This window comes from Solanum pennellii, chromosome 1 (genome assembly GCF_001406875.1).
Source record: "Solanum pennellii chromosome 1, SPENNV200".
In the NCBI taxonomy this organism is placed as follows: Eukaryota; Viridiplantae; Streptophyta; class Magnoliopsida; order Solanales; family Solanaceae; genus Solanum; species Solanum pennellii.
The window spans coordinates 90356387-90427646 of NC_028637.1; the positions used below are offsets into that span (position 1 = coordinate 90356387).

At 31.5% G+C, this 71260-nt stretch overlaps 10 protein-coding genes across 21 annotated transcripts in view; 4 read left to right on the top strand and 6 right to left on the bottom strand.

Moving 5' to 3' along the window:
• Nucleotides 1–3899: 3899 nt before the first annotated feature.
• Nucleotides 3900–14164, bottom strand: LOC107008553 (3-hydroxyisobutyryl-CoA hydrolase 1-like). The gene is made up of 14 exons (XM_015207640.2): nt 14031–14164; nt 13761–13841; nt 11658–11726; nt 10269–10332; nt 9051–9130; nt 8883–8966; nt 8441–8525; nt 7538–7623; nt 6462–6583; nt 6179–6239; nt 5955–6053; nt 4538–4639; nt 4426–4467; nt 3900–4346 (listed from the first exon to the last, which is right to left on the bottom strand). Exons 1-14 carry the CDS (start codon nt 14067–14069, stop codon nt 4209–4211), a joined length of 1152 nt encoding a protein of 383 aa, XP_015063126.1. The 5' UTR covers nt 14070–14164; the 3' UTR covers nt 3900–4208.
• Nucleotides 14165–14908: 744 nt separating this feature from the next.
• LOC107007789 (uric acid degradation bifunctional protein TTL) lies at nt 14909–18717 on the top strand. Of its 2 annotated transcripts, none has more exons than XM_015206575.2 (6): nt 14909–15193; nt 15265–15356; nt 16138–16195; nt 16370–16471; nt 17630–17789; nt 18134–18717. In XM_015206575.2, the coding sequence occupies exons 1-6, from the start codon at nt 15056–15058 to the stop codon at nt 18586–18588; spliced, it is 1005 nt and encodes a 334-aa protein (XP_015062061.1). In that variant the 5' UTR covers nt 14909–15055; the 3' UTR covers nt 18589–18717. The 2 variants fall into 2 exon arrangements, with proteins under 2 accessions (XP_015062061.1, XP_015062052.1); XM_015206566.2 differs by having other exon boundaries at nt 14910–15193; nt 18131–18717.
• A 2141-nt stretch (nt 18718–20858) lies between these two features.
• LOC114075613 (late embryogenesis abundant protein 6-like) lies at nt 20859–22420 on the top strand. Its single transcript, XM_027914047.1, has 2 exons — nt 20859–21008; nt 21908–22420. Exons 1-2 carry the CDS (start codon nt 20931–20933, stop codon nt 22142–22144), a joined length of 315 nt encoding a protein of 104 aa, XP_027769848.1. The 5' UTR covers nt 20859–20930; the 3' UTR covers nt 22145–22420.
• A 2388-nt stretch (nt 22421–24808) lies between these two features.
• LOC107029140 (AT-hook motif nuclear-localized protein 23-like) lies at nt 24809–25959 on the bottom strand. The gene has a single exon (XM_015230478.1). It carries the CDS (start codon nt 25735–25737, stop codon nt 24940–24942), a length of 798 nt encoding a protein of 265 aa, XP_015085964.1. The 5' UTR covers nt 25738–25959; the 3' UTR covers nt 24809–24939.
• A 16046-nt stretch (nt 25960–42005) lies between these two features.
• Nucleotides 42006–43831, top strand: LOC107015380 (benzoate carboxyl methyltransferase-like). Its single transcript, XM_015215633.2, has 5 exons — nt 42006–42205; nt 42305–42414; nt 42497–42883; nt 42966–43214; nt 43290–43831. The coding sequence occupies exons 2-5, from the start codon at nt 42337–42339 to the stop codon at nt 43650–43652; spliced, it is 1077 nt and encodes a 358-aa protein (XP_015071119.1). The 5' UTR covers nt 42006–42205; nt 42305–42336; the 3' UTR covers nt 43653–43831.
• A 4386-nt stretch (nt 43832–48217) lies between these two features.
• Nucleotides 48218–49705, top strand: LOC107015389 (benzoate carboxyl methyltransferase-like). Its single transcript, XM_027912083.1, is given in 6 exon segments — nt 48218–48292; nt 48420–48696; nt 48699–48808; nt 48898–49146; nt 49305–49377; nt 49380–49705. Coding segments are annotated over 6 exon segments (1059 nt in total). The 3' UTR covers nt 49655–49705.
• LOC107015398 (probable protein phosphatase 2C 55) lies at nt 49706–51042 on the bottom strand. The gene has a single exon (XM_015215655.2). The coding sequence runs from the start codon at nt 50893–50895 to the stop codon at nt 49942–49944; it is 954 nt and encodes a 317-aa protein (XP_015071141.1). The 5' UTR covers nt 50896–51042; the 3' UTR covers nt 49706–49941.
• Nucleotides 51043–52999: 1957 nt separating this feature from the next.
• On the bottom strand, nt 53000–56909 carry LOC107002805 (nucleolar GTP-binding protein 1-like). Its single transcript, XM_015200978.2, has 3 exons — nt 56829–56909; nt 53623–55708; nt 53000–53388 (listed from the first exon to the last, which is right to left on the bottom strand). The coding sequence occupies exon 2, from the start codon at nt 55671–55673 to the stop codon at nt 53631–53633; it is 2043 nt and encodes a 680-aa protein (XP_015056464.1). The 5' UTR covers nt 55674–55708; nt 56829–56909; the 3' UTR covers nt 53000–53388; nt 53623–53630.
• A 1245-nt stretch (nt 56910–58154) lies between these two features.
• Nucleotides 58155–62780, bottom strand: LOC107009877 (pentatricopeptide repeat-containing protein ELI1, chloroplastic). Of its 10 annotated transcripts, none has more exons than XR_003576859.1 (5): nt 62611–62780; nt 59588–62162; nt 58891–59024; nt 58747–58817; nt 58155–58494 (listed from the first exon to the last, which is right to left on the bottom strand). XR_003576859.1 is itself a non-coding variant. In XM_027914694.1 (4 exons), exon 3 carries the CDS (start codon nt 61491–61493, stop codon nt 59622–59624), a length of 1872 nt encoding a protein of 623 aa, XP_027770495.1. In that variant the 5' UTR covers nt 61494–61598; nt 62052–62162; nt 62611–62780; the 3' UTR covers nt 58312–59024; nt 59588–59621. The 10 variants fall into 10 exon arrangements, 5 of the variants coding, with proteins under 5 accessions (XP_027770495.1, XP_027770498.1, XP_015064675.1 ...); XR_003576860.1 differs by having other exon boundaries at nt 58747–58825; XR_003576855.1 differs by having other exon boundaries at nt 58747–59024.
• A 543-nt stretch (nt 62781–63323) lies between these two features.
• LOC107008042 (protein SCAI) overlaps nt 63324–71260 on the bottom strand; it is a 10386-nt gene continuing 2449 nt past the window's right edge. For both annotated transcript variants that reach the window (XM_015206934.2, XM_027914702.1), the window contains exons 3-10: nt 71216–71260; nt 70831–71073; nt 70262–70328; nt 69957–70151; nt 67894–67985; nt 65687–65869; nt 65470–65606; nt 63324–63847 (exon numbers count right to left, since the gene is read on the bottom strand). The exon at nt 71216–71260 is cut by the window's right edge and continues 156 nt beyond it. In XM_015206934.2, the coding sequence (XP_015062420.1) occupies nt 63625–63847; nt 65470–65606; nt 65687–65869; nt 67894–67985; nt 69957–70151; nt 70262–70328; nt 70831–71073; nt 71216–71260 (1185 nt within the window). In that variant the 3' untranslated portion in view covers nt 63324–63624. The remainder of the gene's footprint in view (nt 63848–65469; nt 65607–65686; nt 65870–67893; nt 67986–69956; nt 70152–70261; nt 70329–70830; nt 71074–71215) is intronic.

A 71260-nucleotide genomic window follows, 5' to 3' on the forward strand; every position in this document is an offset into this window, starting at 1 on the left:
ACATTACTTTGCTTCGTAGACTTTTAAATTTTACACATTGTCAAATTGTTCATTATGAAACTAAAAAGAAATGCGGATGAGTGTAAAATTCAATCACAAGATCTTTACTTTTATGATATCATGATATCAATAAAGTGAGTAAATAATTATTTCATCTAAAAATTTAATTAGCTAGAGAGCATTTTATTTATTTGATTATATTTTTAATAATTTAACCGTAATCAAAATACATGTAATTTTGAATTTTTGCATCCAATAAAGAAAATCACATCAATTGATTTAGTTTTCATCATTAATGGCACACCACGACGCATACACAGTTATTGTTTAAAAAAGTCTTAACAAATTTATATTTATTATAAGAAATTGCCAATTAATTTTCCGTTTACCATAATGAATCAGTCTTTATTATATAAAAAAGAAAAATAAAAATTTCATATTTCCTCTTTAAATGCTTGGTCATCCATTACTAGCTATATCACTTTGTTATTAATTAAACAAACATTTTGTAATTTTTATTACTACTTAGATCTTAAAACTCTGCATGTAATGTTAATAGCCAAATGGCTGAGTACACTATCTTTTGTTGGGAACCAAATTAATTCCATTAACGTAATAAAACTTCTAAATCTTATATTTAATGTGGTCTCTAGTTCAAGCTTCTGATGTGAAGAAAAATCTTATTAGGAGCATCGCCTCTAAATAAGTTTTATAGTCACTATATCAAAAAAGATTATTAGCGATAGTTAATTCCTAATTATCGTTAAATATGTATTTTTCGCGATAATTAATACTCTTTGTATATATTTCTAATGCTTTTGATCACATTAGTTTTAATGACAGTTAACTAATATCGATAAAAGATTTTAACACTTTTTATTAATTTCAATATTTATTACCGCCAAAAGTTATTTTTATTGTAATGAGCGCGTAATCCAAATTTAATCGAAACTCTATACAAACTCCGAACACCAAAAATAAAACCAATTTATTTAAGATAACAACACCTTTTTTGGTCAAAAGAAATATTGTCAACTGTAATAGTATAATTAACTTCATATTTCGATAACAAGTAATTAAACCAAAATTAAATTTAGTTTAACTGTTAATCATATTTGAATAATCCCAAATGTCAATGCAACTAGTTCCTATCAATTTATAATATTATGAAGTTATCCACCTTCGAGCTACAAATATGATCTAATATGACGTATGCATTTGAAAATAAAGGCACAACTTATATATATAATAATAATTAAAAAATAAATAAAAATAACATCATCATTTAACTTTTCGTATTCATCTTTATTTAGTTTAATTTTTTTAATAAGATGAAGTGAGAAAACTGAAGTTGCAGTCTTTATCGTTGCTTTCTATTATTGTTAGAGAATATTAGTATTAAATATATCGAAGGGGCAAGTAATATTCTCTTAGTCTCATTTGATCATATAAAAATAGAATTTAAGAAATATATTAATTTTACTGATTAACCTCCAAGTCAAATTAACAAGACTTCCATTAAAAAATATCATTTTTTAAATTTAGAATAGAGAGTATAGTGAATTGATTGGTTTAACAACTTAATTAACATCTATCAAATTTTTATTTTTTTTACTATATATTATATTATATATAGAAAGGAAGTGGTTAATCATGAGCATGCTATATATACTAGTAGTTGCAAAGTAAACTCTTCGAAAATGACATTTCAAATAAAACAACAAAAACGATCTTTCCTATTTTATTTCCCAACAAGTACTATCTCATTATTTTTGATACCATGTAGTGCAGTAGTTAGGTTGCTCAGCAAGACGTAATTTAAGTTCTGAATATAAAATTATCAAAAATTATTTTTAAATTTGACATTGTACGAATTCAATATAATTAACTATAAATTTAATGTAAGTAACGAATACCAATTAAAAAAAAGGAAAAATCTTTTTGATCAGAATGAGATTTTTTTTATATAATTTTACTTTTTAAAATATTTTTACCCTTTTAGCTTTAATATCTTTTACTAAAAAATAAAAAAAAATCAGTTTATTTTATAATAAAAAAATATTATAATTTTTTAAATTTTCTGACAAAATTCTGATCATTTAGCACTTCTTTAAAAAGAAATCATCATTTTATTAGCTATGCAGATAAACATATTTCTAAAATATGAGTAAATTTTCTTTTGAAAAATAAGAAAGTGGAACAGAATCTTAGGTCAACCACTGAACAATTTGATAAGATATTTATATTGAAATTATTAATGAAAGTTTGACTGATACTGAAAATTAAACAAGTGATTTTCTAAAAGCCTGTAACAAATATCATATACAGGATCTAACACAATCGTGACGCAGATTTGATCCGTTAATGCTAAGTGGTAACTATTACCAAAGCTTCATATTATATACTTATATGTCTCAATTTATGTGATATATTTTTTTTAACTGTTAAACAATTTAAGTTTGAATGTAATTTTCGCGTGAAATTTTTAATTTTTTTTTTGAAATGAAGTTTATATAATTGTAGACTAAGTAAAATATTGTACAAGTCACAATAATTAGACAATTTAAAATAATTAAAAGATATATGAAAAATTTATAATTAAAGATAAATTTATTTAAATTTAAAAATTCGAAAAGTATTGAATAAATTAAAACAAAAGAAAAAACTTTTTCATCTTTAAACACATTATTTACAAATTTTCCCTCCTCCCTTCGAATAAATGAAACCTGTTGCCTTTTTTACAGCAAAAAAAAATTATAACTTGTTATTTGTAAATACAAAGATCTCTTATACAAAGGACATCAAACTAAAAATACGTAATTTGTAAAGGGTTAATGAAATCATCATTTCTCCCATTCGAGCAAGAGGAGTTTTTTTTCTCCAACTAGTTGCACTTAATTAAATAGTATACACTCATTTAATATGTTCTTTTATTTAATATAAAAATCTATTTATTTTAAAAAGGATTAATATTGAAAATAAAAAATCAATATATTCTTAATTATGTGAAAAAAAATAAAAAGGAAGAAGATGAATTTCATTGGTTTTTGGAATATTTTGAAATTTTTGCAGTGGTCTTCGGTCAAAGGATGCAACATAAATAAATTTTAAAATAAGAAAAGGGTGCACTACAGTTGCCGACTTTTGGAAAAAATGAAGTAGTCTGCATTTATAGTTTAAATGTGCAAGAAAATTACAAACTTTTGTTATGTCAGAAAACAACAATACTTTAGTAAATTTTCACATGAACATGACTGAGTGACCACAATTACCTCTGCCACAAGGCATTTCCAAGCTGTCTACAACTAGTATTCAAGAAAAACACATTTCCACTTTTCTTGGTCTTTTAGAACATATGCTAGGTGCTAACTTTTCTTGCAAATCCTCGCTCATGATCTTAGTTTACACTTTTGTTTGGATGTCTTCGTAATGTATTGTGTTAGTATTGTTTTGATGAATATAATATTTGAATATATTGTATCGTCAGTAATTTGAAGGACAATCTTATTAGAAAAGTAGAGTATGCGGTAGAGCTATTATGAAAAAGATAAAGTAAAAATTAAAATATGATTTTGAATAATAAGCAAAGATAAAATAAGAGAAAAAAATAAAATAAAATAGCAAGCGATCACACCAAGTTGATTGTTACGCTTTTCATCCGATAAATATGAGAATAGGTAACAACCATCCCGGGTGGTTCAACAATATTTACTGATGTTCTCAATGATAAACCAGCAGAAGTAGGCTAAATTTCAAAGCCAAACTTAGTATGACTGATCATATTCATGAATAATACTTCGTATATAATAATAATAAAAAAAAAAGAGTCAAATTATATCTCTTTTCCTTTATGAGTCTTACATGTTTCCACACCCCACACACAAGTTTTACGAAAAGGATTGTGGTAAACTCATTAACTACTTCATTTATGAATTTCATAGTATTATTAAGTATTGTACAATCTAGCCTTTGTGCTTGAGTTTTGACATCTCAATTCAATGGGGTGATGTGTAACTATCTGGCAAGTATTGTAATAGTAATGCATCTTTCCTTAGGCTTGATTTTTGATATTTCATTAAATAGAGTGAAGTGCATTTATTTGGTGCAACACTAACCAATAAATGTGGCAAGTTATAATGATTATTGGGCCTTCATAATGATCTAGTGAAAAGAGAGCAACATACTGTAGAGTATTGCAACAGTCAATTTTAAAGCTTGGCAATTGCATATGGAGGCAAGTTTGATCTTGGAGGCAGCTTTAGGTCTTCCCAATCTTCATCATCTATCTTGGAGAAGTAACGGTCAACATCATCATCTCTAATTAGTTCCAGTCTGGAGGGCTCCCACTGAAAACGAGCACAAAAATGAAACAAGCTTTCAATATCTAAGTTCAGGATTATTCATGATCAAATGAATGTAACGCACCTTAGGATTTTTATCCTTGTCGATGAGTAAGGCTCTGCATCCCTGCAGTAAAAGTCAAGTGTCAGTTTTGCAATGCAGTAAGATGGGTGGCTGAAAGATTACCATATTCTACCTCGAAAAAATCCTTGCTAAATTCTCCCCTCAACACATGACAAACCATTCTATACTCTCGAACAAGGCAACTACCAACACCTTGCAGCCTCCCTTCTCTTATCTGGAAACAGAAAAAATGAAACTAATATCAACAATCTGCAGATACACAAGGACTCCCCAATGAAAATATTTGGCTAAATCAAGGCGATAGGACTGTAGAAAGACATTTTTAAGACGTGGTTGTGGAGAAAGAGATCCTGATGTATTTAATTTGAAGAACTTGCAACACAGCAATACTAATCTACTATCATATTTCAAAATCCAAAATAAATAATAGCTTAATCCCAACTGTAAAATCCAAATGATCTTTCCGAGGTAACAGTTAAAAAACTAACACTGAGGCACAAAGGCTGGGAGGAGGGGTTTCTAGTAAGTTGTACAAATTAGCTAGTAGTAAAAGCAAGCAAGCAACAGTTTTCTTGATACTTTAGAACTTCTAATTCAATTGCGCAGAAGTGGTGCGGTAAAAAGATGTATCATTAACAATCTATTAGTGGAGGGAGCTCTTAACCTGATCATAACCAAACAACTGTTCCGAAGCGTATATAAAACAAAGAATTTTTCACATTGGTCATTCTTCGTCAATTTCATTTTCATCACAAAAATTTAGTACCATGAATTGAGACCTGATAACTGTTCAAAAGTATTTTAACTTAACAAAGCAAGAAGCATGCCGGCACTCAAGGAAATAATATTAAAGTAGCTCATTCATATCTCCATTAAAACACGGCAAAAACTAAATGGTTCCATTTTGAATTTCTCTTAGTTCTTGAAATACAGATTGCTCCTGTCTTTCGTATGAATGACCATACGCAAATAAATATTAGGAAGTTCTGTAGAAAAATAGCTAAGTTTATTTCAGTTTGGAATTACATTTTCCAGATCATGTAGCTAGGAACACGTTTCACATCTATGAGGTACTCAGTTGAACAGAAACAATAAAGAAGCTAAACTCAATTTCTTTCTTTTACTGAGGAAATTGAAAGACTTCATTACTTTTGAGGACTCCAGGAAAACGAGCACTTTTTGGTACCAAGGCAAATGAAGTGGAGTTCATAACTTGTAGTTGAAGGCTATGTTGCTTGGACTCTTCAAAAATATCAAGGGGTGCGTGTCAGATTCTCCAAAAACACGCATTCACCAAAAGTAGTGTGTTTTTGGAGAATTCAACACGGGTGCGGTACCGAAGTGAAGAGTCCGCGCAACTAAGGTTGAAGGAGGAGTATTTGATCTTTAACCAGTTTTGCCCAACATATAAGATACAAAACTATTCCAGAGTCTGTGTCTTCCAAAACATATGGCCAGTACTGATCCTAGGCACTATATATTTGTATAGGTAACAACATAATGGTATCACCAAGTAGAGTTTGACTTACTGATCTCAATGAAATTTTAAGACTCGTTGGGGATGCTTTCTTCAGCGATTGGATGGCTGAAGAGATCCAGTCATCCTTCTTGTTCAAAGCCTCATTTTCCTGTTGATGATTCATGCAGCGATCACATGAAGTATTCTGATAACTTATTTTATCAACATTTTATAAAGTAATTTCACCACAGAACAAAAGAATGCATCAAATAACCATTCATCTCTTAAACTTACTAGAGAAGATATGATTTCTTCGATTGTTCTTCGAGAGAAACAGCGATCAATAATCTTCATCCTACATACATAAAATTGGAGAACTGAAACAGGTGCACATAGTCTTGCACTTCTAATGGCCATATAAAGTAGAGTGAACATAGTTTTGCAACAACAGGAAGAAAAGTAACACAAAAGCAAAATAACTAATAAGATAGAGCAGAAATGATTTCTGTTATATACCATTAATACCATGCTCTTTAATAAGTTTTAAAGAAAACCCATGGATATTAAAGGAACTCACTTGTGATAAGGACTTTCTGCTTTCAACTTTGGTATGTCTGAGAAGCGACTAATGATGGTAGAAATAACATATGGATCACTCGTATTGACTTTAGCTAGCGCTTGTTCTAAAAATGGCAACCTCTGTGAACACAAAGAAGATCCGAAAGCATTCAAATTAGATAAGAGACAGGAGAGTGTTATGCCACCTGACTGGAGATGTATATCAAGATCTCCGAACTGATTAATCGTGATGCCAAATATTCATGTAAAAAAAAATACAAACTTCAGTATAAAAAAACATCAGGAAAGGTTGTCTACCACCCAGAAATCCACAATCTAGCATATAAGGCGGCGACCAGTGGCTAAAGGAAGATCCCACAAATTCATTTAAGAGCCATCGCACAAAGGGTTGATAATTCCAGATTCGAAACACACCTGATTAGCTTGGGCACTGTTTGACAAGGTAATTAGAAGACACGAATAATTTTTCTCCAAATATTTTGAATCCATATATTTCGGTACCCAATCGACATAAGGAATTTCATATTTACATACTGTACTCTGCATGATACATCTGTAAAGCTCTACTACTTATTAGTTGAGAAAAGAGACAATGAGAGACTAATCTATAGGCACCAAGTTATTGAACCTGCTGATGCCACACAGAAACTAAGTAGAACAATTTGTAGTTTACATCCTGGCCCACTGGAGGTCTAATATTGACCACAGTCCTTCAGAAACCTTTTATATCCAGACTACATTGGGACCAAAGTGGACGCCCAAATGTGAGAAACACGGTCAAAATTGGCAGAAAATAGACTCCCTTTTTTGGATAGGTGGGGGAAATTAAAATTCCTAAGAGAACCAATGAAAAGGCAATGAGAATTGAGACCTATATAACAAATGAAGATTACCATCACAGCATATGCATAATATCTTCCGCAGTCGGTGAACTGGCAATTAGTTATTACATTACATGTCTGCCAATATCAATTTTGCCATTTTATAGACCATTCAGTTTGGACATTTTAGTAACAGAAGTCCTACAACATCTGTTATAGAAGCAATTCAAAATGGCCAGAAAGTGCTGGATACCTCCGAGGGTACAAAATGAGTTGCTAGACCACAAGCAAGCATTTCAGCACCATCCAACCTAGCACCAGTAAGACCAGCATATTCCCCTGCCAAAGATTATAAGAACGTAGTTGAGGGAAAAAAGACAGTTATTTAACTATTTGTACCGAAAAATTTCTCCACGCATCATAACAACACAGGAATTAGTCTTCCCCAACGAAAGACCACGGCAAAAAAAATTGAATCACATTCTTCAAGCATCCTTGTAGAAGAAGATGCCTTGCATGTATTCAAAGGCTATTTTACATTTCTAATGACAAAGCATTCAGTAATGACCATGAAAACTAAGGCCTAATACTGATGGCCTGAACAAATTCAGCAATCACTGTGAAAACCAAGGCCAACATCAGGCAAATATCCCACAGAAGTTGTAGGGAAAAAATATAAGAGATATCCTAAAAAGCTTTGACCTAGATGTAATCATATTACGAGTGTGAAATATTATTTGAAATGAGAAAAGCTCGAGATCAAGAATGCAAACAGTGGAAATAGATATAAAACGTAGAAAAATTTCAGAAACTTTTAGAGAAGATGCACCAAAGGAACACAATGGCTGCTGCTTTGCCACAGGGGAATGTATACAAAGCTTTTGTCCACCTTCTGAAGGAGGAGGAACCAATCTTCCTTTGTCAACTCTTTACACTTCTGGTTTTAAACGTATTGGAAAGAAGCAGCATTAAAAGCAAAGTAGCTGGGGGTGATTATAGTTCTCAAGATAGACTCCAACTAGCCAAGCTTGAGCAACCATGTAGTGACATAAATTCAGACACTGACAACAAGTGATAACGCCATGATGAAACTTGAATGAACTTTATCTAGCAGTATGTTTTTTATTAATCTGAACTTTGTTACAAGTGGATTTACCAAAGAATCCTGGAAGCCTCGAATAGAAGTAAGAGGCACCTACATCAGGAAAGAGTCCTAAAGCTGTTTCAGGCATAGCACAAACCTACAGGAAAAAAGAACATGAGAATATGCGGACATGAAGTTTCTGATACCAGTTTATACATAGCAAACACCAATCAAGTTTGAAAGAGTGTAAGTATTACGCCAAGATAAACATAAACTCTGAATTCAATCCCATATTTACCAACTAAAACTCATGCAGAAATAGAGTCTGTAAGGTTTTCCTCTAATTTTTCTGAAACTATTCCACATGAATGTCAGGTATTGTTTCATTCCGCAAGAAAGCCCCACAAAATATAGAGACACATTTCAAGCAAATGTCAATTAATGTGGGAAAGGTCAAATACAAAAGGAAAGCAAGATTGAAAAACTGAATCTATTACTCAAGAAGATGCAATACCGACTTCTCTGTTGCAACTCGAAATCTCCCATGTACAGAAGCACCAAGTCCACCTCCCATGACAATTCCATTAAGGATAGAAACCTTCAAGGGGCATTCCAAATAAGATTAATGAATTCCTCAGGGAAATGTATCAAAATACTAAAATTATACATAACCTAAGTTAACCTGGGGTTTACTATATGTTCCCATCAAATAGTTAAGGGTGAATTCTTCACGGAAATAATCAGCACCCAGTTTCCAGTTACCTGAAAGCATAAATAACAAAAAAAAAAAAAAAGAACAGATTAAATATGTGCAAACTTTTTCAGTGTGTCACCATTCGACACGCATATCCTAGATGTGATTTTAGACTGTTCTGTAACGGCTATACTTCCACGTGCACTACTTTCTCTGTCTGTTCTGTTTCTTCTACAAATTAGCAGTGTAAGACTGTAAGCTTTCAAAAGATGGTCAATTCAAGAAGGGGGAACACTGTCAGTATATAATACAATATGACAAGACTTGTCATACCATCTCGGAGAATAATCCATCATATCCCATAAATACTGTTGCGTGTTCGGCATTTAACTGGAGGACAATTATTTACTAGTTAAGATCTATTAGTTATTGTATCCTACATAGCTTCAGGCTTCTATATAAAGAGCCACTTTGGTACATTGTTGAACATCAGTACAGAAGCATTCCCTCTTGTGCATAGGGTGCCAAAATCAGAGCCAAGGAGAAAAAATATAGAAGTTCAGATCATTTTGGTATCAGAAAAGTTTTTTCCCATCAAAGTTAGTGAAGTGTTCACTTGGTGCCTCAATAGATGAGTTGATTAAGTCATCAAATTAGTCAACTGATTCAAAAGTAGCTCCATATCCACGAGACAAACACATAAGTCAAAAATCAGAACCTATGTCAGACACACTTTGAGCGCCACCGCAAACAATTACTCACTAGTGTGGAAGCCCACACATCAGACTTTATCCAGTCTGTTCCATGCCAACACCATGTTATCTGCCAAGACAAGTCTAGTCAATTGCTATGCCAATAATTTAGTCACGCCTATCTCATAAGTTCAAGCAGCAGTATAAACATGCAATGTCACCGCACATGTCCATATCTTTCAGTTGTGGTTTCTAGAGTTGTATATGACACATTCCACAAATTCAAGGTGGTCAAGTATTTGCTATTATCTCTGTTGCATATTCCAACAACTATTACTTGTCTAACTCACTCTTTGTTTTTTACACCCTCAGGCCTTGATTGAAGAGTCAGTAGGAAAAATCTTAACATATTACGGAAGAAAATATTCACCTTCATGGATCCAGTTAAAAAGATCATCTATAAATATTGAAGATTGTCTTTACCAAGCTATGAAAAATTTAGCAGACAACCCACCTTGGCGAACATTACGAACAACAGCTGTAACGTCACCACCAGCACAGAAAGACCTTCCATTTCCCTGGAAATATTGAAACAAGAAAAGGGAGTAACATTCCATGACTGATGTTAAGATATTTTTACTGGTAGAAGGTCACATGTAGAACTGTGCAACCTACCAGCAAAGCTTGTGAAAGAGAATTAAAACATAAAATCAATACAAGAAGTGAAACCAATACTTTTCCTTTCAGCTGTTCTACTAATTTAATTAAGGGTAACCAATAAGCTTCTTAAGCTGATTTTAGATCTTATTTCACTCAAGTTCCAAAGATTTACAAGCAAAACTAACTACTTAATTCTTTCACTCAACTCTCTGATGTCAATCAGTGATTTAAGCATGTCTCCGTGTCAACCGAACATTAAGGGCTAATTGGAGGTTAAAAGTCTCCCTTCTCTCTAGACTTTTTCTTTGGGGATCAGTAAAGGGTAACATTATTGATTTCCAGCACCAAGAAAAATGTTGTGAGGTATTTCTCAAGATCTTTTTTCAAACAAAAACATCCATGTGACCAACTTTCAGCAATCTGGATTATTACTACCAAGTAACATAATCCTAGCATATGGTGAAGAGAAGGTAGGTAGCATTGAACGTTACCTTTCTCAAAAAAAAAGGTAGGTAGCATTGAATACTAGATTGATCAGATATGGAAACTGTGAGATATGCAGAGAGGCACTTTGTCAGCTTTATTTCAGAGGGGCAATATAACCTGATCATGAAGATGAGCTTTCTTCACTGTGTCAAGAGAAGAGTCGGGAAACAGGCTGAAGTTCATTGAAACCTGCTAAGTTAGACACTTACACGGAGCAGGTCTCATTGATACCAAATATAAAACAGCATACATCACTCTTTGGCTAGCCCTCAAGTGTTATTAGTGCCCTCTAGGAGACTTAATAGTTTTTGATTGGGTGTAGCCAAAATACCATTCGCTTTTTCTTTTTGAAACTGCCAGAATACCATTTTCTTTAATAAGGTCAACCAGAAAAATACCTTGTACTTTCATAAGGTTAACCAGAATACCATTAGCCTCCCCCCAACCCAACCTCCTCTGACAAATATGATATTCTTATTTCCATTAACTCCCGACTCAATGAATCTTCCAGCACAAGTTACAATGACCAAGAACTAAGAGAAACACAATCACAGATTGATGCGTTACAAAATTCAATGAAGAAACAAAATATGAGAGTTCACAATTTGAACAGCGCAACTCAAAAATCAATGCAAACTGCCTGCCAGCAGGTATCAGTTGTTTGTAAAAAAAAATATATGAAAAAACACAAGATAACCACTGTTAAGCTATCAAGGCGAGTTCAATATCACAGAAGATCCTCCACCAGTGAGAATACCTTCAATATTATCATCTTCACATTTGAATCTCCTTCACTGGCATGGAAAAGTTCCAACAGCCGAGATATCTGCATAAATAAATAAGTTCAAGAGGACACTCCTCACTTATAACACGTCGTCACACTTCAATCCATTTCATCAGGTGATCAGCAATTTAATTCAATATAACACGAATATTGCATGATTTAGAATACTAAATGCTCACCAACTTAATATAATTAACCTCTTCTGGATGATTGCATGAGAAGATAGAATAACACAAATCCATATCAAATTAGTCTTTTTAGCAACCAACATAAAGGTGCAAAGCTAGGCCATCAAAAATTTCACATTCTCCAGTATTTAACAAAAGTCATGACAGTACTTGATATCCAATATTTCCAAGGAAAAGGTGCCAGGCTAGGCCTTTTACTATCATAAAGGCGAGGTGCAAGTCGTAAGACATAGAGCACAAGTCCTTGAACCTTTTGTATCTACGTATATTTCCCGTAACAAAATGCTATTTTTAGATCGCAGGAGCGGTGAAATTAACAACTATACGAAGTAAGTACACATTAAAGAAAATAAAATTTTAGGAGACAAATTTATTCTGTCTTGAGGAAGATCAAAAATAGCAAAAATAAATTCTGTATCTAAAGAATTTGACCTTTTTGTTTTCTGATCCTTTCTTATTTTATGGAAGGTAGAGGCTGCGGAGAAGTCCTTGCAGAAGCGGACTCCTCCAGCTTCCTCAGACTCCATTGAAAAGCGACTCCAGACAGCAAGCAGGAACGACTCCGCCAACAAGATGACTCATTATGCATGGCAGTTGAACATAGTCACAATAAAGAACAATTATCCACTTCACGGAATAGGAGATAGTAGTATATTTTCACAAAAAATGTAGTATCTAATAATGAATTTTTGGGTATACTCAAATTTTTTTACATCTCTACTTTGATATACTGGAAAAGTAATCATGAAAGGAATCAACTCAAATCTTGATTTTGCTTTCCTTTCACCATTAATTAAGGTGTGAAAGGCGAGCATGGATGCCTAACTCCTAGCTAATGTTCATGGGATGTCCAAGCTGAAGCCAAAAATTTGAGCTTTCCTTGGAAGCACTAAGGGAAATTCACCGTTCCTCCAAACTTAAAGTGCACCCCACATGCCTCATCAACCTTCAACAGTAGCTAGTACTCTATATACTCCAAAGAATAAGCATAGGTTTAGAACTATTCATGCATGATAAATTAAAAATCAGTTTTGCAAAGGAATTTCCAGTTCAACATAGATAATGCCAAAAATAAGTTACGAATTTCATGGACCCACATGGAGCAAAATGACTTAAAGGAAGGGGAGGAAACCAGAATATACATAGATATGAACACATAGTTGGAATATATCTCCGGTTAACAAAAAGAGTAAGGACATTCTGAGTAGAGCATTATCATATACAGATACAGTACAGTGACATACAGAATGAAATATAACAAAGAGTTCACACAAGTAAATTGATGTTCTTTTTTAAATTTTTCTACAATAGAATGTTTGGACCAAATTGCGCACACCTCGACTATTCCAAGTAAACTGATGTTCATTCTACTAATGAACTTATAATGACTAGTGTGAATCACTTAAAATCACTTACTTGAGTTCCATAATTGTCATCAAGAAACTATGTCAGGAAAGTAACACATTAACAAAGAAACTCGGTGCAGATCACACATTAATTGAAAAACTAAGACAACAAAAACTACAATGGCATCACGCTCAACCACAAATTAGTTCGGATCGTACTTAATGGAAAGATAAATCATTAAAAGTAGATAAACAATAATCAACAACTCGAAATAATTTTTTAAAAGAAACACAAACAATAGACAATAAGATATTTGAGAACATTGATACATGTTACGCGTCTCTATAAACGAGTCCATACAAAATATAACACTTATTACAGGAATCCTTCCCCTAATCTCTACTATGGATAGTTACATTACAAAATTCAAGTAGATAACAATATGCAAAGGCAGAAAATAATGAAAATCATCCAAAATCTGGGGCTTTATGACAAGAAGAAAAATGAAAAATATATTTAGTAATATGATAAGTTGTCATACCATTGGAAAAGAAAGTGCATTCAACTGCTTAGGCCTATTTAATATGATTATTCTAACACTTGCTCTCTCCTCCACCAAAACCTGAAAAACAAAAAATATTCATGAAGAAACATCGATCACCTAAAATAACTTAGTTCCTGCAAACAGGTTGCAATTTAGAGAGGCAAAGGGAAAAAATAAATTTGGCAAAATGAGAATCATCAAATAAATTGATTAGTATAACAAGTTGAAGAGTATAAGTTGAGTTATGAGAGAAGAATAAGAGTGCACCTGATCGGTTCCGCCATTGTTAGAGGAGCTTTGAGCCATGGTGGTTTTCAGCTTTTTTGGGAATTTGAACACTGACTAGCAAATTTATTGCTGCAGCGATGGGGCTAATTTCGTCCATTTACTGACGACCCGCCCGTTTGGATTGACTCGGATCCTTCTTCTATTCATTTTTTCACAAAATCTTGTTGATATAATTAAATTTAATGATTAAGATTTACTAATCAAAGCAAATCATTAATCATAATTTGTATACTAAATACGTTATATATTTGATACTAAAAGTTATTTTAATTTCACAATTTTAGTAATATATTATCTCCTTCATGAATTAAAAAGAAGAAAATCTCTTTCTTAATTTTTCCCATGATCCATCTTTTAGTTTCTTTTTAAATAAACCTTTTATTGCATTCTTCCAAATTTTCTTTTATAGTTTTTTATTGCATTTTAAATACATTTTAATATAAAGAAGTCGAATTAATGAAGCTCCTGTTTATGATTTCCTTGAGCTATATGGTTCTTTTTATTTTATTTTTCATACGATCATACTTTGTCACTTAATTTATCGTTTTCATATGATTTTTATTTTTAAAAGAAAATTATGAATATGATAATTAAATTATTAACAATTACTAATTAATAACTGATGGGTAAAACTTATTGAAATTGGATACTTGCACCTAGTGTTCACACTAAATCAATATGCATGTCATGTATTTAAATTATAGTTTATTTTATTTTTTTAAATTACGTGATAATATTTTTTTGCATTGTCTTAATATAAACACCGGATGTTAACTTTTTTTTTATATATATAAAAATAAGACAAATGGATAATCCTTAAAATCAAACTACTGATAATCAATATCACTTAAAAGTTAAATAGTAAATTTTCTTATATATAAAAATAAAAATCTTTAAACAAGGGGAGATTCCATTTCATCATCCTGGCAGTTTCTTGTCAAAACCCAATTTGGAATCCTGAGAAAGTGTTGTGTGCTGCTAATTAATCTGAAAATTTGCAGAAAATGGGATCAGTGTTTGATGAAAAAGATTTCTTAGCATGCTGTGGGAGCACCAAATTCGCTAAGGAAATGGTAGCAGCTGGCCCCTTTTCTACTCATCAAGATGCCATCCATGCTGCCAGAAACATCTGGTTCAACAAGGTAATTTGATCAGTACCCAATTGTTTTTACCCTTTCAGTTTTACAGATGTTGATTTATTGATCCTTGTCAGGTTGATGTTAATGGATGGCTTGAAGCTTTTGCTGCTCATCCACAAATTGGTCAAAACCCTTCTCGGGATCACAAAAGCCCTACTTTTGCCCAGTACAATTCTCTCTCTACCTATAAGTTTTTTTAAACCCTTTTTTCGTTAATTGTGTGGAAGTTTTAGGTTTTTTGATTTTGGACAATGAATTGCTTATGCCCAGTATTTGTTTTTTGAAGTTTTGCTTTTAACAGTTTGATTAAATTTTGCTACTTTTTTGGCAAGAAGGTAAGTTGTGGTCGTGATAAAGTTGGTGTTTTTTTTTGGTTTTTGAAGTTCAAATGTTGGCTTGCTGGTGTTAGGTATGAAAAGACAAATCTCATAGTTGTTAATGCATACCATTGTAGTATAGAGACATTCAAAGTGTCTAAGATATAGGGAATAAATTCAAGAATTCTGAATACGGACTTCAGTATATTTAAAGTTGTGCTTGAGGCTATGTACAACTAGAATTTAAAATCTTGAAATTACATGGTGTTGCATGGATTATCACAAGAAAATTGAATAAATAGTGCTATTGTGGCTTCTTTTGGGCAATCTTCAAGTTCTTTTATATGTGCTATTTGGAATTTCTGTTAGACGTGATAGTTTTTATATCTTGTCTACTCTTGTATAGCCGCACGTCGATTTTAAGATTTGTATCTCTGCGACTCTGTGCTGTATGTTTGCATTGGTAGATTAATGTGCTTTGAGAGAACTTTTTAGTGCTGTTGTTCTATCCTGTGGCTTCCCTATCTCCACCCTCTCGCCCACAGACCTACAAGGTTTACATATCTTCTCTCATTTATCTGCTAATGCTTTGTCAGACCGGAAGGTAAACTTTAATGTCTCCTCTTGCAGGTGGAGCAAGGGAGAGCAGTCAACAGCTCTGTCCACTGCTACTGAGTTGACGTTACAGGTATCTTGATCTAAGGATATATGCATTAAGAAATCTATAAATCAAATGCAAAATAGTATTTTGACCCTTTTTGTTTATTGATTGGGACAATTGATTAAATTCCGTGTACAAGTAGGCCAACTTTTTACTTTGTGCATTCAACGTTGAGAGTTTGCTTGATAATTGATCTTGCAGGAACTACTCGAGTGGAATGCTCGCTATAGGGAGAAGTTTGGCTTTGTCTTCTTGATATGTGCTTCAGGGAGAAGTACCCCTGAGATACTTGCAGAGTTGAAGGTAAAGTCTTTCTGTTTGAAAGTACAATGATCCTATATTTTTTAAGTAACCTCAGCTATAATTGGACATGTTATAGTCTTATATTTTGAGAGTAAATACTTTTATCTTTGGGGAACGTATCATTTGAGTTCCAAAAATTCCATTGGAGTATTTAGAGCAATTGCTCACTCTTATATTCCAGTCCCCCTGATGTCAAGAGTCAAGACAGACTTTCATTTTGAGCTGTATTTTATGAACCTTCTCTCTCAAGTCTGATATCTTGCATCCTTTCAACATTTTTTAGAAACCATTAAAGCGTGATCCCGTGTTGCTCACAGTTCATTGAGATATAGAATAGGACTACAATTGATGTGAGAATGCAAATCTGTCCTCTGCCTTCTTGAATCATAAAGGGGTGATCTTTGTAAGTCAGTTGTGAGCTGTAGGAAAAGATAGTGGAAAATCTGAATAGAATTCTCCATCTAATTCTAATCGGCCAAACATATTAAGGTTATGGGGTTGAATGTGCACCAATACATTTACCATTAACTTAAACCCCTTTTCTGCTGCTATCTTGGCCTCATAAACTGTTACCGTGTGATAAACCGGACTTGTGTAAAGCTCCACCTAGCAATGTCCATTGAAATAGAAATTGCTCCTCATATCTCTGTTTGTTAGGATACTCTGACAGGAATCTTATGGCAGTTCAGTTTTTGAGCAGATTATGGGTCCATTCGTGATCTTTTTGATAATATACGTGAACAAATCATAAATACAGTCCAACCATTTCCTGAATTTCATTGTAGGATTTGTATTCATTGGAAGAAGCTACTACATTAACTTAAAGCCGTTTTCTGCTGCTCTCTCGGCCTCATAAACTTTTACCGTGTGATAAACCTGACTCGTGTAAAGCTCCACCTAGCAATGCCCATTGAAATGGAAATTGCTCCTCATATCTCTGTTTGTTCGGATACTCTGACGGGAATCTTATGGCAGTTCAGTTCTTGAGCAGACTATGGGTCCATTCGTGATCTTTTTGATAATATACGTGAACAAATAATAACTATAGTCCAACCATTTGTATTACTTTATCTACCGGGACAGTGGTGAAATAAACTTGTTTTCTGTTTTTTCACTTAAAGATTGACCGACATGCCGTTTCAACTTTACCTCTTGTAGATACGATACCAGAACAGACCAATAATTGAGTTTGAGATTGCAGCCCAGGAGCAAATGAAAATAACTGAATTACGCCTTTCCAAGCTCTTCTCAGACAAAGCAGATACTGCTCCGGCAATTAAACCCTTGTCTACAACTAATATTGCGACAAAAGCAGAAGGTGATTCCATCTTTTTATTTATCTTGAACATTTATTAGCTTTGTTTGTTTTTCTGTTTTTATGCAATTCATTGTTTTGATCTCAAAATGAGTTTGAGAAGTTGCTCCTCATTCTCCACTATACTGATTTTGCTTTACAGTAGTTGTGTAGAAATTCTTTCAACACTTCGATACAAAAGACGACTTTTGAGAGTCACATAGCCCCTTGACCTTTTTTCTCAAAAAAGACGGTGATGCTAACTATTTCTAAAATCCAACAAATATTTGATGTATCTGAAATTATAAGCTCTATCTGCAGTTCAGTACTATATCTTATATTTTCCATTGATCCTTAAATTGTAGAAGATCGTGTGAACATTATTGGAGCACATTTGACTGCTGCTTCTGGAGCTGCTGGAGCAAAACCTGCTCTTATTCCAAATAGAACTCGCCCGCCCATCACAACCCATGTTCTGGACACTAGCCGTGGATGTCCAGCGAATGGCATTGAAGTACGACTGGAGATGTGGAAAGACAACCAAGCAAGACCACAATTTGGCGACACTTATATTGATGGCTGGATATTACTAGGGTCTTCAGCAACGGACAAAGATGGCCGAAGTGGTCAGTTGATGAATATGGTTGAAGCTTTGGTCCCAGGTATATACAGGATAAGTTTCAACACCGGTAAGTATAATCCCGATGGATTTTTCCCTTATGTCTCTTTTGTGTTTGAGATCAAAGAATCCCAGAAATGGGATCATTTTCATGTTCCTCTGCTGCTTTCACCATTCTCACTCTCGACCTATCGAGGTAGCTAGATTGGTCAAGTGGCTGGTGAGAGTTGAATATTTTCACAAGGAATAATACTGTACTATTATTTGGTGGAATGAATCACTTACCCTTTGCTTTGTCTTGAAATGTATTTCTTCCATCAGTTTCTATTTCAATATTAAGCTTGACATAGTCAATTATATTGCAAATACTAAGATTTCTCATCTTCCCAAAAGGCTTTAAAAAATAACAAACAAATTTTTACCAAATTATAACATCCCGGTTATTTCTTCATGTCATTTTTCTTGGTTCCAAGATATTCAACACAAAATAACAAGTTCTAAATGCATTGTACTTTTGGCTGCTTCTGTGAGCTTATTTATTACCTCATTTAAAACTCTTTAAACCTGGTTTACATAATTTGTTGTTACTTCAAGAATGTGGCAACGTAATGTAGACCACTCCAATAAAAATAAAGAGTAATATTGAAAACACCCTTGACCTTGCCGCAAATTATCAGATTCGTCTCCTTTGAAAGAAGTTTCGTAAACACGCTTAAACTTGGCAAGAATTTAGAGGTGTATTTGACTCATGTTATCAAAACAAGGGTGTATTAAAGTTCAGTTATTCAAGAGAAAATGTGTTTTTAAGGTTGTCAATAGTTTGATAATGAATTTAATAATTCACACCAAATCTAGAGATGTTTTCAAATACTTCCCTCGCAAAAACATAAAGTATCGTTTGCCGAAAGAAATTATTATATTGTTCTTCTTTTCCACTCTATTTATGGTTCTTTTCGTTCTTCTCTTCCAATTTTAGAACTCTTTGCGCCTAATTTCCATAAACCTCGAGGCAATTATATGAATAAGGAACAATTAGCATGTATTTTTTCTACTTCATATAAGGTTTTTTTCTCTTTTTTTCCTTCCCTTTGTTTAGTTTTGCTCTTCGAAGTTATTTTCAATAAATCTTGAAAAATAAGGAAAATTACGTTTTTTTTTCTTTCATAACCAAAAAAAGGAGAATGATTCATAATTAATAAAGTAAATATACTAAATAAATCCTCCCTACTTCCCTACTTTTTTTTTTTTCAAAATTCTTTCCATGAATAAGAGTCAGATGACACCTATAAATAAAGGTCTAGGTACATTCGACCCTCATTGCACCATTTACGCAACATATACTTTTTCTTCTTAGTAAAAATTTGATATGTCGAATCCTGGAAATAATATTACTAATATCACTTACCAAGATGAAAATCATCAAGCTTCGGATGCTAATAATTTGTTTCACCACTTAACTCCATACCTTAAAGGGATTAGTATTGTTATTCTCATATTAATAGTGGGTTTTGTTATTCTTACTTGGATCCACGAGGACCGCAGAAAGAAAAATTCTGAAGCAAATAATAATAATAATGATGATAATAATAATAATAATGAGTCCGATGACAAATCGCAAGTCTAAAGAAAGAAGATGCATGCATTCACAACTCGACTACAACAATTGCTTCTCAGTCTCAAATAAGTTTGAGTTTGCTAATTTTTTTTGAAAAAAAAATTATTACTTTAGATGATTTTTTAATTTTTATATTTGTTTCTTATAGTACTTTGCTTGGAGAGAGCAGTAGAAATTACTTGTAATTAGAGTTTGTTTACTTTTCAAGTTTATTTATGGAATTTTAATGAATTTATGATTTATTACCCTTATATGTAATATACTATGAATTATGAGTTTTTTTTTTCCACATAATCATTTAACTAATAATAATTATTATTTTCAAAAACAAAATTTGTGGTCTGCTGTGTAAACAACTCAAATCATCGACTATTCATCCTAATATTTTTTTGTACATGATAGTATCTAATTAATTCAATCATTATCTTGTTCATTTTAATGCTTCGTGAGACATCACTTATTATTATTGTTAATTAATGGGAGAGATATTTATCATGAATTTAAGTTTTTATTTGTTGAGGTTGATTTTTTTTTTTTACAAACTCTGCTATTTAATTTTGATTTTATTATAATAGGTATCCATCTTGCTAAACAAAAAATCTTAATTTGGTGAAAGAATTTTTTTTTAAAAAAAAAAAATCAATTAGTCAAATACAAACCACCAACTTACCATTGGTTTAAGACAAAGACCCGTTGAAATAGAAGCAAAAACTCAAAACAAATTTGGATTAATTTGTGACCATTTGTATTGAGAAAAACAAGATCTCTTTTAGCGGAATAGGAAGAATAGTTTGTGACCTTTGTCTAATTATTATAGTTACAAACAAACCTATAAATATTTTTAGTCCAAAATCAAAATTCAAAACTATTTAAAGTGTATATATTTTTATATAATTAATTAGTCCTTTGTGAAGTATTTTAGAAAACAAAAATGCAGGCTATCAAGGACAAGTTTAATGATATGAGCGCAATGCGCAAGGCCAAAGCTGAAGCTAAAGAGGAGGAAAAAGTAAGAATTATATCATACAAAAATTTTAAGGTTAAAAAGGAAAAAAGGTCTGAAAAATGCTTCAACTTTGATCGGAATTTTTGTAACGATAACAAACTTTATGAATGACCTTTTATTCGTGCACTTTTTAAAAGTATATATTAAAGATATATATGTGCTCACATGGACACATTACTATTTATGATGTCCACGTGGCACATATATTCCTTTAAAATACACTATTAAATAGTGCAGAGGTAAAAGGTCATCCATAAAATTTGGTATAGTAACAACAATTTCAATTAAAGTTCAAATATATTTCGATCAAAGTTCGAATATATTTCTGTTAAAAAATTACAAGTAGCACACCATATATAGTGGTTTTTGTCATATTTTTGGAAAGCAAAAAAAGTAGTACTTTTTCCAAAGTAATAAAAATAAAAATTATTAATATTGTAATATTTGTAGAAAAGTATTATTGAAATTAGCTAGCTAGATGCAATTTTGATAATCAAGATATGATAAAGGCTAATTTTTGTATCGGCTTATTTCTTATTTTGTTAGATATAGTTCAAAGGCTAATTTTGATATTCAAGATATCAAATTAACTAGATGCAATTTCTTATTTTGCTTCGACGCTTCAAAAATGTTGTATGATTCCTGTCTGAGCAATATAGACGTTCATTATATATGCACAACAAAAAATAAAATCTAATCATATATAAATAATGTAATTTTTCATCAAAGATGCCCTCATTCGACCCTACCTAACAATTAGTATAAACTAATTTGTAGCCTGGATTTGAAAAAATCACACGTTCAACTGTACACACTCTAATAGACTAAACTAATGATAAATTAACAAATTCAATTTATATTGTTAGTATATATAACTTATATCGAAAAATGATAATATATAGGCAGAGAAGGAGTTGGCAAAGACAAGAGTAGAAGTAGCACGTGAAGTAAGATTGGCAAGAGAGGCAGAAGCAGCCATGGATTTACATGTCAACAAAGCAGCAGAGAAGATTGCAAATGAAGAAGAAAAGTATGTTCATGATCAACCAGCAGGAGGAACCTTAGACCCTTATGCTTCTAGCTTCACCAACCCTAACCTCAATAATGCTGGTACAGGACCAACAAACAATCTACTTTAGACCTTATTTTTTAACGGCGAAGCCAGAAATTTCAGTAAGGGGGATTCAAATTATAAATAAATAAACTAAGAAAAATCAATACCTGATATATATTATGTAATTTTCTAACGAAGTATATTCAGATAAACCCCTTGTGATGATTGCGTAGCTCTTGTGTTTTTGTACTAGGTAATTTGATGCCTCTAGCTTGGTTAATTTTTTTTATTTGTTATATAATAGAAGAATAAGTGAAACAACTTTTGATTTGGTTATAGATTTCAATTTAATTTGGTTATATCTTTTTATATTGCATTGTTAAACACCACAAGTTCAAATTGTGAATTAACTAAAATTTGATTATATTTTTGTTTGAAACTTCGTTACTCGAGTGAGTCTCTAATTGTGAAATTACATTAGCACTACAAATGTAAAATACACGTAAAATGTTCTGAAATTTAATGGATTATACTTTCCAAAACAAACTTCCTTAAATTGTATTAAATATTTTTTTTCATGTTTAAAAACTAAATATAAAAAAATTGCAGTTGTCTAGAGCAATGTTTACAAGTGGCTATGTTGTGACTCTGATTTTATATATACTAATAAAAATAGATAACCAAAAAGAGATGTAAGTTTTGTTTTTATAATTAATCACTTTTTGGTTGTTAATATACAGACCGGGGACTGCTAATCTACTAGCCGTAATTTATTAACGACAATAACTTAATTATATATCATTAAATATATTTTTAGTGACAGTTAACCTCTTTGGAAATATCCCTAAAAAGATTATCGCGACAACCAATCTAATGACAATTAACTAATGCAGATAATGGTTTTACCTCTCTTTGTTAATGTATATATTTATTGTTACTAAAAACTAATTTTGTTGTATTCAGGTCTATATAATAATGGTCAATCCTTTAGTTTAATTTAAAAAATAAAATAGAAAAAGATTGGCAAGAAAACAATCTTGCACTATTAAAGTAATTCATAAGATAAAAGTGGAGGATATAAAATACATTTTGGCTAATGAAGTTTCCAATCAAGCTACATGTTATTTTGATAAAATAAATCTGGGACAAGTTCTACTAAAACCAATATGCAACTAGTACTTGTAATGTTTTGTCTAGACTTGACAATTCTAGTAGATCCTTTAATGATATTCTTAATTATGATTGTGTAATGACTGCATTTAATGTTCTTAGGGAAATATATGGTTACTATCTTTTGGGTACACACAGGATAAAATCCCCTGCTCATATGCAATATAGCTTGCAAATCATATAGGATGTAACTCGCACTAAAAAAATGCGGTGAAACGAGTTCGATCCAGAAGACAGAATGGATTTCGAACATGAGACCTCCATTATAGAAGTTTCAAACCCAAAAAACTGAATCATTGCGAAGGGTTTTAATGTTCTTCCTACTTCATTCATACCCATTGTTTAGAAACTTGTACTTAATAATAATTGTACTTACTCCTTCCAAGATTTGATGATCAAAGTATAAATTATTTTCACAAAGCAAGTAAGTGGGAAGGGAGTACAAATATACTCAAGTAAGATAGCACATTTAGCAGTTCTTCTAGTGAAAAAAAATGCAATATGGTTACTCTCCTAAAGATATTTTGATTAGATTGGTGAGAAAAAGAAAAAATAGTAACATTTTTATGTGTGAAAATATAGAAGTTTTCGGCCTCTATATCAGTGTAAATGTGCTTCTCACCATGTATTTCTTTTTCAGTGAACTAGTTTGGTGAGGCGAAAAAAGATTAGAAAAAACATATATTCTATCGCACAAATTTCTTACTCATTCACGATGGAAAAACCTTTGTTTCTACTATCATATCTTCTGATGGGGAACTACATAAAGCTAATTGACTATGAAGTCTAATTAATTTTTCAACTAATGAACTACACAAGGCTAATTGACTATGAAGTCTAATTAATTTTTTGGATCTTTTATCCAAGCAGTTTATATGATTGAGTTCTTCATATTTTTTCTAGTCTCAACCTAGAGACATTTTCAAATAAAAAGCCAAGTTGAATTATACTACAAGAAAGAACTGATTCTTTGCTCTGATTATATTATTTTATTAGCCTGGAAAAAAAAAAGTAAAGTAGAGGACTTTAAGATAATCACATGATCAATGTCTTCATGAAATTAAACCACTATAGTTTAGTTAGTCTCTTAATAACCGCAAAATTTTAAAAAAAAAATGGTATCTAACTATGATAAAGTTCACTTGTTTCTATGAAATGTTTAATTTTCTTTATACATATTAATTTCATATAATACCACTAGATTTGAAAGTATTTATATATGTTGGATTGAGAAATTAAAGGAGATGGTGTTGGTCAGCCATTTGAGATAAGGTTGAGAGAACCTAAATTATTATTATTGATATAACCAACAACTTATTTTAATCCCCACTTTAATAATAACCAAAAGCATAGATTAATTATATATCTTATTATTTCATGAATGAACAAGTTGCTAAAAGGAAATAGTCACATCAGACTTATTAGTTTGAAAATAAATAAATAAATTAACTCTCAAAAAAACAAGAAAACATTTCTAATTAACAGAAGTACCAAAAAAAAAAAAAAAAGCACACAACAACAAAGAAGGAATTGAAGAAGGATTTTTTTTTCTTTCACAAAACTTAAAAATTTCAAAACATGAGTCAAAGTAGCTAGAAAATTAAACCAAGCTTAATAATGTACAAAATGATAATATTGATCCATTGAGAGATTTTCTTTTTTTTTTAAGAAAAAAAAAAGTAGAAAATTAATTTCTCAATAAAACCTGACCTAATATTGTGGCCTGTTTGTTGTGTTTCCATTCCATCCTTCACCTCCTCCAGTTTCCAATTGTAGTTGACCACCATTTGGCATGTTTAATGGCAAATTAAGAAAAGGTAATCCAATATTAGATGGATCAGCAAAATTACCACTTTGTCCTTGTTGCTGCATCTGAATTGACTCATTTTCTTCATCCAAAGGCAATCTCTCATAAGCAACATTAGTAAATGATGAAGCAATAACAATAACCGGTCCTGATGCAATTAGCGCACCCACAACGTTTCCACCAACAACTTGACCTTGACCACCAGCTAAATAAATCGTTAAGCTGGTGGCCCCAGGGGGAGCGGGTGGTGGTAGGAAAGATCCGGATAAAGATAATATCTCGAATCTTCCGTGTAACGTCACCACAGAACCGGCAGCCTGTGGCTGCCGTATGGTGACGTTATTCACCGTACCGCTCCCGCTCAGTATACAAATTCCTCTTTGTCTCTTTCTCGCATAAGTAGCAACTGATTCAAAGACATCATGTCCGCTACTCACTTCTAAAATATGCGCGCGGAGCGCGTTAGCGCTCTCCCGTGTTATTATCACGGGAGGCTTAGGCTTATTTTTGGATCCCGCGGGGCGACCTCTAGGTCTACGTGCTACCCCGGGGCTATTGTTGTTATTGTTATCGTTGTTGTTGTTGTTGTCATCATCGGAAAACTGAGTGTTGTTACGATTGATTTCATCATCTTGAGGATCGTGGAGATGATGAGGGAGAAAACGATGATGAGAAGCGGAACCTAAGTCCAAACCAGCCATAACGATAACAATAACAATAACAAAAGTAGTGAACAGAAAACTAAGGTATAATAAACTATGATATATGATTAATAATAAGGGAAATTAATTAATGAGCATGAGTAAGAAAATATGTATATATTAAAAAAAAACACAAGAAATTTCAAACCCTAGGAACGAATAGAAAAGTAAAGAGAGAAAACTGAGTGGAGAATACAGAGAAGAAATGGAGATGAAAGAGAAAGTGACAAAGTATAGTACATATTAAGGCCTTAAAATATAGCAAATAGTTTAATGAAAGGGTATTGGGTGGGGGTGGGGGTAGGAATAACGATTAAATAATTAAATATTGTTGCTTTCTGTAAGAATATAAAATAATAAAGGAGGAAAAGGAAACAACAAAAGATAGGTTAATTAATTAAGAGAATACTTCTTTCATGTGAGAGAAATAAAACATGTCATGATGATATGATTCCTGTATTTTTATTAGCGTTCAATTAAATTTAAATTTTATGTTAAAAAGTCTTATGTCGAGAGATAAAGTGTGTTTTAACAAAATTTAAAAAATCTAAATCTAAAATTATTATTTAAAAATAAAAAAATATTTATTACTCTATCATAACTTTTATTTGATATGTCATAATGATAAATCTATTATCTAATGTATGATATTCAGAAACCTCTGACTATGAGTTTAAAAAATATATTAGAGTACTTAGTAGTGTCCTTTTAATTAAAAAAAAAAGTTCATTTTTGCATTTCAACCCTGTGAATGGTCGTATTTATATTATATAGGCAATCATTCTTCCTATTAAAACTAGAAAATTAAGGTAATGGGAGGGAAAAGTTTTGGATTTTCCACTTAGACTGGCTAGGACGTTAACAAAATTAATTAAAACAAGAAAATCTACGCCATATATCCTATGAAAAATACTATGTAATAACATAACGTATATAATATTGATTTATTTCTTTTCTCTCTTTATTATATATAATATATTTTTACACACTGTAGTTTATCTTTTCTCTGGTTACAAAGTTTGCTTCAACTATGTCTAGTCATTTAAGAAGTGAACTACCTGGAGTAATTTCTAGAAATTATTTATTATTACTTTTCGTCCATTTTTAATTGTTATATTGCGGTTTTTGAAAGTCAACTTGATTAATTTTTAAAGTTAAATAAGATAATATTAATTCGATATTTTAAACAAAAAATATTTAAATATTCAAGAGTTATACGAAAAGTACTATAAGTTGCAATTTTTACGTATCAAACGATGAAAAATGAATCATAAATGTTAATCAAAGTTTTATAATTTGACTTTAAAAAAAGAAATCACGACAATTAAAAGTAAATAATATTGTAGTTTTGAATTGAGTATTTAGTAGAAAATATATTGATAGTTTCTTATTTGAATACTGCAGTTTTTGAGTTGAATATTTTGATTTTGAATTGATTATTGAAGTTTGTATTTATTTGAATATTGTAGTTTTGATTTGCGTATATAGTAGAATGGTGATTTGTGTTTATATATTAAAATTTGAATATTTCTGATAAAATTTCTTATTTTTCAATCCTTTCATAGTTTATTGGTTAAACTTTTTAGAAAAAAACTTTTCGTAATAAAATAAGTTTCTCAAAAATGAGCTAATGATTCCTTTAATAAAAGTAAGAAAAACAAAATTTATAAAGTAACATTTCATGCTTATCTCTACCTTCCGACATATCTCATGACTTTTCATGATCGTTTTGTATTTTCATATAGTTTTTCGATTTTAATTTTTATCAAAAATTTTGTATATAATTTGTGACTTGTAGTGATGAGCGTCATAATTCTCAAAATGATCAGAGGAACATTGGGTGAGATTTTAGTTTTGAAGTTTGACTATTAAGATTCTAGGTTAATGAGCTCGAAATCAAATTTTTACTATTTTGTTAGGTCAAATATGTAATTTGTTACTTGGTTTAATAATTAGTGCGGACTTTGAGATGTTGGAGAGTTATTTTGAGCCTTTAATTGAGTTTTGAAATTGTAAGAAAATCAAGATTAGCCAAGGTAAATTTTTAGTCAAAACGACCTCAAATTATTGATTTGATGATTTCAATATAAACAAATCTAATTTTTTTAAGTCAGTATACATATTTGGTTTATTTTTGTAGTGATGGAGCTATTATCGTGATTCATATTTTTATAAGGCGCTTTCAATACGATTATGTAGCATTTAATACATGTCAACATATCAGGGTCGATCAAATTTGGGGTGTGACACTAAAGCATTGACATTAATTTGTCTTACATCTCATCCCACTCATGAAATAAGATATATTGATTCATTGATCATTATTCTATGATATTTATCATATTTGTAGTTGATTTGCTTATCGATGAGGAGTAAGGAGGTAAGTATATAAAGATCTATCTTCACCATCACTATATTTTAGGATAGGTCGATAATGATATTCAGTGCATGTGTTGACATTTAAGCTTAAATTATTTTGAAGTGACTATCAGATTTCAAAATGAGCTGCTTGATTTCAATTGTACTGAATCCTAACTCAACTTCGTATTTAGCATCTTTATTTCTTCTAGAAATAAAAATTATGCACCGTAGATGTTCTTATATTTGTGTCATCAAACTTGGAGGTTATAATATTCCGCATATGTTTCATATTTTGGATTTTGAATATGGGATCTAAGTTTTACAATGTTTTAAATGAATATCACTTTTATTTTTTTTAAACAATTTTTAATGAATGAATGAGGATAGCCTCGTCAGCTTTTGTATTCTTAACTTTCTATAATAATTGGTGATTTAGGCAATATATATTGGTTTCAACATAATAAAATCGATATGATGTGGATTAGAAAATCGTTAATTTGTCAAACAATTCTGACTCAAAAAAATCAATTTAATTAAAAATAGGTACGACTAACATACACGTATTTTATACTCTATACTATATGCTAGGGAAAACTCTCTCTGAAGTCTGAACCAATAAAGTTAATATTCTTTTATATGTTGGTTCCTAAAACAAATCATTTCTTTATTTAAATGGAAAACCTTCCTTCATTTTATAATCCAAAATAAATTCAATTAAGTAGGGTACTTATTTTGATTATTTAAAGCTTCGATTTGACACAACCGACAAATGAAATGATATTACATATAGTCATACACTAAATATTCATTTCTCCCACTTTTCATATCCAAGCTATCAAGATTTATCAAACTTTTCTATCAACTCAATCTAATACTAGTATATTTTATGATTTGGTGTTGTATATATTTATATATATCAAATAAGATCTTACATGAGACTTGGAAGGTGTGTTCTTTTTAAAACGCTAAAATATACATATGTATAAATAAATTTTTTAATTTTTTTTAAATTTTTATTTCGACAATTTCACTTAAAACTTTAAGCCTCATTTGTTATATACCATTTAATACAAAAAGAAATGTTATTCAGCGCGTATTTTAATTAAAAAATAGAGTTAAAGTCTTTTTCCTGTAAATTTATATCACTAAACAGTGTCTCATGACACTTACTAAAAATAAAAAATAAAAACTCATGAATAATTATAAGCAAGAAAAGCTACGTCTTACCTTACCAGATTTTAATTAGCTATCAAAAACCTCTAATTAACAAACATAAAGAAAACAAAAATTAAAAAGAAAAAAAAACTAAATATTTTTATTTATTAAAATGAAGTGTGTCAAAAATAAAAACCAAAGACAAGTGAGGTGGGGGGTTGTGTATTATAATAAATAAAAAAAGATGAATAGGGAGTGTGTTATAGAAGTGAGAACATGTCTAGAAAATCTTATTATCTTTGTTTCACCTGTCCATCCATGAATCCTAAACCTAGGAAACTCTGCACCAAAAGCTTTACCAAACTTTCACAATAAATGAAAGAGAATTCCCATCACAAATTGTTGTCACCAAAGCACCTATCAATTGTCTCTTAGCTTAGCCCTCCAACTCATCTACACCTACCTTTCCACCTAACCTTAAAAAAAAAAAACTTATTCTTAGCTTATCTACATATTTATAATATTCTTCACAAAAAAATATTGTACATACTAAATGAGGGTTGGAACTAGGAGTCTAGAGCCAAATCATATTACCATGTATCATTAGGAGTAATATAGGAAGTTTATATAAGTAGACGAATAAATTTTATAGTCAAACAATTAAATTTATCGTCATAAAATCTATTTAGTAACGAATTATTAACGACAAATTTCTAATAGCTATGAATGAAATAACAATGAATCAGCGATGAAATTTGTAACTAAATTCTTTTAGTAGTGAAGTAATCTAATTACTTAAACATACATATATGGTGCAACTTATTAACGCGCCATTCGTACAATTTAAATTAGATCATTTTATGTTTAAAAAAGATACAATAATCAATGCTATCACAAATTTATTATATTAATACTTGAGACGACATAATATATTTATATTTCATCAAACCATAAGATGTCATTAGATATTCCATCAACCCGCAAAGATCGAAAGAGATGAGTAGAAGGATAGAGTAAAACACGAGAATCTATCTTATTTGAAAATTATAAGATTAAAACGCGAAAACTTATGAGTTCTCACTTATCATTACAATTCACCAAAGAGCAATTTCACAAACTAATGCATAATTACAATTAGTCTTCTAATTATTGTTGATTAAATTTTTTGATCTAATTATAAGAAGCAACTTTTAGGGTTTAGGGTCACGTGAAGATCTTAAAAAATCAGTCAAAATCTCCCTTTAATTGACCCGCAATAAACGCTAACTCTTTTTAATTGTGGGCCCCACAAGATCTACGTGGCGCAACCCCCCTCCTCCTATCACGTGCGCTTGCTCCCCACTTGGTGTCCACGTGGTGTCTAATTTTTTATTTTTTTTGGGTCACTTTTAATTTTTTGGTCTAATAGTATAATCAAATCTCCACATGGTTCATTTTCAAAAAGTTATAAAAGCTAAATCCAAAGTGAAACAATTAAAAAATAACACTTTGATAATCTTTTTTTTTTCTTTCTTTCTGGTAATAAAGATCATTGTTTACATATGGTTTTGGTACAATACAACTTCAACTTTCACTTTTTGATCTAATTTATTCTATGTTTTCTATTCTAACAATAAATAAAATATAGATTTTATCTATTTAGCCTTTTCCTTTTTTCTAAGAGCAAATTATTCGATTTTTTTCATAGGTACCTCTCGTATGGACATGTGATCAGCATATTTCTTAAATTTGTAATATATTTTTAAAAATATTCAAAATCAGCTTTTTTATTTGACTAACTTATATAAGATAGGAATAAAATATGCGTATGATCTGTCGTTTTACATCACATACGTGAAATTGAGTAGTTACTAATATTTTAGGTACCTTTCATACGTAAAATGATAAATAGGAATGGAAAAAAGTAAGAAAAGAAGAAACTTAAAACCCTAATTATTTTCCTTTTTGATTAGAGAAGCAATCTTGCCCCTTTATGGTGGATTGACATTCAAGCCACACACTCTTTTAGAAGAGCAATTTATTTTATTTTTTGTTAACTTGAGTGTTTTTTAATGATATTTTTTTCATCTGATTTTGAATTAGAAAATGTTTGAGATATATAATATGACTTATGACTTAGGTTCATAAAGATAATATTTCTTAGGTACTACTATCGGACATATATATAACCATAAGATACTTAAAATAATATGTCATGTGTTATGTGCTGACTATTTGAAAGAAAATACAGCAACATCATTTATTAGTTCTTAATTAATATTACTTACTCCTCCGTCCGGAATTATTTGTTATGTTTTGCTTTTCGAAAGTCAATTTGATTAATTTTCAAAGTTAAATTACATCACATTAATTCAATATTTTAAACAAAAAAATAGATATTCTAAAACTATATGAAAAGTACTATAAATTATAATTTTTTGCATGTTAATATGATAAAAAAAATACATCTTAAAATATTAGTCAAAGTTTTTATAGCTTGACTCTAAAAATAAAAATTATGACAATTAAAAATATCAAACGGAGAAAGTAATAATTTATTAACATCGTAACTAATTATAAAATTATTCATCAACTTCATAAAATATAAAAGTAGTGTGAGATACTTTAAAATAACAGTGGACAACTATTATTAAACGTTATAATTTAATAGAGATATAGTACAAAAGATTCAGCAAAAATCAGAAAAAAGAAAGAGTTGTAAGTGAGTGGCAGAATTGGGTTAAATCTTGTAAATCTAATCCATCTTTCAGAAGATCTTTCCCAATCCTTTACTGGTAATTACTAGTATCTTTCCTGTCCCCATCATATTACATTATCAACTCTCTTTTCTACTTTTCTCAAAGTACCATGCCTTATGTTTCAATGAGACAATGGTCAAACATATATGCACAATAATATTTTGTTTATATATATATTTATGATATATATTCTGTTTGAATCATCGTAGTTCATTGTTTCATAATGTACTATATTATATTGTATACATTCGTTATCAATGGGATCAGGGGTACTTCCAGCAAGAAATATATCGAAGAGTTAGTACGGTAAATATAATATTTATTTAGATTGTTTCATTTATTACTGTTTAATAATATTTTTAGTGTTTGATTTGACTGTATTCGTATTGTATTGTAATTTATAAATTTACTAAAATGTCCCTAATTATTTTAGGATAGGAGGTTTTACTAAAACCAAATAATACGATAAATGACAAAATAGCATTATGAAATATTATGTAGAGTTATATTTGGAAAAACAAATTCAGTAACAATGGAAACACATGATCAAATCAATTATTCTATAAAACCTACATAACAACAAAATTTAACAATGTAATACAATATATTTTAATAAACAATCAAAACAAACACGATAAACATGATAATAATACAATACAATATAATTGATAGTAATAATCTAAACATAGTGTACGGAGTTTTAGCCTATATATAAAAAATAAAGTACCAATTTCTATGAGTGTAAAGTTTTTGGCTCCTAATTTATGATGGAATTTGGATAACATGTCAGTATGATTGCTGCACACCATTATATATAATTTATCTTAATTATGGAAATAGTGTTCTTCTGACTTCTTACATTAATGAATATGTATATATTTGATGAGATAAATATTTTAGATCGATGAACAAAAATATATTTGCTAAATTGTTAAATATATATTTAATATCTTTGATTTTAGTATAAGTATTATGACTTGTATATGTTAATTGTCATTTTGATTATTTAAAAAGTGAGATAATTAGATGTATCAATATGTTTGATAGTTGAATTCGAAAATAACAATAACAATATAATATTATCGTTTGGTTGGGAATAAGTTATTTCAAAGTTTATTAATCAAGAGATTAGCTATTTTGGGGTAACTTATCCCGCCATACATCACTATAATATAAATGGTGAATAAGTTTTTCATTAAAATATTATGGAATAAATATAAGAGTCCAAACACGAATTTGAGTTTCTGGTGAAATATCCATTATTTGTTTATTATAATTCAAATCAGATTTTAAAATCATTTCCACATAAAAGCCTTAACAATTAATTCTATGATTTTTACTGTGTCAACATTTAATTAATAAAAACTCAAAAATTTTATTTGTTAGTAGCGAAGGAATGAAATTCATTTGTCTACATTTTGGATAAGGAAATATGTGCGTACATATATAGCTTTACCTAACCTACAAAAAAGAGAGAAGTTTTCTCATAATACTTGCATGCGTACTCAAATATATATATTCAAAATAATTTGCGATCAATTTGGGATCGGTGTTAAATATTATAGAATTAGAATTAGAATTAAACTTGCAGGGTGATATCTACTCATGCTTCAAAAATATTTTTCAAATTAATTCCAATAAATTAATGTGTTTTAGAATGATTATATTAATTCTAATATAAACATACGTGTTGTCTATTATTAATATGAGTAATATGTTATTTTGAATGCTTTCAATGTGCGTATTGTTTTAAAGTAAATATATTCATAAAATTTCGTCTATAGATGACTCATTATTTTGATAAATAATTGGTGATGAGTAAAAAAAATATAAAAAATTTAATAGTTGAAATAGAAAAATCACAAAAATAATATTACTCCAAGTGTATTGCTTATCGTTACCTTTGTTTTGATTTACATGTCACTTTTTTTTACTCCCTTTATTTCATATTAATTAAATTTTAAGGTATTTTTTATTTTTCAAATTAACTTAATTGTTCAATTTTTAAGAATATTTTTAAAATATTCTTTCAATTTTACCCATCATTTGAATTTTCAATGTGATGACTCAAATAAATTTGACAACTATTAATTAGGATTAATTAATTCTGAAAATTCACTCCCTCGTGTCCTTTTTATTTGGAGAAATGAGTTTGAAAAATATTCCAACTTTAATCTAAATTGTTGTTGTGATATCAAATTTTATGGAGAACCTTTTACCGCTGCACTATTTAATAATTATTTCAAAGTTATATATGTGCCCAGTGGACACATTACTATTTATAATGATGCATTATTTATGATGTCCACTTGGACACATATAAACCTTTAAAAATACGCTACTCAAATAGTGCAAAGGGGTAAAATGTCTTTTTCGAAAGTTCAATATTTAACAATAATTTCAATCAAAATTTAAATATATTTCGGACTTTTTCCCTTTTATTTATCATTACATTCATTAAAAAAACCATAATGAACATTGAAAACTTTAAAATTATGGCTACTAATATTATGATTATGAGCAACCAATATGAGAAAAAAATGATTATACAATTTAAAAACTTAAAATTTGTTGTAAGTATTATGATTTATCTACTTAATTAAAATTACTTCATAGAAAACTTCAAAGTCGTCACAGTCCTTTTCATCCTCCCAAGTAAGTGCTCTAATTAATGGGGTCCTAATGACTTAATGCAAATTTGTCGTGTTTTGGTATTAATTAATCAAACAACTTTTATGATTAAATTAATTAAACAACTTTTATTGGTTATCTCAATCAACCAATCAGACTCTGTCTACGGACGCTAAATATGCTATTAGTCCTCCCTAATATTTGCTTAAATCCGCGGTCCCCACCATGTCTTTTTCGTTTTCGTGATATCATTTTAAAACTCGATTAATTCAAATTTGCATCATAAAATTTCATTTTAAAAGGTTAAAGTGATTCTTTGCAAAAACGATCAAATATAAAACCTCTAATTAAGGATAAAGAATAAAATATTTACTATCTAAGACGACTTCATATCTCAGAATTAAATCTGAGAACATTTGATTAAAGATGAAGAAATACGTATTATTTCACCCCAATATTCTAATGGTCCCCACCATGTTTTGTACCTAAACATTATTCTAATCTTATTTTAATCTTCAAAGATTTGTGTAAATACAAATTGGTTCCACCAAACTTTTTTTATGCTGATTTCAAGCAAGTCCAAGGTTTTTTTATTCATTCAATATGATGACAATTCATAAACCAGCTGGCAGTGGACCTTGGGTTTGTGATTATTAAACAATTGCAAATTATTAAAGTATATTAATCAGGATTAGACTTCCAAACAATTACACAAATTATTTAACCTTACTAATAAGGATTAGACTTCCATGTACTATATTCTCCACCAACAAATATGGTCACATATATAAATAAATATTTTTGGTACAACAAGGCACATCAACATATTAGATAACAAATAATTTTCGGTTTAAAAATTACATCCTCCGTTTCAAAAATGATGATCTATTTTGACTTGGAACGGAGTTTAAAAAAAGAAAAAAAGACTTTTTAATCTTGTGATTCTAAATTAAAGTTGTGTCAAATATATCAAAATGTCCTTTAATCTGATGGTTTTAAAAATGTCACGTGAAAAATTAAAGTTAAAGTGTTGCTGAAAAAGAAAAGAATTCATTCTTTTTAAAACAAATTAATAAAGAAATAAGAACATTCTATTCTTTTTGAAACAAAGGGAGTAATTAACAGATAATGATCCATCTCATCGGAGAGGTTTGACATCATTTCACTATTTAAATTTTATACCACTTTTAGAATTTTAGATTATTCAAATGATAGTTAACTACTCACATTTTAAAATTTTAATTTGACACTTGTCAAATAATTATATTTACTCATATATATAATACTACTTCTATTGAGAAAATACTAGTCCTTTTTTTTTGAAAAAAAAGGACAAAAAGGAGCAAGTTATTAAGGAAACAAAGACACACAAAATTAAAAAATTAAAAATACTTTGAGTTTAAATAATATTGTTTTAATTAAGAAGAATTGATATGATTGAAGTGCCTAGGTCTTGGCATGATTGTTCCAACAATCATTTGTTGATGAGATATTATTAAACCTTTGATTAAAAACTATAGAATCTTATGTTATTGTTAGTGATCATTTTAAATTATTAACACTACGACAAAAGTACATTTATTTATTTTTGTTATCTTAGTTGCTATTGGTAAAAGAGCTATTTTCACCCAATGGGCTATGATTTAAAATATTTTTTCGTTTAATAATCAAATAAATTTTCTCTCTCTGATACATATTACTGTTTTGCCATATAAAATATATATTTTAAAATAGAATAAGATAGAAAGGTATGTGTTTTTTTAGTACATGTTAAGGAAGAGGAAAAAAAAATATTATTTCGAAGATAAGCTAAGATACTACTAAATATTATTTTTCTTTATAATGCACGAGTATTACTATTTCTAGTCCTTTTATTTAAGTGAAAAAAACATGTTAAGTCATTATTTAACTATCATCATTTAATTTTACTGCTTCACAGAAAGTTAAAAGTAATAGGTCATTGTCTCCATTATTTATAATACATATTACGAATTAAAATAAAAAATGTTACTTGTTTATTTTCAAATTATTTAGACTCATTCTTCATGTGCAAGATGACTTACTCCTTTTTATAATCAATTTTTTAAAGAACTTATGCCGTACTAGGTCTAAATTTGATTTGTAATGGAAAAAAATTAAAAAAGCTATCCTATTTGGACAAATTATGCCATTAAATGATTAGAATATGACATTAATACAATAATGCTTTTATTTAATTAATATAATTGATTTTCTCTTTGTTTAAAATTGCGTAGAATGTAATTATTTAAGTTGGGCCAAGGTATATAGACGTATGGCTTGTTACTTTAGGAATGATATGTCCAAGCCCAACCTTTATACTTGGGCTGAATTTTGGGCTTTCATTATTTTGAGCAATAACATGTCTCAGCCCATAGCCACATTTTTTTTTGGGAAATTTTTGAAAATGTCAATATTTTAACATTTAAGAGGCTCATTAGCAACATTTTCAATATTTAGTAAAAATGTCAAATTTTAGTTTTTTTTTTTTTTATTATTTGTTTTTATTTTAAGAATATAATTATTTAATAACAAAAGGGAGAAAATCAAGGGAGAGAATATTTCAAAAAAAAAAGGGAAGGATCACTTAATTTTCTCATCAGTTACATTTTCAAATAAAATTTAAACTTTATTTTTTTTTTCTCTAGAATTTTTTTCTTTTTAAAATTATATTTATTCCACAATAGATTCTATTTATATTTATTATAGTTTTTTATTAGTTTGTATTCATTCTAATAGGTATGCCGAATGTATCTATATAGTCATTTAAAAAATATATTTGTATTCATATATTTTTTTCCTATATAGTTATTTTTTTCTTCAAAAATCTTGTATCTATTTATTTCAATATGTATTTTATTTGTATTTTTATTTATTCTAGTATTTATTTAGAATTATGTATAATAATATATAAAATACAAAAAATTAGTATGATGAAAAAGTGAATGAAATATAAAATTTAAAAGAAATAATTGAATATTTGGTATACTCATACTTAAATAAAATACATTACTAGTTGACATACCTTTAGAATAAATACAAATTAAAAAAAATGTCAAATTCAGAAACAATGCAACATAATTTTTGAATGAATACAACTATTAATTGTAAAAATACATACTGACTAAAACAGTATCAAAATTCAATATATACTTCCAAATTGATGAATACAAAAAATAATAAAACTATGAAATACAAAAATAAATACTAACTGTGGTACATTGACATAACTATCACAAAAAAAAGCAGAATACAAAATGAATTAAATATATGAAATACAATTCCAAATCTCTGGATACAAAATACAATAAAACAATGAAATACAAAAATAATACTGACTAAAACAACAACAAAATTCAATATGCACTTCCAAATCTATGAATACAAAAAACATTAAAACTATGAAATGTACACAATCAAACTCATATAGTGTGTTACATTGACATAACTAACACATAGAAAAAAATAGAACACAAAATACAATAAATATATGAAATACAACAATATATACTAACTATAACGTAATAAAAATTTCATATACACTTCCAAACGCATTGTAACATGAATTTTTTTTAATCTAAAAAATTACTAAACAAATTAAACTAAACATGCAAGACACAGAACATGCAAAAAAAAAAAACATCTTCTCCAACAAATTGGTCTTCTTCAACTTCATGGTTATGAATTTGTGTGGGATTTTGCATATCAACGGATTCAGACATTTTTCCCCGTCGTATATCCTCCTTAGATTTAGAAGCGGAGCCTACATTGTTGTTTAATTCTTGAGTCAAAAAAAATTAAATGATGGGAAATCGGAAGAACTTTGATTATTTTGTCCAATATCTATAGTAACTCTCTTGAAAATGTCCATTGAAGAGAGAATTATGTAGTCTCAAATCCTAAAAAATGTTTTAAGAACACCAAAAAAAAAAAAAACACTAAAATCAGTAAGTAAATAAATAAGGAATCTGAAAAATATAATACCCAAATCAATTTTAATCTTCAAATCAAATCTTGCAACAAAATTAAATGAGAAAAATAGAAAATATTAATATATTTAATCGAAAATCTGTGGAATTGATTTGGAAGAATGTTAGAGAGAGAAATTGAAAAAAAGAGTAAGAAAAGAGAGAAAAATCTGGGGATTTGATTAGGAAGAAAGTAAGAGAGATAAATTGATAACCTTAAGAAAAGAGAGAAAAATTAAAATGACATTAATATCTATCCAATTACATAAATATAGGAAAATGTTTAATGAGAGAGAGAAAAATAATGTAAATAATGAGAGAGAAAATATTAATAATATCAGAATAATTATTTATTTTTAAAATAATGACATATTTGACATGGTTACAAATATTATTAAAGTATGAATATTATCACTAAATAAGTTAGTTTTTTTGACTAGTTAGCTAAATTTTCCTTTTTTTTTATGAGAAATTATCTAAATACACATCTTATTTACCATAATCTTTAAAATTTCCTACAATTTTTTTGAAAAAAATATCAAATATCTCCTCTCGGATACATTACTCTTCCCTCATTGTTACATTCCTCACTTCTTTGATACATCTCTCCTCTGTTTCAGATGTCCTATCACCTCTCTGATACGTCCATATCCCCTCCCTGATACATCCATAGCTCTCTCGGATACCTCCCTCCCTTATATATCCGGATGTTTGTTGATATATCCTCAAGTCTAGTATATTCGAAATTCATATATTTTAAGAAATTTTGTAATTTGAAATAGTAGGAAATAATATGATTAACTCGTTTAACACTATGAGATACATGTAAATTATACCAAAAAGAAAAGGGAATAAACAGATATAGACATCCAAAAGTAATTTACACAAATCAACCTAAGTAGAGAAAAGTTAATGGGGATAAAGTAGTTGACGAAAAATAGTTTCTCACGATCACTATCTAAGCTATTTTTTAATAGGAAAAATATTTCTACTTTCAATTTCAAAATATTTTGTTATTTAATTTATTGCAATATTCTACTTCTCCGTTTCTAACCACTTGCTCACTTTTGAATTTACATACTTATTAAAATAATAATGATTGAATTGTGAGTTTATTATTTTATCCCTGTTAATTATGAAACAGATGAATAAAAATTTAAATTTTTCAAGAAGTATTTTTTCTCAAAGTAATTAAAAAAGGGTCTAATATGTTATATTCTTTTTTCTTTTCTTGATTTGACAAAATAGACAAGTATATGTCGCTATCAAATGGTGGAGTAATATGATAAAGAACAGTTACATTTTCCAAAAGGTGAGATTTTGAGACGTAGAGACTTTTGTTTGGCCAACGTAGCTCAAAGATATTCATTAGAATGTTAAGTATTGTAGCCCAAGTAGTAGGAGTAAAGGCAATAAGCTGGCTTGCTCCACGTCATCACTTTGCCATCTTTATACTCATCTCATCGAATCATCGATCCAAAGCTGATACAAATACTCTTTTTGGTGAATGGACAATATTTTTTCTTAATTATTGCTGAAAATATTTTGGCCCAACTTTTCATAACTTAGAGCATACCAACATACAAGTCCAAGTATAGGCCTAATTATTATTCACAAATTAGTATAAGTTAGGTAAATGATGCAATTTTTAGCTAATACATTAGGTAAAAATACAACTTGTACCTAATACGTAGCTCATGATTGTATGGAATATACTGTTGAATTAGGTCTTAGTGTGCCCTTTTATTTTAATGTAGGATGAACCTTTTTTAAATGGTTATTTCATGTTGTTGATCTCTATTATCCATATTTTTCTGGTGTACTCATGCAGCTTCTCAGTATCTCTGGTGCATCAAGGGTTTTTGACAATATACCTAGGCTAGATCAACTAATATTGATTTACTTTTTTTATTTATTATACGGGTGTACTAAATGATATATCATAGTTTTGAGATAAAATTAAGAGCGAGTATAAGGCATAGTCCATATTCTCTTTAAAGCTCCCTAAATTTTATTCAATCTAAATAATACATAATATGGTTGTCATTTGTGCGTTATATGTTTTCTATTTTTTCTAGTTGAAGGAGAAAAAGAGATCACAGAAAATGACATATGATTGTTACTTATGGAAAATTAAAGTTAGTAACGAAATTTGATTGTCCATGTGAACATCATAAATATTACATCATTTTAAATAGTAATGTATCCACATGAACACATATATACCTTTAAAATTATTGATGTATGAGAGACACGTGCAACACGCGTGTCTAGATACTAGTAAATTTGAAAAGGTGTAAGACATAAGCATGCCTTTTATATTATCTGACTTCGATTGATATCTATGCTCCCAAATTTTGAGAGTATACAAATAAACACTTAAATTTATATAGAATAATTAAATAAGTAGACGTACACGTCATACGTGACATCATACATATATTGTTCCGCGTTTGATGCATTATTTGTTTGATATTAAATACAAATATAAATCAAATAGAGTCCAAACTAATCCAACAACAAACGAAAGAGTAAAGTGCATTATCTTCATTGCCTAAGTGAGCTCGTAAAAGAGGAAGGATGATTTTGCACAAAAATAAAGTTCGAGTCGTAGGGAATTACTTATACAAGCACATAACATATGCTTCTTCCGTTTTGTCCTATTTTAATTTGACATAGAATTCTAAAAAAAAAAATATTAAATTTTATGATCTTAAATTAAAAATATATCAATATCAGATGTATTAATATTTTATTTAATCAATTGCGTTAAGTTCTATATTTGTTAGATGTATTTCTGAGTTCCATTAGTTTTTCTTTTTGCTACGCAACTCAAGTCTATGATTAATGAATTAGGAAGAAGAAAAGTTGCAGGCCATTTCTCCTATTCCATAAATAGAATATTCGTAATTATTGCTATCAAAATTGTTAACAACGTATAGCCACATTCGGTGGCGGAGTTAGAATTTGGTTTAAGGGGTGTTAAAATATAAAGAAATAAAATTGTGTAGAAGCCAAAGAGTGTCAGTATGTAATATAAGATATACATAAAAAAAATATTTTATTCAACGTAATTTTTCGACGAAGGGGTGTCGACTATATGTGGCTCCGCCACTGGCGAGTGGCGACATTTATATAGAGCATTGGTTATAGATAATTATATATTATCACTAAATATAATTATATGACAATAATTATATTATTACCGCTAAATAATTACCACTAAATTTTTTATTCGGGTGGAATATTTTCGTATCTACTTTCAGTTTCTTACCATAAATAAACATAGAGTCTATATATTTGGCTAGTACTTTTCTTCTAGTAAAATGTTTAAAACTCTAAGGGTCGTTGTTGACTATCTTCTAACTTAATTAACATTCACATTGTAGTCGGGTTTTGAGAGTTTTGGTTAAGGGGATAATTTGTGGGACACAAGTGATAACCTCCTTGTATATATTTCGAGTGAAATGGTTGAAGTAGTTCTCTCTATATTTTGTACTCTTATATTTATATAGTAGATTGCTTTTATCCTTTGTTGTAAATGTAGGTCGGTTGACTAAACCACGTTAACTCTTTGTGTCATTTGATATATTTCTGGTTTGTCTTCTTACTCGTGGTCTTCCGAGGTTTGCTTGTTATCTTCTGCATAACACCTACTTATTTCGATCCTAAGGATTGGTTGTATATATATATCAGGCAATGAGATAAGCAAGGAGCGAGGCAGAATAATGGCAGGGAAAAAAATACTTTTGCATATGAATGCAGGAAATGGAGAATGCAGTTATGCCAGCAGCTCCACTCTTCAGGTATGAATGGCTTCCAAATGGAAACTTGCTTGGAATTGAGACGTAATTATTGTTATACGAACTCATCAATTCATGTTTCCAGAGAAAGATAATACAAGAGGCAATACCTGTTTTAGAAGATGCCATCAAGAAGACTGGTGACTTCCCGAAAAAATCATGTTTTAATATGGCAGACTTGGGTTGCTCTTCAGGACCAAACACACTCTTCACAATATCAAATATCATAAAGATTGTACAAGTATTATGCGACGAAAAGAGATGCAAAATGCCAGAGTTTCAAGTTCATTTGAATGATCTCCCTGATAATGACTTCAACACTATTTTCAAATCGATTCCATCTTTCTATCGGAATCTCAAAGAAGCAAATTGTTTCGTATCAGGCGTTCCAGGTTCCTTTTATGAGCGGCTATTTCCTAGCAAAAGCTTGCACTTGGTTCACTCATCTTATAGTCTTCATTGGCTCTCTCAGGTGGTATCAATGAACGTACTCTTTTAATTACTAGATATATAGATATCACACTAAACATTCTGATATATACTGAAACATGTAGGCTCCTGAAAACATGGAGAACAATAACAACATATACATAACAAGGACAAGTCCTCCTCATGTAGTTGAAGCGTACACGAATCAATTTGACAAGGATTTCTCAAGATTTCTGCAATTACGCTCCGAGGAAACAGTAAGTGGTGGACGTATGGTTTTAACATTTATGGGAAGCAGCATTCCTGATCCCTATGGAAGTCACTATGCCTTACTGGAACTTCTATCAAACTCACTCATTGATTTAATACATGAGGTCCGTCCACTTCATCTACCCATCTGCTTTTCTCAATGTAAATCGTTTTTTTAACATTTGGTTTCCTCAATGCAGGGACTTATTGAACAGGCAAAACTAGACTCCTTTAGTCTTCCTTTTTACGCACCAAGCAAGGATGAAGTTGAAAAAATTGTTGAAATGGAAGGTTCATTTGTTGTGGATACCATTAACTTTTTCAAAGTGAAATGGGATGAGAGGGACAATGATGATGATATTTGTTTCGATGCGTATAGCAGTGGTAAACATATAGCAAGAAATAGTAGAGCTGTATTTGAACAAATGCTTGTTAGCCATTTCCAATTTGGAGATTCCATTGTTGATTATTTGTTTGAGAGATATGCCTACCATTTGACTTGTAATTTGTTGGTTCAAAAAGGCAACTACTTCAACATTGTCATATCTTTAACAAAGAAATGATGTTGCACTTGCAAATACACTAATAAGCACCTCCCAGTCTCTTTGAAGGAGTGATAGTTTCTTGTTATTCAATAACTAGTTACGAGTTGCACGTGCGCCCCAAGCTAAGTTACATGAAGTTGTTGTAACGATGTGTGTGTTTACATATATATATATATATATAAATAAAATTTCTCTTATCTTCTCTTTTCATACATAGATAATACTTTTGCAAGAGAAAAAGAGAGTGAGAAGGAATTTTCTACGGTATCAATTAATTCTTTTTTAATAGTTGTCTTGCTTAATTATGTATTGCATCAATATTAATTCAATAACTTCTTTATTGATAGTCTAATCTATCTAATAATATAAAGTTGAATCTAGAATTGTTGATGTGACACCCTCCAATGGCCAGCATTTATAATTATATGTTTTTTTTTTACAAAAAAAGAAAAATTTCTGATTTTAAAAACATCTCAGTAAATAGGAGCCATCATATGCAGCCCAAAACTTACGTTTAAAAACTCTGCCGCTACCATCATCATTTATCACCTTTTCCTAAACCTTTCTCCATTCCTTCTTAAAGATAGAAGTTTTAACCAAACTAAGCTATTATATAAAGCCATTCACCAAAATAATATGTTTTTCTAAAATTTTACAAAACTAGTATAAACGTATTCCACAGTAACGTTTTAGGATATATTTTATTTTTTAAAAGTTGATGGCGTCAGATTGATATACGTTACTCACAGTAACGTTTTACTCTTAAAACGTTACTCACAGTAACGTTTTAGGAGTAAAACGTTACTGAAAATAACGTTTTAGGAGTAAAACGTTACTTACAGTAACGTATATCAACCTAATGCTGTTAGTTTTTTTTTAAAAAAATATACCCTAAAACGTTACTGTGAAATACGTTTATACTAGTTTTGTAAAATTTTAGAAAAATGTATTACTTTGGGAAATTGTTTTATATAATGGCTTAGTTTGGTTAAAAATTCTTAAAGATATTATTATATTACAATTAAGTCACTTAATACCAATGTAAGTTACAATTTTATTTATTACAATATTATTTTTTTAATTTATATTATTCAATTACGTTACAAATTTATTGATTACGATAAATACTAAAACATATCATCCTCACCAATGCGGTAAGAATTTCTTTCATGATATTTACACTTACGTCACTTTGTTATGTCTAATTTTATAATATATAAGATTATTTATGATTAAACTTTTTTTTGTTTACGGTATGAATGATAATATGTCATATGCCTATGTTGTTTGTGAGAATTCAAATTCAAAATTCAAATTTGATGAGTAGTTATTTGTTTTATTTTAGTTTTGTTTGATGTCTCTTATTTATAGTGTTTTTCTTTCTTTATTTCTCATCTGTGTTATTTTCTTCATTATTGTTGGCTATTTTTCCATAATTTTTATTCTTCGCATATTTTATGTGAATCATTTTTATTATTTATGGTGAAAGATAAGATGAATATATGACAATATTTGAGAATTGAAGTTCATATTTGATGAACACTATCGTTATTAATATATGCAAATTTTGTTACTATCCTCTTCTATTCTTTTAAGCTGTTTTAAAATTGATGGTTATGATATTAATTCAAATATAGTGATTTCATATTTATTTGTCAGGATAATATTCTAACTTTAATTGAAATAAACATGATTTACTAAATTCATCTTTAATTTACAAATTGAAAAAATAAAATTGACAAAGTATGATTATCTTCATCCTTTGAATGCACACGACAAGTTAATAAAATTTGATATTTTCCTCTCTAAAGATGATAAAATTACGACATAACACATAAAATTGAGTGTTTTAAGTTGTTGGTATTATAATAATTCAATAATCAATTCGACCGTGTGTGCTGCCCAAAGGCGTATTTTGCATTCCACGCCCGTTCTGCGCAGGCCTTGGCAGATGCCGCCTGGCCTTTGACGTGCTGCGTACGCAAACGTAGCTCCTCCAATCCCAAATCAGGAAGTCTCCAATGCTGAGTTCAGGAATGTTATACAAATGTTGGCTCAGAGTATGACCAACCAGAACAATCGGGTTCATGCTCTTGTGCATGAAAATGATCTCAAAATAAATAATATAATTTCTATGAATATGCTACAATAATAAACTTTTTGATTAGAAAAAAAAGGTATAAAAAATGACTCAACTTTCTTGCTATGGGGATTTTGATAAAGTTTGTTTAATTTTCTCAAATTTGTTATATGCATTTTGATAAAGTATAAAAGAGATTGTTTCAAATAACTAATTTCTTCAAATACTTTATATATTTTTTATGTAATTGGTGTTATATATCTCTCAATCTATTTTTCTTATATAAATTTATAAGTATATTACATCTGTAGTAAAAATTAGTGAAGATAGAAAGTTATTTACAAAATAATTCACAAGCTAAGATTAGTGAAAAGTGAAAAGAGTTGATTTATCATTACAGAAGAAAAGATAACAACTTTCGAAGAATATGAACATTAACAAAGAAAATAGTAAAAGGTTACAATATTTGGAGGAAAAGAATAATTTTATAAAACTGTAATTGATCTTATTTGGACCACAATAAATATTTAAAAATTATTTTGATTTCATGAACAAGGAAGAAAATGACATTTTGGTGTTCTCAACTTTCAAAATTTAATTACAAGTTTATTCGATTTAAATTCTTAAATTTTGTGAGAAAGATACAAACAAAACTAAAAACATACTAAGAATAAAAGATGGATTCTAAAAAATTGTATAAAACTATAAACACATGGGACAAACATACCCAATAAAATTATAGGATGAGATAGTTGAATTAAAACTTTTAGTTTAATCAATTTAAAACTATTGCGATACAAAAACTTAAATAGTATATAAACTTGATTAAGACTTGAAATATGATATATTTGGATTAAACACAACAAAGAACCTTCACAAAACTTTAGCAGTATACTATTTTAATTCTTTTTTTTGATAAATTAAACGAGTTATTTATTGCGCGAATAAGTTTACTAGTATTTAATAATCATAAGAAACCGATTGATCTAATATTTGACTAGGCTAGAAGAAGATCTCTCATATGATTGATTCACAAATTTTGGAATTGAAATGATATAAGAAGAGCTCCAATTTGTTCAAAGTCTTCCTCACATTTTTTTCTTTTGTTTAAAAAGGTATTGTCTATGTATAAAGAGAAAGAAAAGAGAAAATCATATATATTTCTAGTGAAGGTACGTAAAAAATATATCTATTCATTTTAATAGTGGAATTTGAATAATGAATGAGGCTTGTACAAGATGGAATTTCAATTTTCAACCATTTCAGAGAAACATTACTGTGAGATTTTTTTTCCCTATATCTATGGACAAGATAATATGTTGCAGATAGTTATATTATAATAATTTTTAATACTTAATATATAATGTATTTATTAATTAAATCATAGTTAGAGATTTACTTTGGAAATTAAATCTTAACCATTTATTTTAACCTATGCCATGTATCATTAATATAAATAGAAACTTGAGAAAAATAGAGAAAAAGAGAAATGGAGAGGAGTCGAATCCAATTTAAATAATTAAAGAATCAACTAAATTGATGGACTTTCGTTTTAAGAAAAAAATCAATTCAGACTACAGTATTAATACTCTGATTGACTTTACGGTGTATTCTTGTATATTATTAATTAAGTTAATTAATATTATTATGTTACATCTTTTATTTTAATTGTACACATTAGCCGTAATTGGAATAGCTTCAGAATTTTAGAACCCTTTTTTTAAAGAAATAATGGCAAGGCGTGAACTTGTGCATGTGGATGCACGGAATGGAGAATCCAGTTATGCCAGCAACTCCAATCTTCAAGATCTGATTTTTTTCATTGAATTAAATAAAAAATATTAGGGAAAATGCACAACTACCCCCCTCAACCTATGCCCGAAATCCCGGAGACACACTTATATTATACTAAGGTCCTATTACCCCTGAACTTATTTTATAAGTAATTTTCTACCCTTTTTAGCTTACGTGGCACTAGTTTGAAAAAAAAAGTCAACCATCGTTGGGCCCACAAGATAGTGCCACGTAGGCTAAAAAGGGGTAAAAAATTATTAATAAAATAAGTTCAGGGGGTAATAGGACCTTAATATAGTATAAGTGTGTCTCTGAGATTTCGGACATAGGTTGAGGGGGTACTTGGGCATTATCCCAAATTATTATCGATTATTTCTATTGATATTTTAATTGAATCAGTAGAAGCATTTTCACGCACAAAAATTAGTAAGCTTCTTAGTATTTTAGTAAAAGTCTATTACTCATTATGTGTTTTTCCAATAAGCTGGTTAGACGAGAAATAACTGATTTAGGTGAGAAATAGACCTACATATTCCTTTTGAACGGATTAAAAATAAAGATAAGACGAATAAATTGAAACGGAAGATATTGTACACTATATATATTGGTAGCATATGTATAACGTACAAAGACAAAAGGAGCATTAATTATGGATCATTGGCTATAGTATTTATGTAGAAAAAAGACAGCTAAGAGTGTGGCAGAAATAATGGGAAGGAGCAAAGTTTTGCATATGAATGCAGGAAATGGAGAATGCAGTTATGCCAGCAGCTCCACCCTTCAGGTACGTATGAATTCTACTTCTATGGCTAGATTACGTATTCCGTCTAATGAAACTTGTTTGGAATTGAGGCGTAATTGCTGTACTAACTAAGTAATCAATACTCGATTCATGTTTCGTTATTTGGCAGAGAAAGGTAATAGAAGTGGCAAAACCTGTTTTAGAAGATGCCATCAAGAAGATGTTCAGTAATATTGGTGAGTTTCCCAAGTCATGTTTTAATATGGCAGACTTGGGTTGCTCTTCAGGACCAAACACACTTTTCACACTATCAAATATCATAAACATTGTACAAGTTTTATGCGGCGAAAAGAGTTGCAAAATGCCAGAGTTTCAAGCATATCTGAATGATCTCCCTGATAATGACTTCAACACTATCTTCAAATCGATTCCATCCTTCTATCAAAACCAACAAATTGTTTCGTATCAGGCGTTCCAGGTTCCTTTTATGAGCGGCTATTTCCTAGCAAAAGCTTGCACTTGGTTCACTCATCTTACAGTCTTCATTGGCTATCTCAGGTACCAATGAATCATACCAAGTCTTTTTTCTTTTTGTGCTAAGATACACTAAACATTATGATATTCAAACTACATACTGAAACATGTAGGCTCCTGAAAAGATTGAAAACAACAACAACATTTACATAACAAGGACAAGTCCTCCTCAAGTATTTGAAGCATACATGAAGCAATTTGACAAGGATTTCTCAAGGTTTTTGCAAGTACGCTCCGAGGAAATAGTAACTGGTGGATACATGGTCTTAACATTTATCGGAAGGGGCATTCCTGATCCCTACGGAAATCACTCAGTTCATCTGGATCTTCTATCAAAGTCATTCGTTGATTTAATACATGAGGTCCAGTACTTCACCTCTGCTAACTTCTTGTTTTGATCTTCCAGTAATTTGTTAGAGTTTATTGATAATAGATAGATACATCATATATTACTCTAACAGTATATTAAACTAAATCCTTTGTTAAATCTATATTCATGTTTTCTTGATATGTCCTGCAGGGACTTATTGAACAGGCAAAACTAGACTCGTTCAATTATCCTTTTTATGCACCATACAAGGATGAAGTTGAAAAATTGTTCAAATGGAAGGTTCATTTGATGTTGATACTATAAAGTTTTTCAAAGTGAACTGGGATGAGAGGGACAACGATGATGATGCGTATAGCAGTGGTAAACATATAGCAAGAACCATGAGAGCTGTTTCTGAACAAATACTTGTTAGCCATTTCCAATTCGGAGATCACATTGTTGATTATTTGTTTGAAAGATATGCCTACCATTTAGCTTGTCATTTGTTGGTTCAAAAGGGTAAATTCTCCAACATTGTCATATCTTTAAGAAAGAAATGACAAAAAGATGTTGCAATTTAACAATACAGTTAAGTACCACACTGGAGTATTAAGCTGTTAAAAGATATTTATGTTTATGTTAATGTCAATTCTCGAGTAATAGCGTGTTGTTATTGAATAAATTTCAAGAAATTCTGTTCCAATATTGATACAAAATTCAAATCTTGAATGATCAAACATGAAGAATCAAATTTGTTCGTCACCAATGAAGAACAATTATTTACATCTATTATGAAAAGAATCGTTGACTCTAATTTAGATGAGACATCCAAAAGCCAGAGAGCACACTAGAGAGGCCAGATATACGCGACAATGACAGTAATATCATCAATCTTGCCACCATTATGTTCAATACCAGCTTTATGACTCTCTCTCGTAAAAGGCGTGTAGACCTCTGTGTTCTTGGCATTGTCTAATGCATACTGCGCAATCCTCCATGCCAATGTCTCAGGCACATCCGATTCCCATGAATCCACCCCCGCATTCACAATTGTTTCTAACTCAAAATCATGAACATTATCAAACAATCCATCGGTTCCCAACACGATCACATCCCCTGCTATCACTGGAACACTGATTTTCTCCGCTACATTCGGCTTATCAGAAGTGCTCTCATTCCCCAATTGAAAAGGACAATTAAACCTTGATTGCTGAACTTTCGATTTGTACACAATTATCCCCTCTCTTATTACTGCAAATCCGCTATCTCCAACGTTAACAGCGTGCAATGTGTCATCGGAAAGAGACAGAATACAAGCAGTAGAAGAACCCTCCTTCTTTGTTTTCGAAAAAGCTTCATTAAGAACTTTCATCAAATCAATACTAGTAGTAGTAGTACTATTACTCTGTTTGTGAATTGCCAATTCAGCGTTTTTCATCAATTCCCTTGAATACATACCTGAATCGATACCCTTTTTCGCCCACCCACCAACACCATCAGCAACGCCAATCACCTGTTTGTTAAGGCAAATAAAGCTCGCGTCTTCACCTAATGGCTTTGCTGGGTTCAATTTCGGAATGTAAAAAGACCCAGCGACCATGATCGTCTTTCCAGTGACCCCAACATCTCTACTATCAACCTCTTCAGGGATGAATGTCTCATAGGGCTTAATATCTTCATCCATAAAGTCGCATGCCGGTGTCAATCCCTCCTGGCGTTCGTCATCATCGCCGGCGATGACGTCAACTTCCGATTCATCCGTGACCCGGCATCTCTTCGGAGGAACAATATCAATCGCCATTTGAAGCAACGATGAGAAAATCCTGGAGAAGAAAAATTAAGGGTTTAACATGGAGTCTGTGGGTTTTAGTTTTATATAAAAAGAAGATTTATTGGAAAATCAAATTCACGTAGAAAGCAGAAACCTAGGAATTTTATTTTTTTTCGTTTTTTTTTTTTGATCCGATAAACAATACTCTTATGCTACAATATATATAAATATGCTTAAATTTAATAAAATAATACCTCTTGCAGCATGAACGAATACATTGAAGTGAATTCATATTCATAAGTTAAGAAAGATTTTCAACCGAAACCACAAGCTAGACAAAAGACAACTGTTTTGTGGTTTTCTATTGTAATCTCAAGTTTATATCCGAACTCTCTCAATACATTATTTAATGAATTTCTAAGGTTAGAAGAATCCTCCTTGTAGACATCACAGGCCTATTTTATTATTTTTTTTCAAATAAAATTTTGAGTTCTAATTAGATATAAATACTTAATTACTAGACTTCCTACTATGGAAATAATCCAAATAATTAATTTGAAATATTCTTATTATAATAAATTATAAATTATTAATTATGGTATAGAATCTATTAGAATTTTTATTAAAACTGAATAACAATATATTTTACCATAAATAATATATGGTTAATAATATATATCTCTAACATTTTACCACTCTTTTTTTCCATACACGAAAGAAAATATTATTTTATATAGATGTACAATTTCTTTCACAACCAAATATCTTTTACAATTTTACATGACTTACGAAGAATGATGACAATATTTTCTTCACTTTACGTCTATAATTGTCATGTACTTTAATATCATATTAAAATAAGCTTATACGTAAGATTAAAAATCTAATGCATGATATCCTTAGGTGATAAACGCCTCAAGTTTTGACTTTCTAGGGACATGTTAAAGAAATTTATTAAGTAGGTGTTTGGCCATGTGATATCATATCACGATATGGTATTATGAGATGGAATCAGCGTTTGAACATGCAATTTCACGCTGATTTCATCTCATGATTCCATATCACGAGATGTGATTCCATATTCTTCAAAAAGCATGATATGAAATTACATGGTGATTCCATATCATGATTTGAGATATTTTAGTACAAAAATTAATCCACAAGTTTATATTTTGTTAAAACAACCTCACATTCGAATCTACTAACCATTTATTTCATATGTAAATAAAAGTTATAATCACATCATTACTTTTTAAAATTTGTTATTCTCATCGACAACATATAGTCACTTTAACTCACACCAACCGATTGTTAAAGTGATGAAATATTATGATCTATTAAACATGAAAATATAGTTTGCGAATATTGACCAACAAATTGCTCAAAGTAACAATGTTGGTTCGTCTTTTCGATCACATGATCAATAAATGCAAGTTCAACTTGAAGAAATTGTTCGTACTATGTGGAGGATTATATTAAAAACTAGTACACTACAATTTATGTTCAACTTTTTATATTAAATTAAAGCTAGATGAAACAATTGCTTAAGTGGAGAACAAATACCTTTGTAATATAATTTCTTATTTGATAAGATTGAATAAATAATTAAGCTTTTTAAATAATTTTACAACTTCTGATATTTTTATGTTTATGAGAAAATATAATACAAAAATTCCATATCACAAAACTTCAATTTCATCTTATAATTCCATATCATAATACCGTATATCATGATATAATATCACATGGCCAAATGGGCCCTAAATCTTTTCAATTTATTCTTCCGGATTTGACTTAGCAATATAAATTTAAAAAAAATAAAGGGAACTTTAAAATTTTATGATTTTGGACTACATAAATATAGAAGTATTTTTTAATCTGAAATTGTTTTCTTATTTAAGATTGTCAATGCACGGCATTTGCTTACTTGTACCTTCACTGACATCCATGGAGAATCTGTCAAACAAATACTGATTTTTGGTGGCAAAATCTCAAATATTAAAGCTTCTGTTTTTTCTTGTGTGTGATCAATTTTATCTCTGCTGTGTTTTTTGGGCAGAAACAGAGAGCTCTCAAAGTTACCAACATAAATTAAAGAAGTAAAATAAAAATGTATAGTTCGGTGGAAAATAAACAATAATAACTTTAAGACGATAAAATAAACGGTAGCAAACTCAGCAGCATTTCAAACACAAATTTAAATACTTCTATCTGTAGTTTTGCGCAGCCATTACAAAACTGCAACAGGTTGCAGTCTTGACATGTTCCTCACATCTTTGGAAAAAGAGAAACTAAATTCCTTCCACATTCTGAAGTTCAAAAAAACAATATGAAAAATACAAACTTAAGTAAAATGCAAGGTAAGTTCCAAAATTGCACAACAGAGACAGCAAATTCAACTGCACAGGTTGTCCAAACTAAGCTTGAGTTGAACTGGCATTCCAACAAAGGTTCTCTCTCTTTATGTATTTCTAGTAGTCACCCAAAATTCTGTGGTCATCCTGCAGGATGGTAAAATGCCATCTGGAGAACATAAGGTAATAATTGTTATCTTGCACACATTAGTCACTGATCTTCTAAGTATGAGAAAGGAACCAAACAGCACATCAACAGAAGTATTGAACAATCAAAAGTATACAAGTATCTATGAACACAAAACAAAACAGTTTTTGAAATGGCGAATAGAGAAAAAGCATATTCTAAGACCTGTAATTGAAAATGTCAAGGAAGGAACTTAAAAGGAGGTGTGAGATATACCTTTGAAATTACCGCCTGTCAGTTTTGCCACTTGATCTCTTCCCAGAGAAGAGATGTTTTGGTTTCAGAGTAGGAATGACTCTATCGGACTCTCCCCGACGAGCATCCTTGTTCCTCTTATTAGCAGATTTCTTAAACAACTTTATAGCCTGTTCCTTCTGGGGTTTGTCCTTGAAGCCCTCCCCTGGAACAAATTCACTTCGAGGTCGTGACATTGACCTTGATCTTGCCATAGAAAGTGATCTAGACCTACGTTGCTTCTTGCTGGGAGTAATCTCGTCAACATCCATTGCATCATTACCATTGTCATCTCCACGTTCAACTGATCTCTCTCGCTTACGACCCCTTGACTTACTTCGGGCTCGATTGATTGCTAGAGTTGGATCCAATCCCAGAGCAGATAACTGTCTTCCCATTCTTTTTGAAGTAAATTCCTTGTCTTTATCAAACTTTCTTGGTACAGTGGGCCTGCTCTCTGCTGTGCTCTTCTTCATTCTATGCTGCTGAATGAGCAAACTTTTCTTTTTTCGGATTTCAGCTAATGCTGCTTGTTCTTCAGGGGTCAGCTCTGCACCGTCCATCTCAAAATCATCATCTCCTTCTTCCTCCTGACGAAGACCTTCTTCTCTCTCCAATTCTTCAAGCCTTTGTAAGATATCAGGGTCAACAAAGTCATAGACATTGTGCCCATCTAAAATTTCAGGCATTATATCTTCCTTCCACTCTTCATTGGCTAATAGATAGTGCTTCCTTAAGCTTGCAGAATAAACACCAGCACCTCCATTCTCATTCTCCAAATCTCTCTCAAGCTTCCTTTTCTGTTTCTCAGCATCTGCCTCAGCCTTCTTCGCTCTGGCTTCCAACACTGCCTCAGGTATGCATGCTGGCCTCTCTTTCTGGTCACGTTGTTTTGGCATAGCAACATGGAAGCGGTTCAAGCAGTCATTTAACTTTTTCGATTTCATTTTCAATTCCACCCTTTGATTCAGTAACCTCTCACAAGCTGCATTCTTCACTGAAATTACGCCATCTTCAGTCAAAGTGCTCATAGTTAACAGCACACCTGCTTCATCTGTTGCCTCACCACCTTGACCAATCACTGTCTTCATAGCTTCATCTTTCATCTCCGCAACTAACTTCTTATCTTCCTCAGAAATCCCTTCTAATGGCTGCAAGTCTGTTTTGTTGCATACAATCATCAACGGCTTGTTCATAAAGAGTGATTTGATGCTGTGAAAAAGAGCGGCCTGTTGTGCAATGCTATAGCCACAAGAACCAGAAATATCAAGGAAAAATAACACAGCGGCCCTCAGATGTGCTAGAGCTGTAATACTGCACATTTCTATGATATTACGATCCTCGAATGGCCTATCCAAGATCCCTGGAGTGTCGATAACTTGATACCGCAGATATTTGTAGTCAGTATGACCGACAAACAAGGACTTTGTAGTGAAGGCATAAGGCTGCACATCCACATCTGCTCTTGTAATCTTATTAATGAATGAACTCTTGCCAACATTTGGATACCCACAAATCAAGATGGTTCGAGTATTGGGATCAATGGAGGGAAGTCTTGCCATGTGCTGCCTAATCTGTTCCAAATAAGCTAAACTTGGGCCAATGCGCTTTATAACAGTGCACATACGCCCAAGAGCTGCAACTTTCAGTGACTTGCAGCGATAGAGTGAGTCACCATATTTCAACAATTTCACATAATCCTTTGCTACTTTAGAAATCAAATTTCTAGCAGTATTAATTTGGCCAAGGGCAAGCTTGTAATGGTCTTTGTTGTAAAGCACGTGAAGAAGGTCCCCATAGAAAGGATGGATATCATCAAGCCTGGGGAACTCATCAATAATGGTGGAGAGTTTGTCATAGAAATTCTGCTGTGTATATTTCACTTTGCGCATGTAAAATTGACGTATACGAGAGATAGCATATCCTTTGTGCACAACAGTAGGAGTTTGACGCTGGGTGCGGGAAAGAATGATATCGACAAAGTCCTTGCCATTGGGAACCACCGTAATTTTCTTAAAATTATACTGCACCATCTTTTATAATCTGGACTTGCAGTATAGAATTGAAACTGCAGAATAAAATGAAAAACTGCATTAGTAGGCGCACAAAAAAAACAAAAAGAGCCCATCAAACAACTGATCTCTCTCAAACCAATCATACTCAGCATTTCAAATTACAAAAATATCTTCCATTCAAAAGTTCATTAAATGTGCCTTCAAATCCTTAAATCAATCGAAATATATACAATCAAGAAAGATAACTTTTTCAGCCTCAAGTCAAATTTTACAGCTAGACTATTCCATAATGTTTTTCCAGTAAGTGCCTTTTACTACTTCAGTACCTCGATACACTATTATGACACACATTATCATATCACAACACACAAGTCTCTATCCTAAAACCTGCCTAGATACACAAGATAAAACCACCATAACTTCATTGCGAACTACAATAAAATAGCTATTTGTTAAGAGGTTTTTTCATACATGAATTCAAAAAGTAACTGTTGTTTTTGATAAAGTAAGATCTTTTATTCACAAAAGAGGATCAAGTAGATGCATAGTTACAACGAAAGGAAAAAGGCATTAAAAAAAGAACTAAAGAATCCCTATTCAGGGTCAATTTAAGACAAGGAAGCTAACAAATCCAACCAAAAGAAAAAGGAACTCTTGAATGAACCAAGCTTTATCATTCACATCCATGAGATTGAGATGACAATAACACCTTTAAAGTTACAAGCAGACAACTGAAATAGTAAAGGATAATTTACTTCCTATCTAACCAAGGCTCCTTCAAAGAAATATAATCTTTAAAATTCTAAAATTGTAAAATAAAATCTAATAAGTTAAATAACTCAATCAATATATGCTGCTCCAGAATCAAAATACAATTGTTGAAGCATAAAAAATGGGAACTTTTATTTTCCCTACAACAAAAAACAAAAACAAAAACAAAAACAAAAATCATAACATAAGCACGAATCGAGTATTAAAATTTCCATATAAATTCATCATAGTAGCAAAATAGAAGCTCAACTCTTCTATCGTTCATCAACAACAAAAAGGAAATGATAAAAACATTACTCCATATAGTATTATCTTAAGCTAATTTAACAGAGAAAACATCACATAAACAAATGTAAAGGCTACGAAGAACTCAAAAATAAGGATGCAGAGAGTAGAAATTACGTGTATCGATGGCTGCAAGAGAAGTCGACGGCCTTTGAAGGGTTTTTGGACAGACCAAAACCCTAGGCTTGAAAGGGTTTACGTTTGAGGACGAAGCCTATTAAATATGAACTTTGGACAAGCCGCAAAATTTCGGGTCGGCCCATTCTAAAGTTTCGTAACTGGATGGGTTTATTTTGCAAAATTTTGGGACGGCCCATTATTACTTATTTGAGAAAATTTCACAAATAGCAATGATAATAATAAGATATAATAAGGCTCTATAAATACAGTTTCGTAATTACACTCTATAGTTATGATTTTATTTGCTGTGGAGGGGCTGCGATTTGTGTATATTTCTTTTGTCCATTTGTATATATTTCTCTTGCGAATATACAAACATGGTAAGTATATATAATTTTGTTTTTATATATTTTGGAATTTTTCAGAACTCCATTTGTGAATTTCGCTTGTCAATATGCAAATAGAATAATTTATTATGAACTTTTCATAAATCGTATACAAATAACTAGGATAAGCATATAGAAATTTTGGATTTATACAATCAGATACCAAATTATAAATTTATACAATTAGAAAAATGAATAAGCAAAATTTCGTAAAACTGTAACAACGGATTAAAAATAATCGAAATTATAACTATATTACATAATATATTGTAGTTGTTTGTCATTTCGCATAATTTTCTCAAAATGGAATATAACTTCCTCGTCAAGAATAAGTTCGATTTTTGTAGCCCTTTTTAAATTTGTTATTAGTTTTATATATTTTACGAGATCTTTGTTTTTGCAATAAAAAAACTCTTTTTTTTTTGTATAGAGATAATTTTCTTGATTCGTCTCTTCTCCCTAGATGTATTTGCAATGCTAGGATTATGCCCTATTGTAGAGGATCAATTTTTTGCTTATTTAAATGATTACTTTTAATGTGTGTGATTACTAGAATTTGTATTTCATGTGCCAAGAAAGATTTGAAACAAAATTGATGAACTGAATTAGAAAAAGCAAAAATAGACAGTTCATTTCCTTGTAGAGTGAATAGAATTAAAAAAAAAAAAAACTAAACATAATTATCATTGTTTTGCAAAATTTATACCCAGAGAGAAATACCGTATACTTTATATAATTTAGTTGCTATTACGGATTTTGCGCAATTAATTAGAGTACATAAATATCCCTTCATCAAAAGGATCGTAGGAAAGTCATGATCTTTTAGACAAACAAATTCATATCAAAGAGTACATAATCGCATGAATAAGCTTACACAATTTATCACGCTTTAAATTCGAGATTTCCGTTGATATTTGGAATCGAATAAGTCAAGTCGTACAAAAACAAAAAGGTTCTCTATTAATTCAAGCTCCAAAAATTTTAATTGGATTTATGGAGGACCACATAAATCTCCATGATGTTGACTTTTTTGTAGTTTTAAATACTACTTCGTCCGTCTCAATTTATGTGATAATATTTGACTAGACACAGTGTCAAAAAATGGAAGCGATTCTTTTGAATTTTGTGATCTAAAAAATGTCTCTCATTGCAACTTCTGTGAATAATACCATTTTCAAACTACAAAGGAACAGGGATGACCTAGCATCGATATATCTAATGGATATTTCCGTTCTAATGCTCTACCTGAGAGCTATCAATGTTTGGTAGCTTTCCTCCTACAAAATGGAACACTACTGAATCAAAATGCAAAGATGAGAAAATAGATTATCTTTTTCCAGATGAAATGGAGCTAATATTTATGTCACTTTCTGATTACGCGAAACGCTTGTTTCTTCCATATTTTGCAACCTAGTGCACTGGAAAATATGCTAAACATAGCAGCTGATACACCATCAGATTCTTGACAAAAAGGGCTATGGAAGTGATTCTGTACATAAACCTCAATGACTGAAAAAGAAATCGCACACCTGTTTTGAAGCATTTCTGTGAAGCACACAATGCTCAACAAGTTGTTGCATCTTCCACAGATTGGTGGTATCTGAAGCACTTTAGTTGTCAGATATTAGTTTGTAATCGCGATTGCTTTTGGGAAGATGGCAATGAAATCTCACCTCCGGCTCTTTCTTTGATAGTTGGAAAGGTAGTCAGTTTCAACTGTATAAGCTCCTGTCGAGTATGACACCGTATGAGGATGTCATCAAGCTACGACAGGTACCATGGTACAATGCGATGCTTATAGAACACTCTGTGCATCATAAACAGCAGGTTAACAAGCCATATGTGATCCATATGAGAGAAGAAAATAAGAGAGGAACATGACAATTAGTTCGGGAGAGACAAAAGGAACAACCTCAAGTAATTTAGGCAGGAGGGAAATAAACAGGTAAGTCGAATCACTCAATCTCAAGTCTAACAATATTCAAATAAGAATATTTTCAAACCCCTTTACTACAAAGATGGTGGTAAAGAGAAACATATGAAAGATTATCCAATCAAACTAGAAAGATAAGAGAATCACCTACATGTCTACAAATTACTCAGAGTAAGTAAACCTGAACAGAATTCACAAAATATAGACACTGTCCATATTGATGCTTTCATCAAAATAAACAGAATGAATAATTGAGTACGGAAATATCCCCTTTCATGCCTAAACTGAATTCAGTTTCTATTGTAAAGGTTTTCTCATACCTCAATAATGTTAAATACAAACATAAACACTTCCAAAAATGTGAAAATGAAATTTCTACCAAAACAACAAAAGAAATCTACAAAAATGCAAAAGAGAATGGTTTACAGGAAACCTACCTGCATGCCTGCTTGTTAACATGTGCTAAAAGTTCTACCAGAAATCACCACAAGAACATGAACCGTCTACAAAATGATGAAAGCGATTCCGGTCCCTAACAATGATTTTGCGTCCTGTGATTTTTGAAATGAGCTTTGTGACAGCATGACAATCTGGACAAACACGTAGATTCTTGACAATCTTGATTGTAGTTCCTGCCTGAGTACTAATTAGTCCATAAGCAATGGCTAGCCTTTCACTATGAACCGCAAGTGCTTGCTGTTTCTCTACTTCCCCAAGATTATGCAAGACTATATCAGTCTGCGGCAAGTACCCATGAGCCTCGAGCAACTTGTTCACCTCCTCCAGCATTATGTAAATTTCTTTGCTTTTGGGATGCTTCATATCACCCGCAAGGAACTCGTGCACTTTATTGTTTACCTCAATGGAGCTACAGCCAGGTTCCTTGTCAACCCCGCTTCTTTTCATCAATGCCCTCACCTTTGCCACCCCGTCCCAATCACCAGAAGCAGCATATATGTTGGATAGCAGAACATAAGTTCCTGAAGTAGCAAGATCCTGTTCGACTAGGAACTCCATAATTTTCTCTGCAAGCCTTACATCCCCATGAATCCTACAAGCAGTCAGTAGAGTTCCCCATAAAATAGGATCCGAATCAATCTTCATACTTTTGACAAATTCATAAGCTTTTTCTAGCTGTCCAGCTCGTCCAAGAAGATTCACCATGCAACCATAGTGCTCAATCTTTGGCTCAATTAAATACTTCTCCATTAACTGAAAATAAGTCCACCCTTCAGAGAGCAATCCAGCATTAGCACAAGCACTTAAAATACCAATAAACGTTATATCTGTAGGTTGGAGACCCAACTTACACATCTCATTGAACAGCTGCAAAGCTTCAAGGCTAAATCCATGCATTGCATATCCTACAATCATCGAATTCCATGTTATGACATCCTTATCTCTCATCTGATCAAACACCATTCTTGCATCCTCTAAACTCCCAGACTTGCTATACATGTCAATAAAAGCAGTACCTACATGTTTATTTATTTGAATTCTGTTACTTTTCACATAAGCATGAATCCACCGACCTGATTCCAGTACTCCCATTTGCGCACAAGCAGAAAGAGCAGCCACCACGGTTACTTCATTAGGTTTAACTTTTGACAGTAACATCTTCCTAAAAAGAACCAAAGCTTCATTAGGTCTACCATGTTGGCTATACCCGTCAATCATGGCATTCCAACAAACAACATCCCTGTCTTCCATCCCTTCGAACAACACTCCTGCTTCTTGGATGTGCCCATTCTTTGCATATCCAGTAATCATTGTTGTCAAAGACACCAAGGACCTTTCAGTCATAGTGTCAAAAAGTTTGCGAGCTGACACAATGTCACTGCCTCTTGCATAGACATCCACAAGAGCAGTTCGAACATATGTGTCAGATTCATATCCGAGTTTTAGGGCTTGACAATGAAGGGTTTTTCCTGATTCAAGTGGGCAAGTTTTAAGCATGGAAGAAAATGTAAATGCATTAGGCTCAATATTGTGTGTTAGCATTTGGATATATAAGACAAAGGCTTGTTCGTAGAGATCATTGATCACATGATTATGGATAATGGCAGTGTAAGAGAACACAGTTGGACTATGAGTGCGCTTAAATACAGTAACAGAATGTTGGAGGTGTCCAAGGGAAGAGTATGATTGCTGGAGCCTAAAATTCAAGACTGGGTCACTCTCCAGACCATTGCGAATAAGAAATGCATGAATCTGTAGAAGCTGTCTGATGTTTTTTGTTTTGTCTATCAAGAATTTAAGTCTGTCAGGTGACGGGCTATGGCTGTACTTGGTAGTACTAGTAGTGTATAGTGGTGGACTGGAGAAAAAGGAAGTTCCAGACATGGCCAAAGCTTTGATTGGGAACTCTTTCAAGACTGTAATATGTCCAAGATCCCAAGAGCAATCAAAATTTAACTAGGAGAACACAAAGGGCATCTAATCAAGCACCTGCTTCATCATCAACAATAAGCACATAGTTATAAGGAAGACTTCAGACAGGTCGATACAGAAATTAAGTGCCTTCAACTATTGCTGGATACACAACTTCAAACTATTGCCTACAGTTTACGAATCAATGCCAATGCTCTATAACCCCAAAGGAGCCAGTTGGCATTTGGCGATAAGTCTGCGCTTGTTTCGAGAAATCTTCATAAATCATTAAAATGTGTCCTTCACCATACATAGAATATTCAGCCACTAAGGAATTTCTTCCAAGTAATATTAAAGCAAAAGGAAAACTTTTTTGTGTTTTTTTTTAATTATTATTTTGATGCCTGTGCTATCCGGACCAACTTTTGTAATTTCATGCAACAGGTAACTCTGTTCACTAAAATAAGAACAAATGAGAAAAAATTCCTCAGTATTTTATATCTATGTTGCAAATTGAACCTGAGACCTCACCGTGCTCAAATCTTGACCAGCCCCACCCTGATACTCTCTATGCGTATTCCGATAAGACTTGTGAATGTAAGTAATAAAGTTACCTATACAACTTTAATGGAACCTTTAATTCTGCACATTAATTTAAAAAGGATACATTAATTTTTTTTTAATCAAAAGAGCTAAATCGCTCCGTCCTGACAAAATTGACAGGTTAATTTTTTTTAAAAAAAACACAAAAATTGCTGCCACATTTCATTAAAAAAAAAAAATTCTCAAATCGCTGCTATATCAAAAAAATTTAACAAATGTTGATTAAGCAGACCAAATGTTGGACTAAAATGCCTGCCTCTTAAGTAACTTTTTTAAGGAACATATAGCAGTGACTTTAATTTATTTTTATTTTTTGAAAAAACGCTGCGAGTGCAGCCATATTAAAAAAAATTACGTTATCATTTTGTCGGGACAAAATCGCTCAAAATTGATATGTATTTTCGAAATTTTTGACAATTTTTTTTTTCTTTTGGCACGGACTCCTCTAAGTTGCAAATTGAAGATAGGAATCAAAACATACAAGTACCTGCGCCTTGTTTCATAAAACTGAAGAATTTCAGAAGTGTGGAGTCTCTTGGCTACTTGGAAGAGACGATTAACGGCATAACCGCTACTACCAACGACGTCGTAGTACTAATATATTCTCTTCCCCTTCCGAAATATCTTCCCAGCAACTCCTTATGGATACTAAAATGCACTACTAATCTTTAAAATTATCTTTATCGTTTTTTTTTTAAAAAAAAAAAGAAAGTCAAATTTTTAATTCGCCCTGAATTCCGTGAGAATTAGTAGTTTCATACTTGAATTATTGAAATACTTACTTAATTAATTGAACTTAAATACATCTTTGGTATTGCAACATGAGTTAAATACATCTCTAAATTCTCATCAAGTAATTTGTGTCAACGTCAAAGATATTTTCAATATTTTTATCTTTTTTTTTTGAGATGCATCATGGATAACTAGTAAAAATTTTATCTTACCAAAATATATGGGTGTGCTTGGTATAAAGAAAAACATTTTTCCAATTTTCTATCTCATAGTTATATTTTTCACTTGCATATGGAAATACAAAAGAGAGAACTTTTTACAATGTCCATCATCTCCTTCATAAAAGTTACCATGAAACTACAAACAATTAACCAAACACCCTCACAGCTGACTTCTTAAATACACCTCCAAGAAGAACTAAATCCTTCTTTACCTGATTTTCGCATGAACATATGAAACATTTGAGCGAAAAAGAAACTATAGAAAGATGTATAAGAAGAGAGTTTAGCCAATACAGATTGTAGCATGAGCGCAGCTCGCGTTGAAAACATTTGGGATATCAATCAAACTGGGAATGTTGGAGGAACCATTGTTCAGACTTCACAAGCATGACTAACTGGACAAGTATATATATCAACCTACAGAACCCCAAATCAAACTAACAGACAAACATTAGAGAAGGGACAAACCAAAGAAGCCTCCTCATTTTCAAATCAATTTACAAAGCTACCAGAATTGACCCAATAAAATAAATAATTAGTTGCCAAGTTCAATTCTCCTGGCTTCTGCTATCAGAAAGCATCGGCGTCTCTTCTGAAAAATTGAACTTGCTGGTTGCACCAAAGATGTCAGCAAGTTGCAATACTATCCTTTGACATGTGTCACTAGTTGGCAGGAAAGCATCTGGAAGGGAAGGGATGCATTCAGGGAGAAATTCTGTCTTGTTGAAGGTTGGAGCATACAGCGCCAGCACTGTCCGACAGAATATGAATCTGCAATATTTTCAGAGTCTTTTACCATCCAAGTTTTTGCGAGGAAAAGAGCAACAGAAAAGTAGACCCGTACAACTAAAACACATATTACTTATTAAAAGAACTACTTAAGTTCATTAGATTGGTCAGAAATTTGCTAAAATATAAAAGATTTACTCTATATTCTTGCACCATTACTTGTGTGCAGTCCCCTTGTATTTTGATAAGATTTTGTAATATGCCCTCAGCATGCTTGAAGGGTTTGAAAACAACTATTACAAACAAGGGCATTTTGGGTTTTTTTGCTATTTTATCTCATACATAGCTGACACCCTAATACAGGGATTGTTATCCCATACTGAATCTGGTACAATAATTTAGAAAGTCCCCACAACAACATACCCTGTGGGATGGGTCTGGGGAGGGTAAAGTATACACATACCTTACCCCTACCTCGTGGAGGACTGGGGGTAGAGGTTGTTTCCGAAAGATCCTCGGTTCAAGTAACACATCAAAGCAGTATGAAAAAGAACACACAGAAGTAAAGAAGACATATCAAATAATAGAGAAAACATTACATAGCATTCAAGGAAAAGAAAAAGTACTGACAGCAAAATATTGAGATACTCGAAGCAAATAATAGAGAAAGCATTGCATTGATAATAATACTGATATGAACGGAGAAAAAGGTAAGGTGCATCAAACTACCACCAAACCAATATGTGGAAGCTACTCTTCATACTATAAGAACCAGGTTGAGATTCCTGTACAAGTTTTACGAAGATTCCCTTATACAGCATATGATAATAATGACCAAACAAGGGATAAAACAATGCAAGAAATTCTACCATGATTATCTTTCCTAATAACTCAAACCAAACAAACCTTAAAGGATTCAGCTGACTTGTCATTTTAATTTCCTCAAAAATGACAAATTGGAGATTAAAGGGGTGGCAGCCTCGAGTTATTGAAGGGGAAATATTATCATTCTACCAGAAACTCTACAATGAAACAGAGGAATGGAGACCTAAGTTCCAATTTTGTTGGATGTCCCTGCATCAGTGAGACAGAGAAACAATGATTACAAAGGTTCTTTAAAGACGAAAAGGCTTGGACAGGACTAAATTATGTGCCTCGGATATTATTGAATTCCTGTATTAGGAAGTAGAAGAAAGCTAACTTAATGTTCCCTTTAAATTATACAGATGGTTTTAGCACAGCCTTTGTGCCACACAATGATTTTGTTACCATTCTCAAGAATTTTCCTCAAAAACGAATTCACGCTTAACCTCCACATCCACCCTCACGGCTCACGCCCATAACTCATAAGCCTTGAGAAAATACAAATAGAGACCAATTTAACTAGCATGCCAAACCAACATCACATCCACCCTCACACCCATAAGCCTTGAGAAAATACAAATAGATACCAATTTAACCACACTCCGGACCAACATCTTGGAATAAAAACATGTACGAGTGAATCAGCAAAATATATACCAGCGAAGTATCAGATTTTGCCAGGTGCTCAATGTCAAATCAACTATATCCATATTCAGCCATTTGAGGGCCTACTTCAAAACTTGACACTAGATGACTAAGATGAGTACGGAAGAAAATGTTGGCGAACAGCAGCAACCTACCTTAAAATAAGCCGCCGTAAAAATGGATCTCCAAGAGTTTGAGCCCAAACAGGATTAAGATTATCTGATGCTGCTAATAACAAACCCCACTCATTTAATGATGAAGAAAGAAGTTTGTCAGCCTTATCATACATATCCTGAAAGCAAGAATCCATGTGTGAGCAAACCAAGGACATAAAAGAACTGGTAAGATGCAGTTGGGGTTAAGCTAGCACACCATGTCAATGTCAGAACCCGTGAAACCAAGCATCAAAATGAAAGCCTGTAAAGGAACTGTAAGAAAACTTGTGAATGAGCTTCCACTCGGCTGTCGTGAAGAGTCCACAGTAGGTATAGGCAGTGACATAGCAGGAGAGAGTAGCATGATAACTGATTCTCCCTTCTCTGATCCACTTAATGCCTGTTGATATCCATGCATCAAATACTTTTATCCATATCAGAGAAATAAATCAAAAGCAAAAGGTTCATTACCTAAATAAATTTAACAAGTGATTAAAAATAAATTTAAACCTAACTATTAGGCCTATGAGTTAACTTGAGAGTTATCTATTTAACAAGCAGATACAAGGATATCAAGAAACAAAAAGGTCACTTCCGCTAAGAACAGATTATGAGCTGATGAAGTAATTTTGTAAAAGAAAGCAGGCTGGAGAAAAGGTAAGTGCAACCTAAATATTTTCCTGCCTTAAAAATGACACTAGGAGAAACTCTAATATATCACCAGAGACCAAGACTGGTACAATAATATCATCGAAGTTCGTAGACTATCTCATGCATAGATCCTTCTGAGGGAGTCTAGAACACCATTCAGCTGTAGATTTTGGTTGAATAAAATGCATCAAGGATAAAATAATATACTGCTGGAAAAATTAAGTTCAAAGTGCGACTAAGAAGAATATCAAAGAATCATAGTTTGAAGCCCATGATGTTGAGGTCCACGATGATAATCAAATAAATCAAAAAAACTAAAACTTAGAAATGAATTTGATAAGGTAAATAATTTTATTAATGGAGGGGAAATTCCCGTATACAAATGGTGTACCAGAAAGTGGATAAACCTAAACCACAATATGATTTCTCTATAAAAGTCATCCAATCATCAAACTACAAACAAGGGCCTCATGGGTACACCAATAAAGAAACTAGAGACAAGAGGCTACTCCTCACAAACATAATCATTCTCAACCCTTCAAACGCTCTTCTATTCTTCTCCCTCCAAACTACCCACATAATTTCTAATGAAACTACATTCCATGCCTGGGGTCTTCTCCTCCTCCTCCTGAAATCCCACTTATACATTGGCTTCTTTACTGTTCTCGGCATGGCCCACTGTACTCTGAACCAGCCAGTTCAGGATCTCTCACCACGGACATTCTGGACAGCATTCCTGTATTTTATCCTATTTTTAAGAGCATAAGTAGCTCAACTCTCTAATAAAAGCTACGGTATTTATTTCCTGTATAACCAGCCAGTTCAGGATCTCTCAAACGCTCTTCTATTCTTCTCCCTCCAAACAGATTATGAGTTTTCTAAACCTTATTTTAACATCATTTGCTTCTGCCTGCCAGACCAATACTGACAAATCCATGTAATACTTCCTTTAATAGAGATCTGCTGTTTCAACTTCGCAACTCAGTGATAATAGATCCTTTTATCCATTTAAACATGAAGAATGCTATAACAACGCCGAGGACACATCCCACATATTAAGCCCTTTGAACCTTATGTAGCACATTAACAAATGCCAATCTTGTTTCAGATGTCACAGGCTCCCTATTGGAAATGTGAACCCAAATTGAGGCCCTCTTTTATGCAGGTGATGCCTATCTGAACACCAAAAATACTACCTAACTACCCCAAGGTAGTCAGATTTGCTTCTTAAATAACCCAACGTCCATATAGTAACTGCAATTCCAACAAGCAAACTATTGATGGGCAACACAAAGCAGTAAAAAGAAATATTAAGAGAGAATCTGAGTTTGATGGGGGAATTCTTTTAGCTGCTGTTGAAATAGAGTTAAAAAATTATTGAATTAGGTTAGAGAGTTATGGCTCACTCAGAATTCTCTAGCAACATGCACACACCGGGAGAGACCAGGATATTTGATCCCCTAAAACAGTTTGTAAGCTTTAAACGTGGAGCTTAACTCTAAAATTTCAGCAGTTTTAAATTTCATTAAATGTAAGTCCAACCAAGCCCTATTAGGTTATTAGTATTTGAGACTCTTTAAACTATGCAATGCAGATATATTCCTATGCCGGTCTCCGTATTAGAACATACAATCATCAGTACAAGCATTTCCACCACTCTATCCATTTTAGTTAATCATCCTTGAGCACAAAATTTATTGGCTCAACACAATAGTAATCTCAGATAAACTATGCACCGATTGTCATCATATTAGCAAGGTCCAGGATGCATACCGTGAATGATTTACTGATATCACTGTCAATGACCAAAAAGAGTGGTCTTCTAGTGAATGGCAACAAGTCACATGGATAAATCCCATTCAGACCTAGAATTAAAAATATCAGGATTCAGAATTATACAGCCAAAATATGACACTTGGTTACAATTTCAAAGGATCAGGTTTAAAACCAAAAAAAAACTTGTGTGATGCTCAGAATAGATGATGACCAGCATATATGCTAAGTGTAAACACAAATACCAGCCAGACGACAGAAATGAAGTGTAACAATTTGCTACCATATTTAGATAAGAAGAACTGATGCAGACAACAACCTCTGAGTCATTGTCCATGTCTTTATAGATATCAATAAAGAACGCTACTTGTTTTATTAATATACAGATCTGAGTAAATGGTCAAAAGCCCCCCAACCTATAGTCGGAATCTCAACTACACACTCATACTTTAGGCTGATCCTTTTACCCCCTTAGACTATTTTAAAATGGAATTATTCGCTCCCTATGTGCTGAGCTGGCAAGGAATGTGTAGTTCACTCTCTTTGAGAGAGTGAGAGCAAAAACAACTAATAAACTTTAACATTATAAGTGTTCCTTTTAATTCATTATTAATTTTCTACTTTTTTTATGTTTCCTTTTGTTTTGTTTTATATTACTTTTAACGTTCCTTTTCTTCTTTTTTCTTCAACAAGAAACACCAGCAACCTTTTCTTCTTTCTCTTTAACAAGAAAGACCAGCAACAACAATATAGACGGCAGCGGCGGCAGCACCATGTGAACTTCACTCATCTACCACCAATTCTTCGTCTTCATCGTCCTTCCACTATACGAGAACAGACCCATCAACCATCAATTTCGTTGTGAACCACCATTGCCACTTCCTTTGTAGCTTCAAGATTTTTTAAGTAGGAGATGCAGATTCAAGCATAAACACAAAATTTAAATATTTCGGTATTGCATCTACCTTCCTGTTTCAGATCTGATAAAGCTTTGACTATCAAATCTACAATAAATATCGAATAGTACAAAAATCTTACAATATCTTCATATTAAAAATTTCTACCAGACTTTTTGGAGCATTACATTGTTAATGTTTTTGAGTGAAATTTCATCATTATCAAGAGAAAAAGCAGGAAATGGGATAGAAATTGAGATTTTGAAGGGTAATTAGGCGATTATTGAAAAAAAAAATTGGGGATTTTTGAAGGTTGAATCGAGAGAAATTTGATTGTAAATGGATGAAAAATCTCCTGTTGGTGGCTCATGCCATGCCTGGATATGAAAGAAAACAAAATAATTGATTTTTATACATTAAAATATATATATTACGTGGCGGGCGCGTGTCCAGCACTACTTAATACGAATCTAGGGGTGAGTTTTTAAGGGGTTATATATTCTACTTTTAAAATGTTCAGGGGGTAAATAGGACCCCATAAAATATGAGTGTGTAGTTGGAAATCCGCCTATAGGTTGGGGGGGCTTTTGACCATTTTCTCTACAGATCCACCCCACAAATTCCCTACTCAACAACAAAAAAAGAAACACTGTAATACACAAGTGGAGTCTGGGGAAATTCTCTACTCAAAAGCCAAAATTTTACCCACTTTGCTCCCTTGGTGACTCAATCCCCAATATTATGGTTGAAGGTAGAAGCTCTTTGCCAATAGACTACCCTTCGTCACAAATGACTTCAATATTTAAGATGATAAAGGTATGAGCAGAAAAACACCTCCTTCAAGTTGATATTCCTTGAGTTGATTTTACATACATAAAATCAGGGTTTTTGTCTTAAATTTTTCTATGTTCTTAAAGCATTTCATGAGTTTTTCCCAGGTCTTCTATCTAGTTTTTGTTAATGAAAGAAAACAATGAACTTCTGCAAAGAAACATGTTGTCCATATTAAAACAAGAATTGATTTTAGAGTGACCTATGCACAACATAACAAGACCTATGTGCTATTCCACCAGCTGATACTTCTGCAACAAGAGGATGAATACAGTATGTTTTGTGCCTCAAAACTGTTCATTTTTGGATCTACATAATGGGGAAAGAGTTCAATACCTCTACTGGAACGAGAGCCAATGTATAAGCAACTACTCTGCTCACTCAAGCAATTCCCCTTGGCAGAAATGGGATTTGCGATTTCAAATTCAAAGTTCAGTGAAGATGTAGAGGAGGCTTCTGAGTCGCCAACACGAGACATAAAGCTCCTCCCTGCACCGTGGGATGGAGAAGAAAAAGAGTTCTGAGAGCTGCCTGTCACAAATTTAAATTGTTAACAGGATCCGTGTAAGCTGTAAATTTAGAGTTTTGACTTTTGAAGGGATAATTATGTCAACATATAAGAGCTTTACTCCGTCTACTACCTGCAGCAGACAAATATAGTAAAAGAACTCCATCATGAGGTAGCTCCTCACAGTTTGTGGCCAAGACCTGCCAATAATTGGCAAAGTTAACTTTCAACGGAGAATAGTATAGAGAGTACATGCATAAGGAATACACAGATAAATCCAGGAGCTAAAAATCCTTCTCCATATCCACGGAGGCCATTGGCTATAGTGCTGTTTATGCGATGTTCAATCACCAGCTCTAGATAGAAGGATGCCAACTTTTGCAGTATCATTATAGAAGATATTAAAAGGATATTTAAAAACTTCCACCTAGCACAAAAGAAATTAATTGCAATAAAACTCTGTTCAGTAATATTAATAGAGCATATGCTACCAGGAAAATCAAACTAATTTTCCTCAAAAATAAGCAGTTACCTTTCCCATCTTACATTTGTGCTAAAACAAGTTTCGAGATTTCACATTTACCAAGTTAATTAGACTATACTTATACAGTACTGAAATGTCAGATGAGAGCACAAGAACTGCAATTTGCTTTTTCAACAAAAATATTTTTTTGCAAATAGTTGAAAAATGCAACTACTTACCGCTAAATAATTTGTAACAGACGGACGATATAAGATGGACTTGCGAGGATTAGGAGGTAGAGTAGGATCAGATATATCTTGTGAATAATTAACACGACTGGGCCCTGGAGCTCCATTCTGGCCAATACCAGTTCCAACCCCACTTGGAGGAACCCTGCCTGTCTGATAAAATGACCCACTAGGTTCCCATTCCAGACATTGTAGCATCCGGAAAGTATCAAGAGTCAATTCTGAATACTTAACCTGATCACCACATAGAAAGAAAAGATGAGTGAATATTAATGCAGTTGATCAATATGGATGCAAACATTAAGTTCACTTGTAAACTGCATAATAAACCCAGACGCTTCCAATTAGAACAAAAGGTAGGCATGCAAAGGCTCACCTCATTGGGATGGTAGCTGCAGAGCAGTGCATCTCGTAATCTTAG

Coding starts and splice junctions, on each gene's coding strand:
- LOC114075613 (XM_027914047.1), top strand. CDS start 20,931: ATGCAGGCTATCAAGGACAAGTTTAATGATATGAGCGCAATGCGCAAG. Junction 21,009..21,907: donor AAGCTAAAGAGGAGGAAAAA/GTAAGAATTATA, acceptor GATAATATATAG/GCAGAGAAGGAGTTGGCAAA.
- LOC107015398 (XM_015215655.2), bottom strand. CDS start 50,895: ATGGCGATTGATATTGTTCCTCCGAAGAGATGCCGGGTCACGGATGAA.
- LOC107015380 (XM_015215633.2), top strand. CDS start 42,337: ATGGCAGGGAAAAAAATACTTTTGCATATGAATGCAGGAAATGGAGAA. Junction 42,415..42,496: donor CCAGCAGCTCCACTCTTCAG/GTATGAATGGCT, acceptor TCATGTTTCCAG/AGAAAGATAATACAAGAGGC. Junction 43,215..43,289: donor TCATTGATTTAATACATGAG/GTCCGTCCACTT, acceptor TCCTCAATGCAG/GGACTTATTGAACAGGCAAA.
- LOC107009877 (XM_015209189.2), bottom strand. CDS start 61,493: ATGTCTGGAACTTCCTTTTTCTCCAGTCCACCACTATACACTACTAGT.
- LOC107029140 (XM_015230478.1), bottom strand. CDS start 25,737: ATGGCTGGTTTGGACTTAGGTTCCGCTTCTCATCATCGTTTTCTCCCT.
- LOC107002805 (XM_015200978.2), bottom strand. CDS start 55,673: ATGGTGCAGTATAATTTTAAGAAAATTACGGTGGTTCCCAATGGCAAG.
- LOC107007789 (XM_015206566.2), top strand. CDS start 15,056: ATGGGATCAGTGTTTGATGAAAAAGATTTCTTAGCATGCTGTGGGAGC. Junction 15,194..15,264: donor GAAACATCTGGTTCAACAAG/GTAATTTGATCA, acceptor GATCCTTGTCAG/GTTGATGTTAATGGATGGCT. Junction 17,790..18,130: donor TATTGCGACAAAAGCAGAAG/GTGATTCCATCT, acceptor CTTAAATTGTAG/AAGATCGTGTGAACATTATT.
- LOC107008553 (XM_015207640.2), bottom strand. CDS start 14,069: ATGGCTCAAAGCTCCTCTAACAATGGCGGAACCGATCAG. Junction 11,727..13,760: donor ATGCACTTTCTTTTCCAATG/GTATGACAACTT, acceptor TTATTTATGCAG/ATATCTCGGCTGTTGGAACT. Junction 6,054..6,178: donor AAGAAATCATATCTTCTCTA/GTAAGTTTAAGA, acceptor AATCATCAACAG/GAAAATGAGGCTTTGAACAA.